The 72,089-nt window shown below is 36.2% G+C and overlaps 5 protein-coding genes across 8 annotated transcripts in view; 3 read left to right on the forward strand and 2 right to left on the reverse strand.

The window, feature by feature from the left end:
- The first annotated feature begins 26,555 nt into the window (after positions 1 to 26,555).
- On the forward strand, positions 26,556 to 32,524 carry LOC150101098 (astacin-like metalloprotease toxin 5). Its single transcript, XM_090401103.1, has 6 exons — positions 26,556 to 26,663; positions 27,585 to 27,658; positions 29,471 to 29,537; positions 30,450 to 30,564; positions 31,872 to 32,047; positions 32,216 to 32,524. The coding sequence occupies exons 1-6, from the start codon at positions 26,603 to 26,605 to the stop codon at positions 32,446 to 32,448; spliced, it is 726 nt and encodes a 241-aa protein (XP_090257229.1). The 5' UTR covers positions 26,556 to 26,602; the 3' UTR covers positions 32,449 to 32,524.
- Positions 32,525 to 35,607: 3,083 nt separating this feature from the next.
- LOC150101099 (astacin-like metalloprotease toxin 5) lies at positions 35,608 to 41,594 on the reverse strand. The gene is made up of 6 exons (XM_090401105.1): positions 41,525 to 41,594; positions 41,354 to 41,412; positions 40,685 to 40,760; positions 38,503 to 38,620; positions 36,699 to 36,874; positions 35,608 to 35,895 (listed from the first exon to the last, which is right to left on the reverse strand). The coding sequence occupies exons 1-6, from the start codon at positions 41,583 to 41,585 to the stop codon at positions 35,666 to 35,668; spliced, it is 720 nt and encodes a 239-aa protein (XP_090257231.1). The 5' UTR covers positions 41,586 to 41,594; the 3' UTR covers positions 35,608 to 35,665.
- A 4,153-nt stretch (positions 41,595 to 45,747) lies between these two features.
- LOC150101100 (astacin-like metalloprotease toxin 5) lies at positions 45,748 to 50,402 on the forward strand. Its single transcript, XM_090401102.1, has 6 exons — positions 45,748 to 45,807; positions 45,943 to 46,019; positions 47,969 to 48,044; positions 48,341 to 48,458; positions 49,796 to 49,971; positions 50,100 to 50,402. Exons 1-6 carry the CDS (start codon positions 45,750 to 45,752, stop codon positions 50,321 to 50,323), a joined length of 729 nt encoding a protein of 242 aa, XP_090257228.1. The 5' UTR covers positions 45,748 to 45,749; the 3' UTR covers positions 50,324 to 50,402.
- Positions 50,403 to 63,267: 12,865 nt separating this feature from the next.
- LOC150101101 (astacin-like metalloprotease toxin 5) lies at positions 63,268 to 67,453 on the forward strand. Its single transcript, XM_090401837.1, has 6 exons — positions 63,268 to 63,403; positions 63,577 to 63,650; positions 63,837 to 63,912; positions 65,009 to 65,126; positions 65,347 to 65,522; positions 67,167 to 67,453. The coding sequence occupies exons 1-6, from the start codon at positions 63,352 to 63,354 to the stop codon at positions 67,391 to 67,393; spliced, it is 723 nt and encodes a 240-aa protein (XP_090257963.1). The 5' UTR covers positions 63,268 to 63,351; the 3' UTR covers positions 67,394 to 67,453.
- A 2,422-nt stretch (positions 67,454 to 69,875) lies between these two features.
- LOC150101102 (astacin-like metalloprotease toxin 1) overlaps positions 69,876 to 72,089 on the reverse strand; it is a 210,030-nt gene continuing 207,816 nt past the window's right edge. For all 4 annotated transcript variants that reach the window (XM_090401789.1, XM_090401791.1, XM_090401790.1 and 1 more), the window contains 5 exons: positions 71,465 to 71,538; positions 71,275 to 71,350; positions 71,013 to 71,127; positions 70,261 to 70,436; positions 69,876 to 70,143 (listed from right to left, as the gene is read on the reverse strand). In XM_090401789.1, coding sequence (XP_090257915.1) covers positions 69,908 to 70,143; positions 70,261 to 70,436; positions 71,013 to 71,127; positions 71,275 to 71,350; positions 71,465 to 71,538 — 677 coding nt within the window. In that variant the 3' untranslated portion in view covers positions 69,876 to 69,907. The remainder of the gene's footprint in view (positions 70,144 to 70,260; positions 70,437 to 71,012; positions 71,128 to 71,274; positions 71,351 to 71,464; positions 71,539 to 72,089) is intronic.

Genomic DNA, 72,089 nt, shown 5'->3' on the forward strand with positions numbered 1-72,089 from the left:
ATGATGGAATATAACAACAGATGACCATTAACAGCACTACACACACACACACACACACACACACACACACACACACACACACACACACACACACACACACACACACACACACACACACACACACACACACACACACAAAATACTGTTAATATGGATCAAGGAATAACAGCATTGGATACCAGAGGATTGGCCAAAGAAACTTGAAATGATGAATCTTGATTTCTATTATTTCATGCAAACAGCAACACATTACCATGCCACCATCATGCTAAGTACAATGGCGTGGGGTGACGGGCTGGGGCATTTTTCTTACGTTCCCTATCTCCAGTTCTCTTAAACCAGTAAGGCATGATTTGAACCTAAGCTCAAGACCAAGTACCTCCATTTAAAATTATATATAAGTGATGAACACTTTATAAAGGATAATTCCCCATGTTACAGGACACCAAATAATGACAGTCACTTTCCCTTAATGGTTCCCTTTTCTTACTTACCGGATGTTTAATGAACTCACCTGCGAAGTTCCCGTAGCCTCGTAGAGATGTTGCCCTTTACGCATCTCATCTCAGCATCAACCGTTTTATGTTGCATAGGCAGGGAAACATGCAGTTAACAACATGTCTGAATGGTCTGAATAGTAAAAAGTGTAGGTTTGCTATATTTTTAACAAGAGAAATAATATAATTTGCAAATTACAACATAAAATGACTGTGTGTAGTATAGTCCTACCACAGAATCGAGATCTGTCGTTGGCAGACTGCCAAGAAGAGTCAATTCGTGTTGAAGGGGAGAAGGAAATAAAGGATGTACGAATTGGTCATTAACTAGCGAAATCGCGTGCTTTTATACGTAAAATTTTCCAACTGTTATACTTATACAAGCAAAATAGTTACCACTTTAAAAACCACAACGATCATGAAAGAGAAGTTATTTTCCGACGTGTAATAATAAACAGCTCATCCCACAATTGATTGCCCTATTATCGGAATGGATTCTCTTTCTTTTGACATGCGCAGAAGTGTCGAAGGGTCATGTATCTGTGGGCGTACTATACTGTACGCAGTAAATAATAATGAAACATGAGTGCACAGTGCTTCCCTGCACCAACAGAAAAATAATCAACAGGAAACAGGAAACACACGGAGCGAAAGAAATTCTTCAAAGCCGCTGCTGTAATTTGGACAAATCATCAGGAGTAGCAGGGAGAGGCTACATCAAAGAACTTCTTCAAAGTGAGGAATTGCAACACGGCATTATAATGAGGTTCGCCATATGCCTAATTTGTGGAAGTTTTAGGCTCATCTTCAGGGGTTGAGGTGACAACAGGAGTGGGGTGGGTGGCTTTAAAAATATGTACATTACGTCCAATTAGTCTGCTGAGTTTACATTTTCCTTTCTGCATATATTTCTCTATAGAAATCCAGTATTATGTGTTTTTAGCTGTGTGATCTTCATCGGAGAGCTCTTCCCTCACAGCTTCCCCTAAATGCGCTAATTATTCATTGCCATCCTCCAATTCCAACTCTTTATAACGTAGCACACTACCTTGTCACCAATCTCTTTTTTTTTTGTTGTTGTTGTTGTTGTCAAATCTTGTGAATGTACGAGCATATATTTTCAGAAGTTTCTTGCAAACAGGCTGAACAATGCAAGGTATATTTTTATTTTCCAAAAGCGATCACCTTTGCAAAAATATTTAATGAATTCCTTGACACTGAAGGACTAAATACCGAGATAAGGAATATAAAAAAAAAAAAAATAAGCAGTTGATTTTTCACACCAAATAGCTGATGAAAAAAAAATAAGAAGAGAAAATATAGGATAGAGAGGTATACAAAGTAATAAGGTGCACAGCAGGAGCTTTTCTTGAAGTACGCAACGTTTCACCAGGCATCTAACCTACTGTACTATCTACGTTCAGCCTCTTTCAAAACAGAAAAAAATTAGGTATTGCATTATCATTCCATCCAGAATCTTTTAAATTTTCGCATGAGTGCCAGAACACCCAGGTTTCTGCACTTTCACGCACCCTCTTCCTCCTGGATATAAATGAGATTTCGTCACTGAAATCAAATTCAATTCATACTTTTGCTGCTCACAGTACATCTCATTCCCATTCTTCACTTGACAAACCTTGTTGCGCTCGAACATTCCAAGCTTCACGTTCTTCATCATCGATGCCTTAAATGCTGATCTCTTGCCATTCTTCAATTGGGTAAGGATATCGTGTAAAACGCTGAAACTTTGACTACGTGCCAGAGTTTACCATTCTAGTACAATAATATTCTTTAACAATAGACAAGACCTAGAAATACAGTTCCGGAATAACCAAAACATGGAATAATTACTGGAGATTAGGCTAGTGGGTGAAGGTTCATTTGTCCATCGCTCCTAAAAGCAAGTTGATCTATTTAGTATTCCAGAAAAGAGAGTATTCCACTTCATGGTAATAATAATAATCCTTAAAATTCCACAGTACGACATAATCCATTGATTTAAAAGAGCTGCCTATACTTTTAACAGGTTCCTTTTTTAAAAAAAAAAAATTACTTTATTTTATTTTTCACTCGATGGAGAAAAACTTCATTCAATGAACAAGGCTTGTCCACCCTCAAGTCGCAACCTAATTTTATATCGCTAAACCTCACTAGGAACATCTATGAATAAAGACTATACCACTGATAGAAAGATCGATGCACCTTACCATTTTCACTTGGTAGCCTCACGAATTTCTAAAAATGTGAATTCAGTAAATGCCAAGAAGAATCAGTCTTAATCAAACTTCAAAATAAGTCTTTTATCCTTCGTAAATAAATAACATATGAGAGCTGAGGATCTAGAAACATATCCACTCTCTCTCTCTCTCTCTCTCTCTCTCTCTGCAGTTTTGCCATAACGGATGCTTGCGACTCAAGACGCATGCAGTCGTAATACAAGACTCGCAGGTGCCCATATGTTCGCTTTTTTATTAGTTCCTTTTTGAGACTTCGTTGCCATATAAAAAAAGCAGTATTTCAAAGTGATTTCTTCAGTCATAACATTTAAAGCAGAAATGCGATATTAGCTACCAAGAGCTCAAGAGCTAGAAGAAAGTCAGTAGAATCACCAGATATAAGTTATCTCTTTGGAAGAATGGGGAGGAATAAAAAACTAAACTAAAACCAGCGATGAGGCCTTGAACTTCTTGGAGATATCATGTAAAAATAACAATTATTATTATTAGCTTGGAATGAACATGAGTCATGCAATCTGGTTTTACAAGAATTATAGATTTTATTTACAAAACAACAAATAATTCTTTTAAATAAAATAATGCAACTTATATTTTACTTACAATATAATAAATATATTTAAATTTAATAAAGAATTTCTAAAATTTAAAAATAAAATAGAATATACCTTTAATTATTTCATATCATAATGTTTATAATAAATCTATGACTTAATTTAATGTGTATGTGTATACATATAATATCAGTCATAGATATCAGTCATAGATTTATTTATATATACATAATATACATATAATATCAGTCATAGATTTATTTATGACTGAATTATACTTTTCCCTATCATAGGACACTAGCAATCCCGCCTATATATATACAGGGTGTTCGGGATAAATTTGACAGTTTCGTAAGGAAAAAGAAAATCTTCTTTGTATCTATTAAATTTAATGAATTGACAAAAAAACATTACAGGCAGAGTTAATTACAATACTATCAACAAGATTTACTCAAAATAACCACCATTAGCATCGATCACAGCTTCAATTCTGCTTCGGAACCTCGAACAAGCTGATGCTACAGTCTCCCTGGGAAGGGCCGCAAAAACTGTTTTAATTTTATCCATTAACTGGGCTTTTGTATTACTGGAAGTGCGATTGGTGTCTTTTTCAACTGCGCCCCATACAAAATAATCCATGGGGTTAAGGTCTGGGGAGTTTGGAGGCCAAACATTTGGACTGGTGAAGTCGTAGAAATTTTCAGACAACCATTTTTGACTTTTCCCAGAGGTGTGGCAAGGGGCCGAATCCTGCTGCCATACATACGGCCTACCATTGGCTACCCTTGTTATCCAGGGCTTGACTACAGTTAGCAACTCCACGAACAAAGCCCGAATTCCAATGCCAGGGTTCTTCAACACCTGTTCCTGCAGATTTGCGAGGAATTCTGCTGTACGAACGCAATCAGATCGTCTGCTAGGGATCTTTCTTCTTGCTACATCCTCGTAGTCACCATTGCAAGTCTCTAGTTCATGCCTGATTGTTTTTACTGTATTCAGGGAGCATTGGGCAGCAGTCGTAATATCCTTATTTTGATGGCGGGCACGAATCATCATGATACAAGTTATTCTCTTCCATGATTCAGGTGGGTTCCAGCTATCCATCCTTTCTGACATCTTGTATATGAATGAAGAAGGGTCCAAACTTTTAAATGAAGAGAAGTGTGTGTTAATACATGTAACTTACGGAAAAATATAATTAATTATAAATATGTCAAATTTATCCCGAACACCCTGTATATATATATATATATATATATATATAGACACAGTATGTTTCTTACTCTCTCCCCCTCTGCATGAAACATGCAAGAGATCTAATGGCCGGCAGGCCCCACCCGCAATGAGGACCAGTGGTGGATTTGTGGTTTTATTTAGGGAGGTAGGATTTCAATCTATGGCCAAGTGATTTTGCGACACTCCTTTTTCCTATCATAGGACAGCTAGTTGTATTTTATTGCTGGTAGACACCTAAGAGTGTCTACGGGATTTTCTAGTGGACCCTCAAAAGTCCACAGGATTATCTTTAACTTGCTCGGGACACCTGAGCAATCTCTACTCTTTCTCCATCTGTGTCTTAACACATTTCTAAATTATGGTCATGGCAAAACTTCTGAATGAGGCCAAATTGGAGGAAGTATACATGGAATTCCTCAGACTAGGAAAGCTGCTGAGTGATAATTGGCCAGGAAAAGTCAAATTCTTTGACACATTCCCACCCCCCCACAATATGGATGACATAACTCTGAGGAGTTATGAAGAGCCCATAACGCTGACGCAATCAGATTTTGCACACTCCCCAAGTATGGAAGATGCTACATCCCAAGACAGCAATTATCATACCTTGGAAACAGATACATAGTTCCAAATGGTCAAAAAGAAGAGGAAAATCTCCACCAATGTGGAAGAACCCAAAACAACAGGGATAGAAGCATTCAATGGTCCCTAAAGAAAAGATATCACCAGTCATATTAAGGGATAAGGAAAAATGGATCCCTGTCTCTTCAGCCCTCAGAGAACAAAACATCTCATTCTCATTGGCCAAAAACTCAGATGAGGGAGTTAAAATACAACCCACTACTGTCATTAATTACAGACAGATGACCAGATTTATGGACAATGCTAACGTCCCATTTCACACCTTCACTTTACCCAGTGAAAAGAACCTGAAGATGGTTCTACGTGGGGTAGCTGAAAGTATCACTCCTGAAGATGTGAGCACTGATCTCTCCGGACAGGGCCTGTCCCCAGTAAAAGTGAGCAGGATGCTCAGATCTAATAAAAGACCAATGCCTTTGGTGCTGGTGGAAATAAGCAATACACAAAAGCAGAGCTATGAACTGACAGTAGTATGCGGACTCAAGATTTCAACTGAGCCTCTTAGAAAAAGAGCATCTGCAGGTCGGTATCATAGATACCAAAGGTTTGGACATGCCCAAAAATTATGCGAGGCAGCCTTCAGGTGCTTGAAGTACGGCGAGGGACACCAGACCATCACACGCATCAAGCCATCACAACTCGAGCATGCTGTGCAAACTGCAGAGGACCTCACCCCGCCAACTAGAAGGGATGCCTTTCCAATCCAAAAAATCGAGGATCAACAAACGTCAATCTGGCTCCTCCATGTAACAACGTTTTAAGCAACCAAACTGATCGTCTTCCAGTCCGAAACACCTCGCCTTCAACCTCACAGGAAGGAACAACCATGACCAAAACATATGCTGAGGCAGCAAGAACTAAGCCTCCTACATCTCTCTAGCTAGAAAGCTCCAACCTAACAACCGTTTTGACAGCCTCACTTGTCACCATGCTGCAGGAATTCAGAAAGACATGCCCCTCAACATCTTCCAGAAAGAGATTCCTGCAAGGCACTCAAAACATTTTAACAGCCATCTGTCATGAGTAATAAATTCAAACCAAAAGCTTTTAGGTTAATCGCATGGAATGCAAATGGATTAAACAAGATTTTGGAACTTAAGAATTTGCGACTCGTCTCAGTGCTGATATCATCTTGATTGGTGAAACACACCTAAGACTAGTTAATAACCCAAAAATCCGTGGATACGCTATGTACAGAAACGACAGAATTAGCACAAGAGGTGGAGGCACAGCCATATATATATTAAGAGTTATTTGAATCATAATACAATAGACAAGCCCAAAACAGAAAACCTGGAGGTGACCAGTGTGGAGGTACATACCTTCAATGCTGGAAGTCTCAAGATCTATGCTGCTTATAACCCTCCGAGCATTCCTCTGCTGACAACAGATCTGGACTCCATACTTGGTCCAAATGACTCCATAATAATAGCAGGAGATCTCAACTCAAAACACAGTACAGCTCATCAACTAACACCAAAGGCTCATCAACTAACACTTTTCAACTTTGCAATGCCTAACTCTGTTGTTGTGCCAGACCCTACCGAGCCCACCAACTTCAGCCCTTCAGGTAGCTTCGATGTACTAGACATTGTCATCTTTAAAAATTTAAGATACCAATGCAAATTGGAATCAGTCAACGAATTATCTTCTGACCACAGTCCCATAGTACTTAATCAATGTTCATCAGATCAATTCTCTCCTCTGCACACATTCATACCATGGGACAAGTTAGCCAAGCTTCTTCCCGATCATATTGGTCTGGTGCCCAATATCAGTAAAAAGGAAGTGATTGACACAGCAGTAAATAACTTAACCATACAAATTCAGAAAGCAATAGAATCAGTCAAACAATCCACTCTCTTCCACCCAACCAACCGTATCCCTGAAGAAATCATGGAGATAATCAGAGCAAAAAATTGAGCCAGAAAGAGATACCACAATACCAGAGCCCCACAAGGTAAAACAGTATTGAACAATCTAAACAGGCAGGTCCGGGAAGCTCTTCAAAAACACAGAACCAGCAATGGGAAACCAAATTGGCTAACATCAATACTGAGGATCATTCTGTATGGAAATTCCAAAGAGCAATCCGCACCAAAAAGCAACTCATACCTCCTATACAAACCAAGAAAGGGACAGTTCACAAAGATGAAGAGAAAGCCGAAGCACTAGTAGATAACCTAGAATCTCAGTGCAATCCATCTTATACATATCTAAATATCAACCTTATGTACAAGATTCACCGTCATGTTAGGACAACCTTAAGACAGAACACTGTTAACTCCGAACATATTACTCCTACAAATCCGACAGAAATGATAAATATCATCTTCCATCTAAACAGTAAAAAAGCTCCAGGATGGCATAACTAACAGAATAGTAAAACTACTTCCAAGAAAGGCCATAGTCCATCTCGTCAACATTACAAATGCCATCTTTAGATTCCAGCATTTCCTACTACATAGAAAACAGCCACCATCATGCCATTGAAGAAGCCAGGAAAAAATCCTCACCTTCCCGAAAGCTGCAGATCCATAAGCCTATTGTCCAGCCTCGGAAAGTTTACAGAGAAAGTGATCCTCTCAAGATTCCAATCAGAAACAGATGTTAGGAATTTTGCCACAATGAACAGTTCGGCTTCCGTAGGGCCCATAGTACACCTCAACAAGTGCACCGGCTGGTAGAAATTATTACTAAAGGTTTCAACTGGAAACTCAATACAGCTGCCATCTTCATCGATGCAGAGAAGGCGTTTGACAAAGTATGGCATCAAGGCCTTCTCTACAAACTGATAAAATTTAACTTTCCAGTCAAGTTAATAAAAATAATACATTTTTACCTGAAAGACAGATATATGCAGGTCAGGGTCGGCGAAACGGTTTCGATCAGACGCAGGATCTCTGCAGGCGTATCTCAGGGAACTCTTCTGGCACCTCTCCTGTTCTCAATCTATGTAGCGGACATCCCTCTCAACCCAAGAACGACAATCACTTTATATGCAGATGATACTGCACTGATGGCAAGATCACTGAGCCCAAAACTGGCAACTAAAAGACTCTAAACCAGCATACACATTTTAGAAAAGTGGATGGCAGACTGGAGGATCCAAGTTAACCCCCAGAAAAGCTCAGCTGTATTGAATGATATAATCACGTAATCACAAGAAAGATATTTATTTAACCAAATATTTCGGTCTGGAAATAGCAGACCATCGTCGGTGGTATTACAAGAACAGTTTAAAAAATATACAAGCTAGAATACTAACAATAGATCGTTGAAATTAGAACATGCCGCGTGATGTTATATCACTAAGTATGAAACGAAATATTTTGAAGTAGAAACATGATTGAATTTGCTATTAAAAAAAAAAAAAAAAAAAAAAAAAAAAAAAAAAAAAAAATTAATGGGTAATCTTGATTAGGCTTTCCCAGATTTTTGATATAGATATGCAGTCATTACGATTCAGGTTGGGATGATGGAGCAAGGCCTCCACGCTTTCCTTGAACAAACGTTCGAACCTATAACGGGATCTATGTAAGAGGCGCGTTTTGGACCAAAGGATGCTGTGGTCAGTTTCAATCCCGTGTTGAGCCAAACCAGACTTTTCAGGTTTATTGTGAAGAATGGATGATTGATGTTCTTGGATTCTTTTTTCAAGAGAACGTCCAGTCTGTCCAAAGTAAGAGAGATCACAGTTGCAAGGAATTTGATAAACTCCAGGAAGAGATAAAGTTGAGCGTTTGTCTTTAGGAGAAGGAAATTGAGAAGACAATTTGTTAATAGGAGAATACGTAGCTGTTAAATCATATTTCTTCAAAATTCTTGCGATAGGTTCTGAAATACCGGAGATATAAGGAATAGGTACTCGACGTATTGAATCTTTGTTGTTTTGTGGAGGATTATAAGATGTAAGAAGACGTTGAATACTTTTTTCAGAAAAGCCATTGAGTTTCATGTGTTGCTGGATAGTAGAAAGTTCTTTCTGTAGATAATCAAAAGTAGAACAATTAGTTTTGGCTCTTTTGATGAGACATTTTATAATTCCTGTTTTATGACATGGATGATGGGCTGATCAGCCCATCATCCATGTCATAAAACAGGAATTATAAAATGTCTCATCAAAAGAGCCAAAACTAATTGTTCTACTTTTGATTATCTACAGAAAGAACTTTCTACTATCCAGCAACACATGAAACTCAATGGCTTTTCTGAAAAAAGTATTCAACGTCTTCTTACATCTTATAATCCTCCACAAAACAACAAAGATTCAATACGTCGAGTACCTATTCCTTATATCTCCGGTATTTCAGAACCTATCGCAAGAATTTTGAAGAAATATGATTTAACAGCTACGTATTCTCCTATTAACAAATTGTCTTCTCAATTTCCTTCTCCTAAAGACAAACGCTCAACTTTATCTCTTCCTGGAGTTTATCAAATTCCTTGCAACTGTGATCTCTCTTACTTTGGACAGACTGGACGTTCTCTTGAAAAAAGAATCCAAGAACATCAATCATCCATTCTTCACAATAAACCTGAAAAGTCTGGTTTGGCTCAACACGGGATTGAAACTGACCACAGCATCCTTTGGTCCAAAACGCGCCTCTTACATAGATCCCGTTATAGGTTCGAACGTTTGTTCAAGGAAAGCGTGGAGGCCTTGCTCCATCATCCCAACCTGAATCGTAATGACTGCATATCTATATCAAAAATCTGGGAAAGCCTAATCAAGATTACCCATTAATTTTTTTTTTTTTTTTTTTTTTTTTTTTTTTTTTTTTTTTTTAATAGCAAATTCAATCATGTTTCTACTTCAAAATATTTCGTTTCATACTTAGTGATATAACATCACGCGGCATGTTCTAATTTCAACGATCTATTGTTAGTATTCTAGCTTGTATATTTTTTAAACTGTTCTTGTAATACCACCGACGATGGTCTGCTATTTCCAGACCGAAATATTTGGTTAAATAAATATCTTTCTTGTGATTACGTGATTATATCATTCAGTCTTATGTCGCAAGTATCCTTAAAACAACAGCTCAGCTGTATTGTTTACTAGAAAGAAAATCCATACCATGGAGGATATTTATTTAATGGGAGTAAAGATTCCATGGCAGACTGAAGTTAAATATCTTGGAGTGATTCTTGATAGTAAACTCCTATTCAGCAAACATAGTTACATTACCTCAAAGACATCCAAAGTCTTAGCACAGCTCTATCCTATGATCAACAGACAAAGTAAACTGGATACGCAAACAAAATTAACAATTTACAAGATGGTAATTCGACCGATCATCACTTACCCATCCCCAGCGTGGAGCCTCACCGCGAATTCCAACATTCTAAAACTTCAGAGATTACAGATTAAGTGCCTGAGAATGATTCTGGATGCCCCTTGGTTTATAAGAAACACCCAGATCCATAGAGAAGTTAATATCCCTTATATCTCTTCCCTTCTCCTAAATCTAGCTGAGAGGTTCTTTACCAAGGCAAGCAACCATCCTAATTAATCAAGGAAGCTTTGGAATATAATGAAGCAGAAATCAACATATATAAAAGACCAAGCTCTATCTTAAGTTCAGCTGAACACAACTAACTTCACTGCCCTCAATGGGCGAGCATATAGCTCACAAACACTCCATTCAAAGTTCTTTCATTACAAGACAAAGGAGAATATGAAAAGTAATTTTGCTTCACCCATCTAGCCAGAAATGTTAATGAAATGTTAATGTTAATATATAACCATTTAATGTCAATTGTCATTTAATGTATAACCATTAGAATCTCCATGCGGATAGACGTGTTTTATTTACTGTGCTTGAAAATCGAACTCGTTTAGGCTGTACTTCACAATTTACGGAGGTATTCCGTGAATCTTGCATTGCACTGGTTCTAATCCTGCACGCATTCCTGCTATCTCCGCGATACAAGAAATGTTTATAAGGTCAATGGCCGCGTAGGCCCCCACCCGCAATTGATGACCAATGGTGGATGTTTGGTTTTAGGGAGGTAGGAAATCCGAGCTGAGCCAAGCAGTTTCACGGTCTCTTTCCACAACACAACAACACCTGTCTCAGCCCTAAACTGGCTATCAGAAGACTGCAAAGCAGTATTCATACACTGGAGAAGTGGCTGATAGAATGGAGGATCTAAGCAAACCCCCAGAACAGTTCAGCCATACTGTTCTCCAAAAAGAAAGTCCAGACCAAGGAGGAGATACACCTGCTAGGAGTCAAGTCAAATATATCGGTGTGATGCTTGACAAAAAAACTCCAGTCATATAAAATTCACCAGTCATATAAAACGCATAAGCTCGAAGACATCCAAAGTAATCGCGCAACTCTATCCCATGACCAACAGAAGAAGCAAACTGGATAATCGGAACAAACTACTCATATACAGGATGGTAATACGTCCAGTCATCACTTTCGCATCTCCGAGGTATGGAGCCATACCTCGGATACAAACATTCAAAAACTGCAGAGGATACAGAATTAATGCCGGAGAATGATTCTGGACTCCCCATGGTTCATTCGAAATTCCCCGATTCACAGAGAAGTCAACATTCCCTACATCACCACCCTTCTTCATGATCTAGCAGAAAAGTTCACCGACCAGCAATCATCCAAACCCACTTATCAAGCAAACTTCAGACTACAATGAAGCAGAATTCTACAAACATAAAAGACCCAAGTCAATTCTATGCTCAGCTGAACACAGCTTGTGATAGCTGAACTGCTCTTCTCACTGCCCTTCCAGGGCGAGCTTAAAGCTCAATAACTCTCCACTCAAAGAACTTCCCTCTCAGACAAAGGGGAATATGAAAAGCATATATGCTTCACCCATCCCATCAAACTAGTAACGTTCTGCGTTCTGCGTTAATATATAACCTACACCAAGTTCATAATACCAGGTGTCGGATTGGACATTAAATAAACGCAAACATTTACACGATAATGCTATTGTTATCTTACACCTATCCGGTCTCGAAACATTTACAAAAACTCTTCATTTGAACGTGAGTGACTCAGACGTAAAGCGAAGGGTTTTGTCATCTCTTGCGAAAGACACCCTACGCAGTTAACAACCTAATATACATTACATTACATTAGCCAGGCGGTATCAGCCTCTGGAGACTTTTGACCTCAAGCACCATATGTCGTTGCTGGGCACGGTCCTCTGCAACTGTTCGCCACATTCTGGTCTCCAGCTCGACAGACTGCAGCTCTTCCTTCTCCTGATCCGCCCATCTCCTTCTCAGTCTCCATGGTGACCTCCCTGATCGGGGTCGGCCCTCCCACACTTGTCTCACAGTCCTTTCGGGGCCCATACGGTACAGGTGCCCCAGCCACTGAAGAAGCCTGGCACGCAGCTCCATCAAGAGTCTGCCGAGTTGTATAAAGTGTGTATGGCAGCATTTGACCGCCTCCTCCAGACTCTGTCTGTCATGACCCCTCCATAGATACGTCGTAGCAACTTGTTCTCAAATACTCTCAGGTGATCGGCTTGTCTTGCCGTGAGAGTCAACGCTTCGGCACCGTAGAGGAGAACAGGCCTGATCAAAGTCTTGTATAGTCCCACCTTTGTAGTCCAAGACAGCCAGCGCGAGGCGAAAAGGGGACGCACCTGATAATAGGCCACATTCGCTGCATTTACCCAACTATGGATATCGGCCTCAACTTTGTTGTCTTCAGTCACGAAAGAACCCAAGTACCTGAATACCTTCACCCTCTCAAACTGTGCAAATTCCTCTGGATCTTGAGCAGCATGGCGACTCATTAAAAGGTATTTTGTCTTCTCGGCGTTTATCTTCAGGCCAACTTCTTCTGCAGCTTCCTCAATAGCAGTAACCAATGCCACTGCGTGGTCACGTTGATGCGCCATGACGTTCAGGTCATCCACGTAGCCAAAAATCCTAACTTGCACCCCTATGTCGACTCCACCTGCGACTTGCTGTGTGTTTCTAATTACTTTTTCCAACACTAGATTGAAGAGAATCGGAGAAAGCCAACCACCCTGCTTCACACCGGTCTGTACTTGAAACGGGTCCCACAGGTCACCTTCTACTTTCACTCTTGATCTCGAACCAGCTACGCACACTTACTCGGATAGCACGAGTAATCTCACTAAATCTCGGCTCTTCAATAAATGGCTCAGCAGTTTGATAAGAAGTATAATCCTCCGATATTGACGTTCCAACATTGACATTCAAAACGTTCGCGAAATATCAACGCCACCGAGCGAGAACATCTTTTGAGTTTGTTAATAGATTTCCACTCTCATCTCTTATGGTTGCCGCTTGTGTCTGGGCACCTCGCATGGCTTTGATCGTCCTGTACATCTCCCGTCCATTATTCGTCACCCTATTACTCTCTATACTTGCCACTTTCTCATTAAGATACTTCCGCTTTCGTTTCGCTACAGCTTCTTCACACTCTCTATTAAACCCATGCTTTTCTCTTCCTCTTTCCCACAGTTCTCGAGGCAGCTAACGGGACCGTATTTTTGATGGTGTCCCACATCCCATCCGGATCATCCTCTTCCTCTTGCAACTCTAACTGGAAAGCCCTCTTGCATTCCGCTGTTTTCAACTTGTCCAGGTCCCATGCCGATCGTATGGTAGGACACGCGGGCTTCTGAATCGCAATTCTATTCCTGAAATCGTAGCTACCAGATAGTGGTCGCTATCTCCATCTGCTTCTCTGAAACTTCTCACGTACGAGATGGAGCTGTGGTGACGTCGATACACTAGTACGTGGTCTATTTGGTTAGCTGTTTTACCGTCCGGCGATCTCCAGGTCTGCTTGTGGACGCAAACATAGTGCTCTTTACAAAGCATCCATAGCGGCGGCAAAACTCGCAAGTCGGATTCCGTTATCATTGTCCTCCTCATGTAGGTTCTCACTACCCACGAAAGGGCGCCACACAGGCTCTCTCCTCAACTTCGCGTTGAAATCTCCCACTACTAGCTTGACGTCATAGGACGGTAGATTATCACAAGTACTTCGTTGAAACAATCTTTAGCTTCTTCCGAACTCTCTTCAATAGGCACATAACAGTTCACAATACACACATTTTGAAAACGTCCCTTTACTCTAATAGTACACAGCCGATTGTTCACAGGTTCAGTTCCGAGTACTTTTCGTCGTCTGTCGTCACCACTGTAGTACAGCATGTACCCCTGATTTGCGGTCGAGCCATGTCCCAGCTATCGCGCCTCTTGTACAGCACAAAGTCCAATTTTATACTGTCATAAGATATTCGTCACATTAAAAAGAGCTCCATCTTTCACCAAACTGCGTATGTTCCAGGTCCCAAAACGATTAATAATCATCGTCGCAAAGCGTCCGAATTCCGAGGCTTCTGTGGGGCTTGTTTCGTAACCAGTAGGGTTTTTACAGGAGGGGTGGTTGGCCCCTCGCTAACCCTCCCCTTATATTAGGATTCCTTAACTAAATTGAACAGCATAGTACTAGCGACAGAAATCCTTAAGTAGTTGCATACAAAGTACACACACCTAAAGTACTGTGAAAAGCTTCTCCTCAAATTAGGCTTAGTTGCTCACACATTCTCTACCACTACAGTTTCATAAAGTATACTCACTAAAAACCAATAGACAATTTACACAAATCTATATGTAATGTGCTTAACCTAAACATCATAGTTTTAAAAGAAATACTCCTCAACAAAAATATTTCACTAAAACGCGTAAACAACTTCATACAGCTAAATCAACCACCAGTCACACGTCACAGCGCTAACCTAATATAACGGCCTTATATCCCTAACTGCTTCTTCCAGAATTCTACTCAACACCAAATGCCTCAAATGCACGCTACCTGGCCACTGAAATACGTGTAAATGAAGGATCCTACAATCTTAGATGGGATTCCATCTATGATTGTAGATGGAATCCAGGCGTTCTCAACCAAAAGGAGCTACTTCTTTGTTAGCAAATGATAACCATGTCGATGGTGGCATTTCAGTATATCATCCTTCTTAACTTTGTTTATCTAAAAAAAAATTCTAGGTAAAAGTAGATTGAATACTGATGTAAAAAATGTGAATATTAAACTTGGCCAGAAGTCTTGAGTCGAAGAGTTGTGCGCCTTTCCAATCAGACCTATGGAATGTTTCCATTGCATTAGCAGAAAGGCCTGTTTTCTCGTGATGAGCTGTACAGATATCTTTTGTGTTTTTTATTTTATTTTATTTTTAATTTATTTTACCATGCATTTAGTGTATGGAAGGTTGCAAGTATATTTAATTGAGTATACTCCTGGATGTGGGTATCCTTGAATCTGCTGGATCAAAAAAAAAAAAAAAATCAGCTGACGTCTTTTTAATCCCATATAGGGAGTAGGCGAGGCCGTTTTACCCCCTATCTAACTTTTGGAGACCGAGTGGGCAGTTCAGTCTCCACTGGTAGCCAGTCAGCAATAGCTGGCCCAAGGCTATCACTAATTAATCAGTAGGCAATGAAGAAGGCAGCAAACAAGCTGCGTCATCTCGTGGTGTCTGAAAAATAGTGGGATTCGACGGCCGATTTTGTTGGGTGTACAGGACGAAAAACCGAGTTTCCCGGAGAAAAAACCTGCTTGCCCGTGTCAGAGATCGACTAACTGGGGAACCAGTTAAAAAAAAAAAAAAAAAGGCTTCATTCGAGTCTAATCGGCGACTAGACTCGAACTTATGTTTTTTTTTTTTTTTTTTTTTCATGCAGTCGATCGCCGTAGAGTGCAAACGCCACTGGCGTTTGTAAATGCTTTTGATGTACTTCTGTAAAATTTCTACGTATTTACCTGTTAACGGTGCGTCAAACATACGTTGATTCTAAAATTAAAACTTTCTTTAAGTGAATCCCACCCAAGAAAGGCTGTAAATCTTTCGTATCTTAGCACAGTGGTCAGATTAAGGAATAGATAATGAAGAAGGGCTGTGATGTAGGGAATGTTGACTTCTCTGTGAATCTGGGAATTTCTAATGAACCATGGGGAGTCCAGAATCATTCTCAGGCATTTGTTCTGTATTCTCTGCAGCTTTTGAATATTTGTATTCGAGGTGTGGCTCCATGCTGGAGATGCGTAAGTGATGACTGGAGACGTATTACCATCTTGTATATGAGTAGTTTGTTTCGGGTATCCAGTTTACTTCATCTGTTAATCATGGGATAGATCTGGGCGATTGCTTTGAATGTCTTCGAGCTTATGTGTTTTATATGATTGGTGAATTGGAGTTTTTTGTCAACCGTGTCAACCAGATACCTGCCAGGATCTTGTGTCTGGTTGATACGGTTTCATTTATTTTTGCTTGCATGAATCTGTCTTTAAGGTAACTATCTATGATTTTTATTAGATTAGTTAGCATGTTAAATTTGATCATTTTTTAGAGAAGACCCTGGTGCCACACCTTGTCGAAAGCCTTCGCAGCGTCTATGAAGGCCGCAGCAGTGTGGAGGTTCCAGTTGAAACCTGAGGTGATAAATTCAACCAGTCGGTGTATCTGATGTGTGGTGCTATGGGTTTTTCTGAATCCGAACTGCTCGTTAGGGATAATATCTAGTTTATCTGTTGCTGATTGTAGCCTTGTAAGGATGACTTTTTCTGCAACCTTACCTAGGTTGGACAGTAGGCTTATAGGTCTGTAGCTTTCGGAGAGTTGAGGGTTTTTTTTTCGAATCTTTTGATTGGTGTGATGTCAGCCGTTTACCCTGCTAAGGGAAAATATTTGAATCTGAGGATAGCATTGATAATATTGACTAGGTGCACAACTAAAATCCTTAAAAGGACTGACTTAAAAGGGCAAAGCAAGAATGCTTGTCATATTCCCCGTTATCTATAGCGGACAGTGCAAGGAGATGTTATTGAGCTAAAGCTCTGATCATGCAGTTAGAACAGTATTGCCATCCATTATCCTCCCAAGGTACCGATTTTAGTCGCCTCGTACGACATGCCTGAGCTACATTTGGGCTATTCTTAATCCGGCCACCAGACGGGGTGCACAACTAAAGTTCTTAAAAGAACTGGGAGATGGACTGAGTCCTTGACTCTTTATCCCGTCATCTGAATGAAGAAAATCTGTGTGGATGGAGTGTTATTGAGCTAAAAAGCTCTAGTCATGGCTCGGTAACGGCAATAGCCGAGTCTCACTTAAAACTTCATTGGTTACAGCATTGCCATTTGTTACCCGGGAAGTCCTAAAAAGGACTTTTGGCCGTTTTGACAAGTCCTTAGTCCTTATAAGGACTGGCTTAAAGGGGCGAAGCAATAATGCTTTTTATCTTCCCCGTTATCTGTAGAGGACAGTGTAGGTATAAGGTGCTATTGAGCTATTAAAGCTCTGATCATGGCAGGAGGGTAACAGCAATAGCCGAGCCTCAGTTGGAACTTCATTGGTTACAGCATTGCCATCCATTACCCTCCAAGGGTATTGGATTGAATGAATCAATCACCGCATCTCACGGTCGATTGATTCACTCCGCTGATCGTTTTGACAAGTCCTTATAGTCCTTATAATAAGGACTGGCTTAAAGGGGCGAAGCAAGAATGCTTTTCATCTTCCCCGTTATCTGTAGAGGACAGTGTAGGTATAAGGTGTTATTGAGCTATTAAAGCTCTGATCATGGCAGGAGGGTAACAGCAATAGCCGACCCTCAGTTAGAACTTCATTAGCTAAGCATTGCCATCCATTACCCTCCAAGGGTATTGGATTTTGGATTGAACGAATCAATCACCGCATCTCACGGTCGATTGATTTAAAAAGTGACATCATAAAATAATTGTATACCATTATTATATAAAAGAAATAAAGGTGTCTTCAATTTTTTTTTTATACTCAAAAATTATACCAAAAAGTTTATATCCTTTATACCAAATATTAAATATAAGTTGCATTATATTTCCTAAGGAAATAAATATTTTAGAAATAAAGCCTGTAGTTGTGTAAAACGAGTTTTTTTCGATGTATTACAGTAAACACAATGTGACATATAATAAAAAATACGTTCTTATTATTTCCTAGAGAAATTATAAATATTTTATTGATAAGATTGTAACTCATGTGAAATTAGTTGCATAATTGTTGCATTTAATGATGCTAACAAGCCAAGTTTTTTGCACATTGCTTTATACTTTTTACAAAATCATTCTTTTCTTTCTGTTAACATTCGTTAATTTCATGAAGTCGCTAGTATCATTCCTCCTGTGTGTAATATTACCGCTGTTACTTTTTAATACTACTGCGCATGTCTCAAATTCCAAGAATCCATGATAGCAAGATTGCAGATAGTAAAAGACGGATATATTGAAAGAATATTCGGATCTCGTATGGAATATTTTGTGAATTTTATTCAAAAATGAGTCTGTTATTTTATTCAAAAATGAGTCTGTAATACGACATGACAAAGTAAATTCCTGGTTATCGTGTGTGTGTGTGTGACATGTTCTGAGATAATTCCATCCGAGATAATGTAATATCACTAGCAATAGTCTTCTGGTGTAGTTCGCAAAAATGAATCAAATTCCCTATTCCTATATATTAGTAAATTAGTAAAAATAACCAAGGAAATGATTTACAAACATAAAGATGCAACATTTTTTTATGTTTAAATGATAAATTATCTCAAGCATTCAAAATGTTCTCAGTTTTCATCAAGAAATGAACACATTAGGACTTCGATTTTTCACAATCGTGAAATACGAATATTAAAATTGCCAGCAGTAATTCAATTGTAATTTATTGATATATAATACTTAAAGGTATATAAATCTATTTACATTTTATAAAGAAAATTTATTTCTTTTTAAAAATAAACTTATTAAATTAAAAGCAAAATATAATTTTAAATATATTTTTAGGAAAAATCATTTGTTTATAATATATATAAATTGCTTAGAAATGGTTTGTTTGACTCCTTATTCGTTCTGAAAAAAACATTTAATAAAATTGCTTCATATTTCACTCGGCGTTAAGCTGAACCTCTGTTTTGTCTTCTTACTTTTATCAATGTAAACATGTCAGCTTTTAAATGTCTGTTGTTAAAATATTAATTAAAGAACATCTTCAGGAGTAAGTTTCTATATTTCGAATAACTGCTTCACAAAATATACAGATTTTTAAAAGTGGTTTAAAACTCAGTCTTGGATCCACCCCGTTTCGAAAGTGACCCATCTTAAAACAATTCCTACAGGTTCTAAATAAATTTGGAGTAAAAAAAAAAAATAAAAAAATCAAGAAACCTAAATAAACTCTTAGAAAACTTATATTTTAAGGCACGTCCGGATGCAACAAAGAAATAATTTATTTGAGAAAAGTTTTTATCATCTTCGGCTATTTATAATAATAAAAGCATTTTATAGAGGATAGATCCAAGCTGTTCCCAGAAGGACTGGTAAAATTCAGTGGTGAGCCCGTCTATGCCAGGAGATTCATCTTTAGGTAAGGAGGTGCAGGGGCAGTTGTCAGATCGTGTAACGTGATGGGGAGTTGTGTGTTACACCTTGTTGTTGGTGAGAGCCTTTTCACATCGGAGAGAATTATATTCGTGGCCTCCATAGATATTGAGTTGGCTTGGTATAAATTTTTGTAAAGTACTGCAAGGTATATAAGAGGATTTCGTCATGATGTTTCCACTATCTGTTTTAATATCAGATATAGTGGTGCACTCTTGTTGGCGTTTTTCTAATGAGAAGAAATACTTTGTGGGTGCATCTGCGAAGTTAATGTGTTTGTGCCGTGCTCTTATTAGTTCTCCTCTTGCAGAGTGCTCTAGGTGTGAGCGTATGGTGACCTCTAGGGACTGGTATTCCTCAGATTCTGGATGATGCAATTGCTGTGGTTGTTGCAGATTTTTAAGGACTGAATGCTTATTCAAATTTCTTTGGTGACTATATTTTTGGGTAAATACCCTAACTTTGGATTTAAAAAGTGACCACCACTCGGAAATTGATTATGAAGTAGGTATATCTCTGATGAGAGTTTCGATATAGATTTTGGAGGTTCTGGGATATTCTATATCCTGTAGTAGGCTGTTGTTAAATATCCAGTATGTTCCTCCTTTGTGTCTGGTGTGTCCAGGAAAGCAAATGCTAAGAAGGATGAAATCATGGTCTGATGCACATGAGATGGATGGTATCTATTCTATATACGTATTATATAAAAAGATAAGCCGAAATTTGAAACGTTTTTTTTTTTTAATCGTTTTGAAACGTCCACAATGTGTTTGTCTTCATGAGACAATAATTTGTTGTTGTCTCATGAATTCGAAGCTTATTAAAAAGCTTAGAGGATGCAAGCAGAGATATTACATCGCAACCGAGATCAATAACAACAACAACAAATATATATTTATTACATTGAAGTGCTGTAGTTACAGCGGTTAAAAGTTTTTAAATAGAAAACCTATAAATCGTGTACAAATAGTTTGAATGAGTCACGTCTGTAGTAAATTAACCCAAGATAAAAGAAAAAAAATTTTATAGATTGCTTCATAATCTATAAATAATCTTTTGTCTCTACTCATAAATCATGACCATAAACCTGTGATGAGTTTGCTGACAACGATATCCTTTAGCTGAGAAGAAATGTGTTCGAATCCCGCTTACGACACGAAAAATCTTTTGTCTTCGAGACCTGAAATTGAAGTAGAAGTAATAAAAAGTGGACATACGGGCACTTCTGGTATTGTCTTCTATTACATCTGTGCATGTTAAAAGTTAAAAGAATCTATAACGGCAAGAAAGTTGGATACAAAGATCTTCAAAATCTCATATGGAACAAATATAATTTCGTGTTTAAATTTTGCAACGCAAGGATTCAATGTTTTTAAAATCCTAATGAAAAGAAACAATGAAAATTAGAATGGTTGAAAGAGTTTTAACCCTGTAGTGTGACTCTGAAGTATTTTTCGCTCTGAAGTGTTTCAGGACAATCCTTAATCTATCTATGGTATTAACATATCCATAGGATGCAAAAATGGTAATTTATTTTAGGAAAGATCCCAGTTCGAATCCGGTCTAAGGTTCGCGGAATTTTTATCACGACTTTTCAAATGAAGGTGAGTTTGATGTATTTGGTATTCTGTTGAATTCTTGCAATGGCATTTCCACAGAATTAATTAAGTGTGCGAGGACGGTATGTTAATAGTGTGTTCTTACATTGTGTTTTTCAATGCTTCATAAAAAAACTTTTCCGTCTAAGACCTTATGCGACTGAATAACTCACCTTCAATTGCAAAGCGCTTATAAAGGCTTTTTTAACGTCCTAGTTCGGAAAAGCTGAGTTCAAATTGTTGTTAGTAAAAGCAATGGTTCTCAAAATTCTCATGAGAAAAAATAAATTCTCATTTTAGTAAAATAAATAAGGAAATTATTGAAACAATCGTAAAATGGTTTAGGTATTATAGACAAATAAATTTTGTTTTACCTAATCTTCCCACTACAAACTTTAACACCTTCATTAATATATATATATATATATATATATATATATATATATATATATATATATATATATATATATATATATATATACAGGGTGTTCGGGATAAATTTGACATATTTATAATTAATTATATTTTTCCGTAAGTTACATGTATTAACACACACTTCTCTTCATTTAAAAGTTTGGACCCTTCTTCATTCATATACAAGATGTCAGAAAGGATGGATAGCTGGAACCCACCTGAATCATGGAAGAGAATAACTTGTATCATGATGATTCGTGCCCGCCATCAAAATAAGGATATTACGACTGCTGCCCAATGCTCCCTGAATACAGTAAAAACAATCAGGCATGAACTAGAGACTTGCAATGGTGACTACGAGGATGTAGCAAGAAGAAAGATCCCTAGCAGACGATCTGATTGCGTTCGTACAGCAGAATTCCTCGCAAATCTGCAGGAACAGGTGTTGAAGAACCCTGGCATTGGAATTCGGGCTTTGTTCGTGGAGTTGCTAACTGTAGTCAAGCCCTGGATAACAAGGGTAGCCAATGGTAGGCCGTATGTATGGCAGCAGGATTCGACCCCTTGCCACACCTCTGGGAAAAGTCAAAAATGGTTGTCTGAAAATTTCTACGACTTCACCAGTCCAAATGTTTGGCCTCCAAACTCCCCAGACCTTAACCCCATGGATTATTTTGTATGGGGCGCAGTTGAAAAAGACACCAATCGCACTTCCAGTAATACAAAAGCCCAGTTAATGGATAAAATTAAAACAGTTTTTGCGGCCCTTCCCAGGGAGACTGTAGCATCAGCTTGTTTGAGGTTCCGAAGCAGAATTGAAGCTGTGATCGATGCTAATGGTGGTTATTTTGAGTAAATCTTGTTGATAGTATTGTAATTAACTCTGCCTGTAATGTTTTTTTGTCAATTCATTAAATTTAATAGATACAAAGAAGATTTTCTTTTTCCTTACGAAACTGTCAAATTTATCCCGAACACCCTGTATATATACACACACACACACACACTAGTGGCCAAACTTGTGGAAACCTTTTGGAAAAAGTGTATTTTTGAGGTTTGATGGCACATAACACCACTTTTGTTTTGGTGTAATACCATAAAATTATATATCCATGGAAAGATAATTTAATCAAGAACGTAATTCAACAACATTTATTCAATTATCTTTATTCTATGGAAAGTTATAGCCAAATAACCAGAAAAAGGAAGCACAACTTGCTTAGGTTGATATGAAGTAGCTTTCCTTCATTTGAATGTAGTCAATGAACATGATTGTTTAGAGAGCCAATCAGGTGTCATCTTATTTTGGCAATGAGCCAATAATGTCACAGTAAGATTCAGCTATTGATGTCATGTATTGGAGCTGAGAGGAGGACATTTGTCAGTTGGTTATGTGATTGCTATCAAGTTGGTTGGGTTTTTTTTGTGTGTTCTTTCATTTAGTGGGCTTGTAAAACGTAATAATATTAAAGAAATTGCACAAAGAGTTCACTGGTCACCCAGAAAGCGATGTAAAATAGTACTATTAAGCGAACAAGGCTACAGTTATGAAGAAATTAGAAGAAAAATTGGTGGAAACTTAACCAAAGGTGGTATTTCTAAATTTTTGAAGAGGTATAAGGAGACTCAGTCACTACAAAACCAGACTGGTAAAGTCAGGAAAAGGTGCACAACAGCAACTGATGATAGAAGAATTGAGAGACTGTGCCTACATGACAGAAGAAAATCATCTAGGTGTATACAAGATGAAATGGGGGCAATACAATGTGAAGTTGAGTGCAAGGACTGTTCGGCACAGACTGCAGGAATTTGGTCTAAATGCTAGAATTCAACGAAAAAAAAGCCATTTTTATCTCTCAAACAAAGATTGAAAAGATCAAACTGGGCTAAACCATGTTAACTGGACAGCAGAACAATGGGACAGTGTTATTTGGAGTGATTAGACCAAAACCTCCCTGTTTGGTTGTGATAGCATAAAATACGTGAGAAGAATCGGAGAATTACATCTTGATTGCATTACACCTACCGTGAAACACCCAGTTAGTTTTATGATCTGGGGTTGTATGACATCAAAAGGTGTGGGCAGAATTTACGTGATTAATGGGAATATAAATGCCCAAAAATACATAAATGAAATACTTGAGCCCAAATTGAAGCCTTCCGCACGTGATCTGTTCCAAGATAATGAAACATTTATATTTCTACAGGATTCAGCTCAATGTCATGTTGCTGCTGTGGGCAAAAAGTGGTTTCAAGATAATCATATTCCAGTGCTGGAATGGCCAGGGAATAGCCCAGACCTTAACCCAATCGAAAATCTGTGGAGCAGACTAAAGAAACTTGTCAGTCAGAAGCAATCCAGCAATAAATCCCAATTAATAGAAGCAATAATTCAATCATGATTTCACATTATAACAGCTGCAGAACTAAAAAACTTGGTTACCCAACTAAGTATTAACTCACATTGTGAGAATTTTTGTATATCTCATTATTTCTATGTGTTTCACTTTTCTTCTTTATAACTGCTGTTCTAATAAAAAAAAATCCTTCATAAAAGTTATTGCATTACATACTTGGTTAAATTACCTTTCCATTGATATATAATCTTATGGTATTACGCCAAAAACAAGTGGTGTTATGAGCCATCAAACCTCAAAAATACACTGTTTCTAAAAGGGTTCCACAATTTTGGCCACTAGTTTAATTACATAAAATATAATTGGTCTGTTTCATCTGTAAGATTCAAATCAAAACTGAAATAGCAAAATTTTTCAAGGATTTCGAATTTAAATAAAATCTGGCTTCAAGTCGCTAGTAGGATTAGTGGATTAAGAACTGACAAAAAGTAATGTATTAGGTTCAAGCGTTTTGCGAAATATCTAGTTTTTATTATCACATTACATGCATGCACATAGAGAAACTGATATCACCATAATATTATCTTATGCCATGATCCATAACAAGTTTTTGATTGTCAAAATCATAATGGAGAATTTTCAGAAGTCGATTGATATCTGATATAGCTTGGCTGAAGATATAATTTAATTAGCATATTATGATATGAAATATTTAAAGGTATGTAAGAAATATTTAAAAATTTAAGGAGTTACTTCAAAACTTTTAAATATTTTGTAATATTTTAAATAAAATATAAGTTGCATTGTTATTTCTAAAATATATTTTGATAAGTATTTAAATTATTTAAAATGATTTGTAAGACTCATCTATTCTAATCTAAAAAACAATTTTCCTTATAGTGCCCTCTCTCGGTAAGTCCTTGGACTCCTTGGAGGTGTTAATATAATACGTAGCATACTTTGCATAACAATTTTTAAATTTTTATACTTTATCAAGTCAAGGCAACTCTCTACTTATAATTTTAAGTTAAAAAGATGGAGCTTTAATATCTGCTAATTATTTGTATGTACGATTATTACCATAACAAGTCAACGAAAAGTGCAACCGGTAATTTGCTTGTGTAAAATATATGAATATTTGTCATATAATAATTGTTACTTTATAATATAAAATATTTAAAGTTATGCAAAGATTATATAAAATTTTTGAGAAATTTAATTATTTTAAAACATTTTATTAAAAAAATTTAAGTAAAATATAAATTGCATTATTATTTCTAAGTTTATGAATTATTTATATTATTTGCACGAGTCACATACTGTCCAGTCTGGTAAACATTCTCCTCGTTGCAATGGTTATGGCTACTCACATATATAATAAGAGAAATATGAATATGAAATATGGGAAATGTTATGCGTTTTAGTTTTGTCAGTGGCAAAGTAGTTTCAGCTATTATTGCGTTTGTTGGTGAATTATTAATTAAAGAAAAACTTTCAGCAATGAATTCATATAATCAAATAACTATGTTATTTATAATATAACAGAGAATAACATTTCCAAAATAGATTGAATTTTAGAAACTTTCCGAATTTTAATGCAAGTTGCTAGCTTTGTACTGAATTTAGAATGTATTACTGCTTTGTATTCAGTACGTCAGCCATTTTGTTTCTTAAAAGATTTGCAGCTTTCAATTTTTAACTGCACATTCCAGATAACTTTCGATTTCAAAAAAAAAAAAGAAAGATAAATGACGAGATATAAATAAGACCATTATGTAAATGTACATTTTTAAACTCTTTCATTGCAATAAAGAAGTGAACACCACAAATATTTCATCGTTTAAGTAGTCTAAAATCGTCACCATTTTAAAATTGGCTATCTTTAAGATTTACACAAGTCTGGGCCTTATAAATAAGTGCCAAGACTACCAACAGTGACTGCCAAATGTCTTCTTCGAACAAGTCAGAATTCTGCCCAGGAAGATTTGGTGTGTTGACTCGTATAAATAATATAAATAATTTATAAACTTAAAAATAATATTTATATTTTACTCAAATTTTTTTAATATTTTTAAATAATTAAATTTCTCAAAAATTTTATATAATCTTAGATACCTTTAAATATTTTATATCTTGAAAATATAAAAAAAAAAAAAAAAAAAAAAAAATCTCATTAAGTAGCCTGATTTTCCTCGCCAAAGAGGTGGCACCTATTCATCACTACTTAATTCTCCAAATATACACACAATGAAAATTATTCTGCGACTGTTGTGCGATTAATATTTTAAAAATTTTAAAACTTAATTAGAGGTAAAACAATGCAGTATAATTGGAACTTAGTGGTGACTTAAGTACTTGTGTGAAAATACCAAATGTCCTCTTGCTTTATTTGCACTATTTTTAAACTTTTCTCACCCCATCAATTCACAGTTAACTTGAGACTTAAAGTACGAGATAAGATTTAAAAGATACAAGCACCTGCTGCTGTCTCACACCGAACGTCTGCTAATAGAGAAGAAATTCATACAAAATTAGGATAAGAAGGTATATAAGATTAAGCTCTATCGCCGAAATTCTTTTTGGAAAGGAAAGAACTCACGTTTGGCCAGAAACCATGAAACTATTTCTCGACATTGCTGTGTTGGTGGCTGTTTTAATAACAACCAGTCATGCAAGTAAGTAGGAAATGTTTTAATGTACAAAATTTGTTACTATTTTCGACAGTGTTATGGAGGTTTTCTATAAGAGATATAATTTGAAAATATAATTGTTCTCATTATGTGGCATCCTTCTAAAATTGTGTAATTCAATAGTTTTAAAAGGGTTAAATTAGAGTGACTAATAATATGAATAACGAAAAAGTCTCATAATTCGGATAAATCATCAATTATATTATACTGAGAAAATTTATGATCTAATAGTTGGTTTGCCACTTCTTCGATAGTCCTATTTGTGTTTTCGAGATCGGGTGCTTGCGTTTTTCAGTAAGCTCATCATTCAGTGCCAAGGGATAGTCTCGTTGGTTGGGTTAGTGGAATTGTTCTCTTTCCTGCTTCTAAATAATGTTGTGCTAAAGTTTTTGAGGAATTTCTAGAAATACTACATCTTTAGATTAAAACTGGAATCATCGTATGTTATTCTTCTTTATTGCAAATAGTCAGTCATCACCGAGTCAGATTTTTACAGCTTAAATAAATTGTTAAAGAAATCATTTTTATTTTAAGACTGCATTGAGCATCGAGACAGTTAGGGGGGGAGTAAGCGAAGAGAAACTTCGTGACAAATAAGGTTGTAGTCATCGCGTATGGTTCTTTTAAATTGTATCAGATTGGAATCGAAAAATTGCACAGTGTGCATGTCGGCGTTAAAAAAAAAAAAAAAACTTTACTTGCATGTGCTCAGTAATCAACGTATTTCCGCTAATAGGAGCACATCGTCAAAAATCGACGTGCTATCAAAACAATTTTCTACCTATCGCATAGTTCTTTCTTTAATGGCATTAAATGAAAAAAAAATTGATCACGGTATATTTAACTTATTATAACTGGATGATTAAAATTAAAGATAACAATGTTTTTTTTCTTTCTTTTTATTAGTGAACGAAGGAGATAAGCCAATGCAGAATAATCGTTTTCTAGAAGGTGACCTTTTAGATTTTCAAAGACCTGAAGTAAGCAAGAGAATTGTTTATCGCATGATTTTTTTTCCTTCTCAATGCAGTTTATTACACTGATCTCATCTTTCTCTCTCTCTCTCGAAATATTTATAACTCTTCTTGTTAAATATGTCTGCCCGCAAAATAATGTGACAAATACTTAAGCTAAGCTAAAAGAAGCTTAGTGCAATACCAGGTTAACCGATCGAAAACATACACTGCTTGAAAAGAAGTCAATAGACACCCTCATGGGCAAGGTGCATCTTGCCATGCAACGAGTCAAGTGTTTGTAGCCATTAAATTGGAGGAATGTGATGCTTCCAAGTCAGTGGAACTGTATCCGGGTGCAATGGATGAGAGAAGAGAACTGACAGAGTTTGAAAGAGCAGTTGTGATTGGATGCCATGTTGCAGACCTATCTGTTCGGTAAACTGTGGATAAATTTGGCCATCCCACGCCAACAATTAGTGATAGCATACTGAAATGGAAGCGCAGAGAGTCCTTATGGTCCTTAGGGAGGCCCAGTGAATGTCTCTTTCCAGAGTGCGTAACTCCAACTATGAAATTCGGAGCTGGAGGTATGATGGCATGGTCCTGTTTTTCCTGGTTTGGATCTCTGTTTGTGGTGCCACAAACATTGAACTCTGAATGGTATCTAAACCTTCTGGACAATGCATTGCTTCCTACTTTGTAGCGTTCCTACGTAACTGACCACTGCTTGTTTCAGCAAGACAATGCACCCTGTTATAAGGCTGCTGCTGTAACTGCGTGGTTTGTGGACACGAACGTTCACCATATTTGACTGGCCTCTTTGAGATGAACTGGAGCGTCGGATGAGGTCAAAGGACGTCCACCCCCACAACAGTATGACCTCATTACATGCCTACAGAAAGAATGGTCCAAAATTCCCATTCATCGCTATCGTGTGATTGTGGAAAGTATACCCCGCAGGCAGTGGCGGCTCGTGGCTTGAAATCGTGGGGATGCTGCAACTTTCAAAATATACATACACACTCTAAGTGCAGTGTATGTATATTTGGATAAAATATCAAAATGATGGTAAAAATAAAAATTAAAAAAACTTAAACATGAAAAATATTGTTTATTATCGATAAAATTATACAATTTAGTATAATTCAAAATTACTTAAAAATAAAATCCATTATCATAACCCCAATAATGTTCTAAAATAAAAGCTATAAGAAATGTTATGTCTTTAATTGTAATGTCCAAATATTTAAAGAGACGGAATAAACACGATAACACTACGAACATTCTACTACTGGCGCAATCTACTACTGGTGCATATAAACAACAGTGGAACTGCGCGACGGACAGTGCCTCATTACGCTAATAGCTCGCATCTCACTATGACGTGCATGTGCTTGCACACATAACAATATGACACTGTGGTAAACACAGTGCTGCTAGCGCCCTCCTAAGTGCTACAAGATGGATTTTTATTATTTTTATAGAAAATAAGAGAATTGTTGATAAAAAAGTAAATATTACAAGCAAATATAAATAAATTAATATATATATTTATATATATCGAGAAAAATTGGGGATGCTGCAGTTCTGCAGTGCCTATGCATGAGCCGCCCATCCCCGTAGAATTACTGTAGTCATCGCAGCAAAAGGAGGTCTACATCTTAATAAGGTGAGCTGTTCGTTCTTCGCCCTATGGTGTCCGTTGACTTCTTGCTAAGCAGTATATTGCATATGAGGGAAAATAATAGTTTATGAGACTAAGGCTTTCTTTGTTTCAATAATGAACGTTTAGATTCTATTTTAGTTATTTTTCATTTTTGTCTATTTATTTTTTAGGATCGTAAAGATGGACTGCCCTGGCCTGATGGAATTATTCCTTACGAAATAGATTCGTCTTTACCAGGTGAGTTTTCCTCTTGCATTAAATAGCTAAAATATGATTTAACGTATAGACTATGAAGTTGACTAAATTCTCAAACAGGATACAGAAGAAAGTGTTTTTTTCATTAATATTTTATTTTCCACAATGTCTCCAAAAGCAAATATTTGATGTAATAGTCCCTCTGGCATGCAAATTCCGAGTATTCAATTGAAATTCATCTACTACTCAACAGATCCGCACACAACGCAAATTTCCCATATCCATAAAAAGACGGGTTGCAACCACATCACTTCATTCCCGATCTTTGGTTTGTTTAGTAAGTAAGCGACGTCTTAAGAAACTTCACAATATAGTAAGTCGCCATCATCATCATTTAGTTGATTCTTTGAGATGGTGGACGAGTAGAAGCAGGAAAACCCCAAGCGAAGGTGGTAGTTCGCTTAATGTTATCACGTTTTAAGTCTAAAAAACAGATTCTAGATCTGGATTGATTTGAGCAGAACAAGAAATGGTATCATTCTCCTCTATATAATATAATGTCCCTTAATATGTTAGCAGCAGCAAAGTCATTACACTGGGAATAGAATTCAAGATGGGACTAATTTTAAAAGAAAAGTACATTAATCTGGACTAAGCTAAGCCTACTCTGTTTTTCAGTAATAGCAAGGACTCCTGGGACTGTACAACTTGTATCAAGGGAGGATGGCAAAGTTACAAATTGACCCAGCTTCCCTGTAGACTTTCCAATAAACGTAATTTTGTCTGCTGATTGCATGTGCTGTAAAATTAGCTGATTTATAGAAAAATCTTTGGAAGTATAAATAGGTGTGGAACATTAAACTTAGATGAATATGTTATAACAAGCTCTTTACATAGTAGCACATTTGTTCATACCGAAAACTAAATCTCTGTGTGTTTCATCTATCTATCTAGAAAACGTGATTAGCCGAATCCAAGAAGCCATGGCAGAAATTCAGTCTAAAACGTGTGTGACATTTCTTCCAAGAATTAGAGAAAGAGATTATGTGGAAATAGTTGCAGATGAAAGGTGAGTAAACGATAGTTTTTTACAATATATATTTCTCTATTATTCTTAAAAATATTGTCAGCTACAAGGTCCTCAGTTTTTTTTTTTTTTATCACAGTCAACATAAACATAATATTCCTAACCGAATAATTCTATTCCAACAATTCTATAAATCCGAGGTCATCTAAAACACCAGGCTGCTAAAATATTCTCGGTGTGTTCGCTCTGTACTACCTTCGCAATGGACCATTACGGCCAGTGATCCCGAAGTAGCACAGGATACACCCAATAACGGATTTATTTATTTAAACCTTCTCCGTGATTTGAAATCAATACTATCCTTATGGTTTGAACCTTGTTTAGAAAATAGGAATGCTTTCATAATGGATGATCACTAAAAAAAAAAAATAACGTACTTCACGTTAAAAAAACACTTATAGTCCTTATGAGGACTGGCTTAAAGGGGCGAAGCAATAATGCTCTTCATCTTCGCCGTGATGTGTAAAGGACAATGTGGGAATAAGGTGTTATTGAGCTATTAAAGCTCTGATCATGACAGAGGGTAACAGCAATATAGCCGAAGCCCAGTTAGGACTTCATTGGCTACAGCCTTGCTATCCATTACCCTCCCAGGGTTTCATCCATCCCAGATACCATCGTTAAAAAAAAAACACTTATCCTTATAAGGACTGGCTTAAAGGGACGAAGCAAGAATGCTTTTCATCTTCCCCGTTATCTGTAGAGTAGAGATAAAGCTCTGATCATGGCAGGAGAGTAACAGAAATAGCCGAGCCTCAGATAGAACTTCATTGGCTGAAAGCATTGCCATCCATTATAACCCTCCAAAGGTATTGGATTCTGATATTTCTAATCAAATATCAAATATAAAGGATGACGAACAAAATCAAAAAAAAAATATTTCAAATATATCCGTTTTCTTATGGTGTTTTATTTTATTTTTTTAATTTAATTTTTATTTTATTGTTTATTTATTGTTAATAATAATAATATTATTTAACAATAAATATTAAACAGTATTATTATTTAATATTATTAAAATAATATTGTTTATTTTTCCCTTAAATTCTGCGTATGAAATTATCATCTTGTGCACAATACCAATTGCAATTTCACACAAAGAATCCATAAAAATGGTCTTCTATGGACGTCAATATCGTTTCGACACTGTTTGCATTCCGATCCACCCTTATAGATTTGTCTAATGTCTATAAATAATAGCGTATAAGCCTCACATAAGACATTTTTATAAACTACTTGTATTTGTTATTCAAAAACCAATTTTTAAAAAAAAAAAAAATTATTTTTAGCTTCGCTTCACATGTTGGTATGATTGGTGGCGCTCAGAAACTCACCGTGAAAGCAGACAACGACAACATTGGTCTGATACTCCACCAATTGGGACACGTCCTTGGTTTTCTCCACGAACACAATCGTTCCGATCGGGATTTCTATTTGCTCATTAACTTTAACTGGATCGAAATAGGTATGTTTCGACATTCATATAAGTAGATATAATAAAATATAAAATTTAAGAATATATATTTATGATTATTATTTTATCTTTTTTATTATTTTAAGACTATCATATTTGTGTGTTTGTATTCTTCTCGTATCTTGATTAATTTTTATTTCATTCTAATGCTATTTTCAGGCCAAAGCAGAAATTTCATTAAAATGAAGGATGAACAAAATCTAAACCATGTCACGACAGAAGTATTTGATCACGATTCCGTAATGATGTTCGGCGACAGGGCCTATTCTGCCTACGGAAACCGGCCATCCATCTCAGCTAAAAAGGGCGTTCGACTTCCTGCAGTCTCTGAAAAAAGAGGACTATCAGAAAAGGATGTAACTAGAATTATAAATCTGTACCATTGTTTGTAACGAGCTCACAAGTCTCGCGCATGCTTACTGGCTCTGAAAATATGAACTTAGTAAAATAAACTTGCAATCAGAATGAGTTTTTTTTTTATTATTATTATTATTTTATTTTAACCGAGGACTTCTCAATGGTTATAATACAATTTTACACAGTCCATGTTTTTCTATCAAATATAAATTTGAAATAATTTTTTTTAAATATATTCAAAAATTATTAATAATTTATTATATTTATAATATTTGAAAACAATTATTAAAGACTAATTTAACTCTAAATATTTATAAATAATTAAAACACCATACAATTCCATATTAAATAGTATATATAGATTTTGCGTATTACGAATTTTTAACTTTTGATAAATTATGGCACTGTGGATTGCTATGCAAACTCATTTCAGCTGGCATACCATCGGATATGGTCCACCTTATAAAATTATATCTTTGCGACAGGCACATACAGGTCAAGTTAAACGGCACAAGCTCAACTTAGCGACGGATCTTGGCAGGAGTGTCCCAAGGGTCCCTGCCGACATTGTTACTGTTCTCAGTATATGTGGTAGACATCCCGCACAATTCAATGACATTCATTATAGCCCTTACGCAGACGATCCAGCAATACTAGCCAGATCTCTTCAACCACATCTTGTCACCAAAAAACTTCAAGAAAATCTATTCAACCTAGAGCAATGGTTCTCCAAATAGAGATTGCAAGTAAATCCCCAAAAGAATATTGCCATGCTCTTCACTAAAAGTTCAACATCTCGTAAAGGAGATCTCCTCCTACTCAATACCAAAATTCATTGGCAATCAGAAGCCAAATATCTTCATGTATTGCTGGACAGAAAATTAACCTTCAACCCACATATCAAAGCCTCGTGCACAAAGGCATCCAAAGTCATCACGCAGCTCTACACTCTAATCAACAGGAAGAGCAAATTAGACACCAAAATCAAAGTACTTTTCTACCAGTTGATGATTCTTCCCGTAATTACTTATACGTTCCCAGCTTGGAGCCACACCTCCAACACTAATGTCCCCAAATTGCAACGAGTGCAAAGCATGTCTACGTGTGATTCTAAATACGCCATGGTTTATCATGCGTATTTAGAATCACACGTCCAACTTCATTGGGATACAAATATCCCCTATATCTACTCTTTCTTGCAATCTTTAGCAGTAAAGGTCTTTTCAAAATCATGCACACACCTCAATAAACTAGTCTAACAAGCTGCAAACTACGATGAGACTGATTTCTTCAAGCACAAAAGATTAAAAGCCATCTTAGTTTCATGCAATGATCCATAATCTTCATACCCATTTAAGGTGAGCATTTAGCTCAAAAACGTTTCTCCTTCACACCCTATCAGATAGCAGGGATTATAAAAGCCTTTTGCTTCGCCCTTATAGCGAGTAATGTTTCGCGAATTTAAAATTAAAAAAAAAAAAAAAAAAGTCCTGAAGTGGCCTCCAATATCCAGTATTAAGTGCAAGATAGGGTTACAATTTTTCATAGGTGGAATTTACAAATGAAAAAACAAAAAATGCTATTGACAAGCAGTTACATGTACTACTTCGAATTTGAAGTCAGCAAAGAGAAAAAAATGACTCAGATTATATTTTTCTCTGTTTTAATTAGATGATACCTCTCAAACACCTAGTGTTTGAGAGGTGTGAAATAATGAAATAATGAAATAATAATAATAATAATGAAAAAAAAAGGTGTGATTCTAAGTACTAGCATTGCTTTTTATTTCAGTTACTCCGTTCGTATGCATATTCGATTGACGGACAAACAGTTTTTGACAAGTCACATGCAGTTATATAAAACCACGTTGTATGAATTGTTGTTAATGTTAGCTGTACTTCAGAATGTTGCAACGTGTCCACTTAGCTCGTTCAACAATACTAACTGTACACTATTACTTTTTTACCAAATGCTAGCAAATTAAATCATATTAAACCAACTACCAACAATGGTGAGGTGTTATAAATAAATATGTTGCGTTATTTTCCAGTTTTTTTAATAAAATAAATTTAAAAAAATAAATAATATATATAATAAATAAATAAATTCAAACAGTGTGTGCGCTCTTTGAACTATAACCCTATTCCTTTGATGCGAACCCTATTCCTTTTGACCACAGATGCGAAATCTGCAGCTAACAATGAACCGAGAAGGGTCAATTCATGTTGAAGGGGAGAAAGAAACAAGGCGATGTACGAATGGGTCACGAACATGCAAAATCACGTGCTTCATACGTAAAAGTTTCCAACTGTTATACAAGCAAAATAGTTCCCACTTTAAAAACGACAATGTTCGTAAAAGAAAAGTAATTTTTTTCCGACGTACTATAATAAACACTCATCCCACCAAATGCATTGATTACCCTGATATCGGAATGGATTCCCCTTGTTCTGACATGCGCAGAAGTGTTGAAGACTCTCGCATCTGTGGGCGTAGAATACGTTATCTAATTTTATTTTTAAAAAAATTAAAAAAAAAAATAAAACATTGTTTAGAGGAGACTCGAAAGTTTTATTCTTCTTTTTCTCACTAACACCAATGACATTGACTCTTGTCAATGGTACCGCTAGCTCCAATGGTTTCCGTGGACGGTTCTTAACCACAAAAGATTCCATGGATGGGATTTGTTTATTTTAAGAATATTATGGAAAAAATCATCGTCATCGTAACACTAATTAGGTGTATAGACCATATTGGTCTTTTCCAGTCTCATTATCCATCCAATATCCTTTTTTGAAGTCTACCCTGCCTTCTCTTTCCAATTGGCTTATATTTCAGCATTTGTTTAGGATGTCGCGTGTTGGCCATTCGGTTTACATGTTCAATCCATTTTTGTTTAAATCAATAATCTAATATTGCTTGTACGCGGTGCATTTTAAAGTAATGGGGCATATGATTTGTTTACAATATATGGTATGACATTTCGGTGGTATGCGTGAGAGCTCTGTACTCATCCAAGAGTTCCTAAAGATGATGAGTTGAGATTTGTTGCTGTTTACCATGATGGAAAAGAGTGATTATGTTAAAGTCTGTCTGTAATATAAATTACAACTAACATTAACGCAATGTTGGCAATGCCTTCAATTTCAATGCAGTGTGCGTAATTTCGATGTAAGGCAAAGATGAAATAAAGATTTATTTTTCCACTTTTTTTTTTAATCTCGTCTTTAACTCAATAACTTCATCATAAATTTAAGTTGAACAATGGTAGAGCTTCTTGATCCTTAGTACATCGCTTTCGCTGAGACCAGGCTTTTCGTTTGTATCCTTCAGCGTTGTTCCATCCTTTGCCTCCATCGTCTTGGAGAAACCATCCTTAGAGAATGCAGTTTCACCGTAGAGCATGATGGAATTGTAATCGAAGCTTATGCCTAGGAGGTCATTCTCACTGGGGGCATGTTTGTAGAAATTCGATTCCAAACCTGAAATAATAATAATAATATAAAAAATAGACTGGCATCTCAGTAAACATAAATTTGATTATCAGAATTAAATACTTCCACTTGTTCAATTAAAATAAATAAATAAAATAAAAGTACATTAAAAATTAACATTTTATGTGGTTTCTCAACTATGTCAGCCTGTTTTCTATCCAGTCACTTGCTACGTATTTATTAACAGTTTGTGATTATTTTACACTTTTTTGCTTATTTTTTAAATTAAGGTTTGCAGGCCTTTTCGTTATTAATGGACATATTCCACACCTCATCAGGTTTTAGATCACGTGTCAGATATCGACGAAAGAAACTTATAGATTTAACTCTAGTGAACAACGCTTTTTTCAGCTGGTTCCTGAGATTTTTTTTTTCTTTAAATCTTCAACTCCTGAATATGGTTTCTTGTCCCTTACAAAATTTGTCATTTTACTCCCATAAATGGAGAAAAAACAATTGACTGCCGAACAAACAGTCATTCTAATGAAAATTAGGAACACTAGATGGCGACACTTGTCGGTACTAATCTCATATACATTTCATCTAGTCAGCGCTGCAGAGAAATTGAAATATAAAATATACTTGAATGGTTAAAAAAAAAAAATTCCATGGTCGCTACTCCAGTGAACTGGTATTCACTTTTATTTCTATTGAAATTTAAGAGGAATTTCCTTATTTGCAATAATAAAACTGCTGTCCATTTTCATTAATCAATTATAAGCCGAATAACGTTTTTGTAAATAATTCAAAATAGTGATATGTTTTCGAAATATGGCTGTGCTCATTCTTACCTGGTTGTATGTTGTCCCAGTGGATCCTTAAATATTCGTCCCTGTCAGATCGGGTGTGTTCGTGAAAGAAACCAATCGCATGGTTTAGCTGATGAACCACTGTGCTAAAAATAAGGCAGACGGGTGCTAAAGAAACTTCCTGTTCGCCTCCTTGCATGCCGACATATGAATAACAACTGCAAAAGAGAAATAACTGTTAATTACGATGAGAGATTATTCTAAATTTGTGTTATTCCACAAATCGCGCAGATTACAACTGGATTAGAAATATTCCCAGCTTGGGTAAAATTCCAGTACCGATAAAATGATATTTGGGTCAATAAATTACTATTCATTTCTTTTGAGGTCAACATAAAGAACAGAATTTGACTTCTGATACATTGATCACTGTTGTATTTTTATTATATTTCTTTTATTATTATTATTATTATATTACATCATATCCTTGCTGTCATTAAGAAATCGTTTGCACGGAATCAAGTAAAACATGATGTCGCATCTAGCTAGATATACTTCAACTTTACTGCCTCCAAGGGTGAAGCAAGATGCTTTTCATATTCCCCGCTGTCTGAATGGATACAGTGAAGAAAAACGTTTATGAGCAATATGCTTGCCCTGAGAGGGCAAGGGGATTATAGATCGTTTCTTGAAATCAGGATAGCTTGAGGTCTTTTTTGTTTGTAGAGATCCGTTTCATCATAGTCAGCAGCTGCTTGCACCAGTAAATTGCTTGCTATGCTTGCTGCGCAAGTTCATTAATTGAGAAAGAAGTAATATTTATTTGTTAATAAATGCATGCATTTATAAGCATTCCATTTAGGCTTTTATTTTTGTAGACAGAAGACGTCTTAAGCTTGCGCGGCAATAATTGACCTTTGCGTTGTGTATCGAAGGCCGATGCTTGCTCGTCTAGTCAAAGCTACCTTGGCTTGCTTGGTTGTAGGAGCTTCCAGGTCCTCGCAGCAGCACTGTGATTTTATACGCGCGCATAGCCATTTCACGTCGTCTCACTCTGTTGCTTAAACACAGGCCATACGCAGTCAACGTAGCTCTAGTCAGTGAGCTTCAGCCAGCCTTTACAAGTGTGCGTGTTGCTTGAGAAAATTAAGTTACAATCAACTTTTTATGACGATGTTATTGACCCGCTCAAGAAGAAGAACCGTAGGGTAGAATTTGTATTCAAGTAGCTAAATTGAAAAAAGATGGAATATCAATTGTTAAATAAATGTTGTATTTGCGTGATTAAATGTACATAAATTTCTAAATATATAATTATAAATGGTCAGTAATTCATTATTCCGCTAATCAGACTTCAATCGCACCTCTCACTCCCTGAATGATAACAAGAGCAAGCATGAATTTCTCGCCCCTGGTGAATTGGGATGTGTAGACGTTTTTTAGGAAATACTTTAGCTAGATACTTTCAAAGTAACTTTTATATCAATTCTCATTATGAAAAAATTATAAGTAGCTTGCATATTCTTCATTTTTAGATAAAATTTTAAGGTATTTAAAATAATACTTAAAAATTCAAATTGAAATATTTGCGCTATTATTTCATAAAAATATATTAAATTAGCAGTATATATTTTAAAGTATCATGTATGATATCACTTTATTAACGACCACAGAATATAGCAAAGCAACTTTATAGACACAGATTGAGCTGGTTGTTGTGGTCCCTCAGCTATAACTTTTAAGACACCCCCCCCCCCTGTAGGTGAGTACATTTTAAGTAATCTATATTGAAGCTCCCCAGTCTTTTGATAACGAAAAGTGACACATTATTCAAATTCTTTCTTACCCTCGACCGCTCTTTATATTGATAAAGTTTTCGTGATTTGTCGTCTTGGCAACAAAATCTACGCATGTAAGATGCTCGAAGTGTTCCATCGCTCTGATGATTACTCCTTCTTCTCCTTCTATAAAATAAAATAAAATAAGCAAATAAATAAAAATATTCCAGAGGAAATTAATCCACAAACAAAAGATACAATTTTTTTTAAAAAAATTATTAACTTAACGTTAACTTAGACTCACAACTTTCTGACATAGTTCTTAATGTGGCTAAACGCTCTATACAACATTCATATAAAAAACAGAATCAACATCTAAACCGCAAATTTGATGTCCTTGTTTCTAGATAAATAAGGCCTTTCCATATCTTTCAACATATCTTCTTCTGAAAATAAAGCGCTACATTCCTTAACAAACAACAGTCACCTTGTTATCACTAAAGCAGACAAGGGAAAAGCGACAGTAATTATGGATTCTTCAAACTACAGAAGAAAAATTTCTCTTTTACTTCGAAATCGCTCAACATACCAAGAACTTGATCACGAACCCACTAACAGGCAACTGAAGAAATTAAATTCCCTTCTAGATGAGGTGATATGCTTAGATGCAGACACGATAGAAAGGTTAAAAACACGTTTTGCAAGACCTCCTAGATTTTACGGACAAGACTGGCATTCCTCTCCGTCCTAGTGGACTGTATTGATTCACCTACTCATCGCATAGCCAAATATTTAGCGAAATTATTGAAATCACATATAGGCAAATCACGTTCTGTTTTGAAAAACTCCTTGGATTTCTTAAATAAATTAAAAAATATCATTACAACCTACTGATCTTATGGTGAGCTTCAATGCAGAATCGCTACATACTAATGTACTTCTCAAAGAGACTTTACAATTACTTGCTGACATCTTCCCACAAGATATCGTAAAATTATTCGATTTCGTGATGCACTCTGGATATTTCTCGTGTCAAAACAAATTCTACAACCAAGTGGAAGGAACGGCCATGGGAAGTCCACTTTCACCTGCTTTTATTTGGAACATCTAGAAGAAGTCCTTTTTTTATCTATATTCCCTCAACCATCCTTTTTGGTTAGATATATAGACGATATCTTTTCAGTGTGGCGTCACAGCAGAGATTCCTTACCTTTCTTTTTAGCCAAAATCATTTCCTTACATCCTCGTATTAAGTTTACCATGGAGATTGAAAAAGACAACAAGTTATCCTTTTTAGACATCCTTCTCATCCGCTCACCTTCAGGTATTCTGACAACAACAGTTTACAGTCAACGTCCAGTAAAACTGGACGTTATATTCTCGATCTTCCCATCATCCTTATCAAAACACAGGAATCATAAATATGTTTACTTCAAGGAGCCAGAACTAATTGTTCAACTCCTCATGAATTACAGAAAGAACTTTCAACTATCAAACATCGCATGAAACTAAATGGCTTCTCCGAAAAGAGTACACAACATCTGTTCGATTCTTACAATCCAATCCAAAACAGCAAAGATTCAATACGTCGAGTTCCAATTCCATATATTTCCGGGATTTCAGAACCAATTTCAAGAATTTTGAAGAAATATGATTTAACATCCGCTTATATCCCTATTAACAAAATATCCACCTATTTCTCCTCTTCTAAAAATAAACGCTCAACTGCGTCTCTGCCTGGTGTGTATCAAGTTCCTGCAATCTGTCGTACTTTGGAGAAACCGGACGCTCTATAGAAAAAAGAATACAAAAACATCAATCCTACATTCTTCACAACAAATCCGATAAGAGACAGGGATAGAGACAAGCCACAACATTTTCTGGTCCAAGACTCGCCTTCTACACAGATGTCGCTATAAATTCGAACGCCTATTCAAAGAGAGTGCTGAGGCCTTACTTCAACGCCCTAACTTGAATCAAAATGACTGTATATCCTTGTCAAAAATATGGGAAAGTTTAATCCGGATAACACACTGGGTTTTTTTTTTTAATTGAGACCTAATCTAATTGTTATCTTTAATTGAGTTTATAAATTAAGATTGTTATATGAAATTGTGAATTAATACCTATAATTTATTCATCACTCAAGAATAGAATACAATTTTTTTTTTTCTTTTTCTTTTTTTTTTTTTTGTATTTTCAAAAACTCATTTCGCTTCATTCATTCGTATTGCAGGGTTTGTTACTTACCGAGAGAATTATCGATTACATAAGGAATTTCTCCCTGGGGCCATTTCAACTTCTCATTGACGACTGCATTTCGTTCCTGAAATGGGAAAATAGTTATGGAAGTAAAATTCACATCGATGCCAGTTTAGTGGTAATTTGAATATTCAGCATAGGTATTCAAATTTCGAAATACAAATTTCGTATTCAAAGAAAAAAAGCTTCCAATAAAATTTTAAGTATTATTATTTTGTTAAAAATCAAATGGTATATTCTGTTTTTTTTTTATTTTAGAAAATAAATACAATTACAAAATAATATTCAGTATCTATTATTATTTTATAGAAGAAACAATATTTTTTTAAATAAAAGATATAAAATGTCTGAAAGTAATTTGTATTACTTTACATTTCAAGTGTTAACTTAAAAAGAACCTAAAATTGCTTCGTACTTGATGGTACATTCGTGAAATTTGTTGATTGACAGTAGAAACGTGTCATTCAATATTACTACATTTGTTATTTAATTATAAAATTAAAGAATAACTTCGTCTTAAGTAAATATATTCTAAAAGCGCTTTATGTTTAAAATACAAATACTTTTTATAAGCTTCATCTATTTTAACATGAATTTTCTTTCGCTCAGTCTTACACCAAAATTTTAATACGTTAATTATATTATAAAATACAGTACCTCGAAATTATGAATGCCTAATATGTCTCCTTCAAACAAATCGAGATTCTGCCGATAACCTATTGTTAATTTAAAAAAAAATGAGAATGATTTCTATCTAAACGCAATTTTCAATTTAATCCATATTAGAAAGCTTAAACAGCTTAAACAACAAAAATGTCTTCATCTTACCATACGTATGGCAGTCGGCTATTGCTACCACCAGTAATACAGCGAAACAGACACGATTCATATTCTGCTGGAATCAGTGGTTCGTCTTTGTTAGGATGCACTTTTTTTCCCACTTTTATGGCCCTGTTTAGGAGTTGTTTATCTTCATTTCTTTGGAATGACAACACCTGCTGAAGGAATTTCACACGTGTGGATTTCACACATTTCAAGGGAAAATAAAATAAAATAAAAAGCTCGCATTTAGAAACAAGAATCGGATAACAAAATATGAAATGAATGTCAGAGAATTTATCTAAAATGGCTGACATTAATTGCTATAGACATGTTTTTAATCCTGACAACAGCTTCTTGATTTAATAGAGGATGACTTTAAAAAGAAATGAAAAGTAATGTAGTTAGGTTATGGTAATTAATTCTGTCTTTATAGTCTCGTAACAGAATTTTAATAATCACCATTATTAGCCTAGGAATCTAAAGAATACAATCTATGAAAAACACAGCGTATTAAAAATTATTAGATAATAGTATGCTCCTTGGAAATATTGCACTGTGTTTTACTTTATGTAAATAATTTGCTTCGATCCGATACATGTTAATAGATTCTAATAGAGTATAAGCTGATGATGCCCCTATTTCGCTCTTCCTAGCTTAAAAGCTGTGCGTTTGAATCCTACTGCAGGAACTGATGTTGGCGAAATGCGAAATTTTCTTTTGAAATTCTTCTAAATGTGAAATTTAGTTATCTCGTGTCTAGTCATATCGTTCAAGACCTTTCTCCAATCGACTTCTCAGTCCGAGAATGACACGTGCAGTTTTAAAAAGAGTGTTGGGTTCAAAACCTGTTCACTACGCGAGGATCTTTATGAGGGCTTCTTAAAATGAGTGTGAGTTCCATGTACGGAGGTGGCAGAGTTTTCCTCTCGTAAACTCAGTTTCTCCTGATGTAGAGGGAAGGAGATGCCGCACGTTCGCACTTTTTTTTTTTTTTGCCTTCGTGCAGAATATAGGTTTTGTATCTAAGGATTGCGTTGCTTCAGCAAAACTTTAGCATCCATGGATGTTGTTATGGCATTAGGCAAATGCTGATAGATAATGTGAGGCATGCGCGGAAGGATTTATATCACATTCTCCTTAACGTACTCGCTATCTACTTTTGTAGCATAGAGGTTAGCATAGAGGAAACTGTTCTACGGAGTGTGTAAGTGTGTTTTTTATTATTATTATTTAATTAGTCTATTTGCCATGCAACACAAGACAGCTGACTATGATCGCTATAGTTCTATCAGTTCAATAATATTACTTCGTAGTATAAAAACTAAGAATATCGATGTCGCCATAAGTTCCTTATACCAATCTAACCCAAAAGCGGAACAGAAACAGAACTTCTGCCAAAATTCTTCTTGTCCAAGGCGATGCAAACAGCGTTATTACTGCTTTTTGCTCTGTCAAAAGGCATTCACTAATACAGTTTTCTACTATCCAAGCCATATGTGAATTCGAATTCAATGTTTGTGAAAGTGATCAAATGACAAACAGTTCTCGAACCCACTGCGAGGTCACTAACCTATTTATTGGCGATTTGAAATAGCTTGAACAATCATATTTGACTGAAAATTAGGATATTCTAGAATTATCTAATCCTTTGACAAGTCGACGGTATTAAATGATGTACGATAGCTTCATAACCTTCGAAGAGTGATGCATTAAAAAGAAAAAAGAAAGAAAGAAAAAGAAACGCCGGCATGATTGGCCTAGTGGTTAGCGTATCCGCTCTTCAGCCAAAAGGCTGTGGGTTCGAATCCCGCCTTGGGCATGGATGTTTGTTTATGAAAATACTAGTGGTGGTCGGCCGTAGATGGCGTCGGTGTAGATGATGAAGGTAGTTGCGGCTGGTGGATTGGTAGAGACAGGGAGTTGTAGAGGAGGTGCCCTCCCTCAATGAGTCTTTGGACTCCCTGGAGGTGTCATGTAATAATAATAATAAAGAATTATTCATGGAGAGCAATACCGTATAACATAATATAATCTCCCATACATCACAATATTCTTATGGTTTAAACGCACGACTATAGAACTGCTGTGAGAACAGTGGATTAAATCTGTTAAAAGCGTGTGTTCTTCTGGCTTGTTTGCCGAATTTTCTGAAGGTTCAAACACTGCCACGTCCTTCCGAGGTTTCTAACCCGGGCCTTTTCAGCCAAAGAACATTGTTGCTGCAATCAAATGAAGAAAATTTATCGTTTTCATTGGTGTTGCTTGGAATTAACAGGGGAAACTGCTAAGGCTATGAGGCCAGTGCACTTTGTCTATTAATTGCCTGCGTTTGAGAGGAAAATAAAAGATTCCTAGAAATAAATTCCATAAAAAAAATCGGGAATCCTCTCGAAGAATAATTAATACTTAAAGAATATGTACTAAGAAAAAGAATTAATCAAATTGATGCTATTGAAAAAGCATGGGTTTGATGAATTAGCCATAAAGAGTCTCGCTGTAACTCTAACAGAAATACGGAACCCTGTTATGTCTTGCCACCGACTATCTGTTGAGTTTGCTGTGGCCTAAGATTGAGGACTCTATGAGAGAAAGCTAGTATCACATCCCATTAATGTGGTACCAGTGGCAAGAGCTCGTCGAAGTCGTAACTGGTATCACGAACGTGATTTGCGCTCCTGATAAATGAGATCCATCTCTGATAAGTCCCATTTTAAATTACAAACGGACTGTAGGTGTTGTTTGATCTGGAGAACACGGGGAATGCGATATATCACTCAACGAATAGGACATTTATAGTGCGCCTCGTGCCAAGCAGAATAATAAACAGCCACATTCCTCTTCATGTTCACTATAGAGATTCCAAAATTGCCCACTGGTACCAAGAACAAATCCTCGAATCCTGTGTGCGACTTTGTAGGGGTAAAATGCTACTGCTGATAGAGTTCAAATGGTGGAGGAGTATCTAGAAACTGAAGATAGCCAATGACTACCGTGGCCAGTAAGATCAACACACTTAAATCTATTCGAACATTTATGGAATGCCCTTGGATGTCGCGTTCAATGTCCACAGCCACCTCCTCATTCCCGTGGTGAGCTAAAAGTGGAAATGAGTCTGGTGTGGTGTATGAACGAAATTGGTTTGTCACAGAATCTTATAGACCCCCATCGAACATGGCACTCCCCACTGCCAGGCCTGTTTAGCATTAGAGAGGATGGATCTTTCCCCATATTGATGTTATGTGACTATATTTTCGAACTTATCGTGTCGACTTCTCTAATGTGATTTTTTACTTCTTACACACCTATATTATAATGTCCCTTATACCCGTTCAACATTATTCTAGACACCACATCAAATTTTGTCCTGCACCGCAAATACACTCGAGTTACACGTTTCCAAGCTTTAGTTAATTTTGTAGAGCAGTGTATCTTCATTTCATTAATATTTTTATTATCTTCATTTTAATATTGTATTTCATTTTGATTATTTTCAAAGTTTTGGCTTTTGCCATAACTTTGTTTCTGAACTTGGTGAAATTTTCAAAGAAAGATTGCTGAGTACAAGCGAAACATCATGTACACCGATAGATCGTATGGAGAAGCTACAGAATTAAGCGACGAATCAAAACACCCCCTTCTCATCAGATGAAAATGTTTGAGTAGTGGAAGATGCCCAAATAATAATAATAATGTGATGTGGGGAATGTGTCATATAATTTGGACTTTGGAGCATCATGGCAGAGAATGCCATGATGCTCTGAAAGTGAATAACAATATTATCCATAATTGAGATTATTTCTTATTTATCCATACAGCGATCAAATATTTTGTGAAATGGCCACTAATATGGTAATTGTCAGCTTAGTTTAGAACTTATCTATTAAAGACATTAACGATTCATACAAGGGAAGTCGTTTTTGAAATGTCCACAAACCAAAGAAAAAATTATTGACAAAACTGTTAGTTTTTGATCTCACCCGAAAGACTGCTCGCTTTCGAAACCATATTCGTTCCGTATTCTTTTGCGTTCATGAAGGAATCTACAATTCTTTTTGAGAAGGACTAAAAAAAAATAGCTGTTAGCATGTTTAAATATGACCACCCTATACACCTTGTGTATTATCAATACTATTAGACTTTGACTCGGGAAAACAGTTGGAAGGTTTCCCATTGTCTATCTTTCAAAGAAACACTATAAAAACACCACGTCACAAGTGATTGCTGTAATGCAATGATGGAGAGAATTGCAATCGTTTTCATTTTGGGGTTGGCAGCGGTACATGGGAAAGGTAAGTGAAATCCCCCAACTTGTTTTCTATGTACTATTCTTTATTACTCAGCAAGAAACTCTGAAAGTTATTTTTAATATCGTAAGAGGAGGAGAAAAACCATAAAAATACTAAATAATATTCAAATTTTGTTAGGTGGGGACCCACGAAACCGGCTATTGGAAAACAAAGCACTGTATCAAGGGGATATTGCAGGAATTGACGTCTCTAGGGTAAGCAGAATAACCATTTCTTCTTCTTTAGTGAGATAATGTTGCGTCTTTTAGGATGAGTGCATAGTAGCACTAGGTCTGTTGAAGAAAGAGCTTCCAGGTTCTATTCTAATAGTTATCGATCTTTGGCAACAAACTGGTTTCTTCTTCTTGAAAAAAAACAAAGTTCAAAGGTGCGCCATTTCTAGGATTTTTAGATGAAAATTGTGAAGTTCTGTCAAATCTTGGTGGTCTGGATGGAATCGTAGCATATTCCCTCTCCAATTAACAGGATGTTAGTTCAGATTCTGCCTCAGGCATAGATGGTTTGTAAATATCTTTAAGTGACAGATAAGTATCGTAGCCCAGCTTATGAGTGCGCCATCCCACTTATTGGAAGGTGGAAGTCTCCACGCTCGGAAATTTCAAATTCCATGTTCGGTCTCTAAAGTTGGTAGAATTTCCTGATAATCTAAACCTTAGTTCGCACACGCTAAGGCTTAGATACTAATACTAATATATGACAGAGTAACAATCTTTTCATGCAAAAAAAATATAATAAAATAAAAATTAACTACCGAGTATCTGTTATTGGAAGAATAAAATTAAATATTGCACAACTAAGAATTAAGATAAGGTTTAGATTCCGTATTTGACCATCAAGTGTGAACTTTCTGATCATTTTGCTGCCACAGTCGATTTTTTTAAAACTCTTGAACAGACAAATCAGCTGTAGAACACATGCGAATAACAGACTTGATATACTGGCCTCTGATAGATTTGGTTACCCTGATATTACTTCCAAATTCTTTTTCTTTTTTTTTTACTCGTCGTCATCCAGTAGCATCCTCTAGCAAGAGGGTTGCAGCAGATGAGCAGCTCTTCTCCATTTCTCTCTGTCTGTCGCGTCCATCATTCTTAAACCAGTCCATTCCACGATGTCATTAAACCACTCTTTAGTTGGTCTTCCACGTCTTCTCTTTCCCTCAACTTTCCCTTGTAATATAGTTCTTGTCAGGTGTCCCGAAGAACCTCTCAGAAGATGTCCTGCAAATCTAGTCTTTCTTTGCATAATATTCTTTAACAGTGTTCTTTCCATCCCATCTTTACTGCTCATCCAAACTAGGGAAAAAGTAGAAGCATATTGATTTCCCGTTGCCTTCTATGCATGAAGAGGTGAAAAAAGTAGAAACATTGAAAGAATCACCCCTAGCCCTCGATTACTCTAATAGCATTGGGGGGAAGGAACAAGAAAGAAGAAAAGGATCGAAAGAAATAAGAGTAGGGACCATCCTATAGATAATATAACAGATGTATATTACATGAAATAAAGGTATGGTCCAGCATTAGGTACTTCGGGTTCGCCACTCCCGTACTCACTAAAGTGAGCCCTTGAGGTATTTTTTTACTCAAGAAACTAAAAATATTTTAAATTAATGTTTTATTGCAACCGAGCTATTTGCTTACATAGCATATCTACAGAGGATGGACAACAAACGTAGAGTTGCGCAATCAGCTTTTTCGTGACTGTACACGTCTTATCAGAGGGAAACAAAGGTTCCTCTGTATTTTATCACATGAAACGTCGAACAGATGTCGTTTAGTGTATTAAACGACAGCTGTTACACTTACTATTTCTGTAATTACAGGAATAGTAAGATAAGGCACGGGATTCATTGCATTTGAAATCCCCCCCTCTCCCCCAAACACACACACACACACACTTCACTCCCGGCATGGATTGAAAAATTAGGATGAAGGAAATAGAAGATTTCCACAACAGAATTCTTCAATATTTTAATTAAAGAATTCCTGCCTAATCAATTCTATTGTAATCAGTACAAGATGGAGACATAAAAAAGAGTACATCATTGTGATTCCTTTCTGTCCATCTATGAGATTTTTTTTCATTAATAAGATGTACTGCCTTCTAATAATCATTTAATTTCTTCTTTTTATCTTGTTCTTAGGACCGCAATGCTGTTCCTGCGTATGTTGATACATGGCCCAAGGGTGTCGTTCCTTATGAAATTAACCCTTCCTTGAGTGAGTATTCGAAACCTTGAGTTTCTAAAATATAACAAATAATTTACTGCAAGTTACGCTCTACATAAAGCAAACAAATTAATTCATTTAAAAAAAAAAATTTTTCCTAAAAAACTTATGGATTACTAATTTTGAGATTTGGTTGCTGCTCGCCAGTTATATGATTAGTGACGATTGAAGTGATGTTTAATTGTAATTAATGTGCCCATAACTATTAGGTATAAATTCAGTTTAGAGAATATTCAAATCCAAGATTTAATTATATTAATAATAATATAATAATTTCTTTCCTGTAGAGAGTTACCAAAGCAAAATATTGGATGCGATGGAGGAATACCACAAAAAAACGTGCATAAAATTTGTACAAAGAAAACAGACGGATAGAGATTACCTCAACATACGTCCTATAGATGGGTAAGATGAAATTTTGCTCGCACACACATACATATTCTACGAAGAAGAAAACGCCTGAATGTGGGTTCTTACCAGTTGTTGTTGGAACTTTTTTTTTCACTCTAATCAGCAATGTTCACCTACTTTCAATCTTTCCATGACTTGTAACGTGGGCTTAGCATGAATTCTTTGCATCGGTGATTGATTCGTTCTTTTTTCCATCTCAAGAGATTCATTTACCCATCTTCACTATAGGTTTATTTCTTTCAATGGCGTTCATCATCCCTAAAACGATGTATGTCTCTCCAATCCAAGATAAAATTGCATGAATAGCGATTACCGATGACGGCAACTTCGATATTGTTCTTGTTCCTCTATACTTTCTGTGTACTCGGTTTCGATGAAGTCCTTTGGTTTGTCTGGGCTTAAATTTGATCTTCTAACAAGATCAAATACGTATTTGATCTTCTTAGACTCCAACTGACACCAAATAATTTCAAACTGACTGCTAGCTGGAAATTCGTTAATATTATTTCAGCCATAGCTTTCTACCTCAACTGGATTGAAATCGTCCGATCAGCCCAGACAACTCTCTCTTCCTATATTGTCTATCCTAACACTGTACCCTTTACACTCGATACAAGTTATCACATATGGCTCTGAGACCCGAAGTCTTCCAAATGTCCACGATGTGAGGGTCCATCATATTCACCAAGACCAAAATCTCTAGTAAGTAGGAACTTTTTTTTCCTGTTTCTCCTGGCAGACATAAATTGCAGACCTAAGTTACCTACATGCTTTTTTGTACCCTCAGCTCTGTAGTGTTGCTACCTAGTTGGATAACTTAAGACTCTATTCGTATATAATGCGTCACTTACACAGACATCCTTGCACATACATAGGGGGCGATCCTTTCATCCTTATCATATTTGCATTATCAACACAGTTGCATGACTTTGTCGCAGTGAAGCATACATTCTGAACATTCCTCCCATGATGATGTAGTTTCCAGCACTCTCAGTATTAGGCTTCATCACGCTGCTTGCGCATCGAATCATTTGCCATTATATCCCTTCTTCGTAATCCAGTGCTATTATACCTAAGTAATACACTAACAATTTGCACTGTCTCCCTCTTCACTCTCGCTTCTTCCAGCATTCCTTTCATATCCTCTTTCGTACTGTATAACGTATGCAATATCGGGTATAAAATGTTAGTAAATGCAACTCTGTAAACTGAATAAACTGCATAATGACGTCATACAGATATTCATAGAGGCTTGTATATAAGATATTTTTCATGCTTGATCTCTACCAATTATTAACATATGTCTTGTAATTTATTAATGTTTTTTTTAGATGCTACTCGTATCTTGGCGTGTACGGGGGTGCTCAAGATGTGTCTCTAGACGCGGGATGTTACGACATAGGGACTATAATACATGAACTAGGGCATGCTGTTGGTTTTGATCATGAACAAAATCGTTCAGATAGGGATGATTATTTGATAATTAATTGGAATAACATCGAAGAGGGTAAATATCTTCGGGTGTCCATACTATCAATATTATATAAAATATTTTCCATAACGATTTGTAATAAGGTTTTCATTTTAAAGTCAGAGCTTTCTTATATATACATATTTTTTTTTTTTATTTCACAGGGGCCCTAGACCAATTCGAAAAACTCCCTCCTAGCAACAGATTACTGGCTCCATTTGATTTCGATTCCATCATGCTGTACGGTCGCACTGCATTCTCTAAAGATGGCTTTTCAAAAACGATGACCCCGAGACCCAAAGGAGTTATAATGAGAGAAGTATACGACAAAACAGAATTATCTGAGAGCAATGTCCAAAGTATAAACAAGTTATACAACTGCCGGTAGATGGTCTCAGATTCTGTACTTATGATGTAACATCGTTGAAAAGTTCTGAATTTTATAATAAAGACAAATCAAAACGTCATCATGGCGTCATCCACGTTTTCTTCCAATAAATTCGTGAATTATTATAGCAAGTTACATGAAAAGAATATTTATTACTTACAAATAAATATTTTTCTAAAATAACAATTACCACTAAAATCTGAAAGTTTTAAGAAATCTTTATCCCAATTTTTTTAATTAAATTTTATTTTAATTTTTTAGCCCACTGGATTTAAGCGAAAGAGTTCGTTGTTTTGGCAGGTACTGATCTGAAGGGAGAAAAGTACAGTATGAGGGAGGACGGTTGTGCAGGAAGAATGGGGTGCAGTTTCTGAATGTATGTAGTGAGTGAAGCCAATGAAGGAAATGAGTGTGAACTGGGGAGAAATGCTATTTTAGTTTGTGAGGTTGTAAATAGGAATGGGATTGTGAATACAAGGCATAAGGTTAATTATGGGCCTGCCAGGTTGGTATGATTTAATTCCAGGATTATCAGGGCCAAGAAGGAGAAATTTTAGCATTGGTTAGTTCCTATTGGCAGAAAATTATTATTATTAGTGAGACGTGGTTGACTAAGGGTGTTATTAGCATACAAAGTGAAAGTTATGGTATTTTAGGGCGGATAGAGCAAACAGACTCCGGAGGGGGGTATTACTGATGATATCAGATGAGTTGCAACCCAAGGTACAGGAAATCAATAAAACTGAAAACTGTGTATTTGAAGCTGTCTGGCGTAAGATACAAGCTAGCGCGACAAAGAGTGAACAGGGGACATCGTTGACAAAATCATATTAAAAATGAAGATATTAAAATGGAACTCGGTAATGTTAGCATTCAGAAATGTGTGAGCAGTGCCAATCTTAGGTGGTATGGTCATTTAAACAAAGTGAGAAAGGAAAAGTTAACGTGATACAAGAATGGCAGTAAAAAGACCTAGAAGAAGGTCAAGACTTGAGCAGACTTACCACCTTGGTGAGTTGGTGGAAATTATCTGGATTCAGATATTAAAAGTAAAATTAGTCTTGTTGCAGTTGACGTAAAGTCGACTAGAATATTTAGTTTTTTTTCGGATATATATCGGAACAATTAAAGTTTCTCAAAGATGTGGTTTCTTCTCATCTCAAACATAAAAAACTAATCTTGAACATTTCATAAGTTAAAATACAGTAATTACAATAATACAGGAACGATAAACTCCAGAAATCTGATTTAAATCACGCACATTTGAATTGTAAATTACACGAATATTATAAAGATTATAACACAAAAAGTTCAATTCCTAAAACTAACGACTTACAAATTCCTAGTTAGAACCAAAAACGTTGTTCATAACTGAGTACTTCAAGCGGTGACATAGTTTCAACTGTTTCGGGTGTAATTTTATGTTTATTTATGAAGCCGATATAAACAGAAACAAAAATGAATAGATTCAAACATATGTGAAACAAATTCAGGGAAATTTAAAAGGTATGAACCAGAAAAGACACACAAAAAAAATTCTTTAATCGAGAGTTATTGAGCTTTAAGCTCGCCCTGGAAGGGCAGTGCGATTAGCCGTGTTCAGCTGAGCATAGAACTGACGTGGATCTTTTGTATTTGTAGAATTCCGCTTCATTGTAGTCTGAAGCTTGCTTGATCAGCAGGTTTGAATGATTGCTTGTCTTGGTGAAGAATTTTTCTGCTAGATCGTGAAGGAGGGATGTGATGTAGGGAATGTTGACTTCTCTGTGAATCTGGGAGTTTCTAATGAACCGTGGGGCGTCTAGAATCATTCTCAGGCATTTGTTCTTTATCCTCTGCAGCTTCCGAGGTATGGCTCCATGCAGGAGATGCGTCAGTGATGACTGGGCGTATTACCATCCTGTATATGAGTAGTTTGTTCCGAGTTTCCAGTTTGCTTCTTCTGTTGATCATGGGATAGAGTTGCGCGATTACTTTGGATGTCTTCGAGCTTGTGTTTTATATGCCTGGTGAATTCAATCAAGTCCTTATAGTCCTTATAAGGACTGGCTTAAAGGGGTGAAGCAAGAATGCTTTTCATCTTGCCGTTATCTGTAGAGGACAGTATAGGGATAAGGTGTTATTGAGCTATTAAAACTCTTATCATGGCAGGAGGGTAACGGCAATAGCCGAGCCTCAGAACTTCATTGGCTACAGTATTGCCATCCATTACCCTCCAAGAGTATTAATCACCGCAAATTGTGTAAGGTGTATCATGAAAATATTCAGAATCATTTTTTATGAAAATAAAATATTACTTTTTAATTCATTGTTTCTAAATATTTTAGTATCAATTCGTTTTATATTAAATACTTAATTCTTTAAGGGAAAAAGTAGATTAAAAATATGAATCGCCCATTAAACTGATGGCATACGTAGTCGCTACACTACATTATTATCAGCCGAAACTGTTCAAGCAAATCCTCTTTCTTCTTAATATATATATATATATATATATATATATATATATATATATATATATATATATATATATATATATATATATATATATATATATATATATATATATAGCACTGGTAGGGCATGTTGTTACCAACAATCTTAAACAAACTTTTTACGTCTGTTAGAATAATTTCAAACAATCATTCATTATTCTCCGAATACGCTAAATCTCCATCTCACAAGCGGAGAATATTTCTCGTAGATGAAGACCTCTCAAAATACACTATATGATGAACATAACCCATTGCTTGCTAATCCCACCTGTAGCTCTAATACTAAAAGGCATTAATATGGAGTTGGTCCATCGTCCATGGCTCTATCATCATCATCATCAGCCATTTTCTGTCGACTGCTGAACGGACTGCAGCAAAGTCCTCCCCCAAAGTTCCATTCATTCCTATCTTACTCTCCTATAACAGCCTTTAATCTTCTGTATATTTTGATGCATTTAGGTGTACTGCTGCGGTAATTTTCTGCCATTTTTCAGAAAAGCATTAGTAAAGTCGATATTGATGTCGAATGATTCTGCCTGGCTTGCAATTGGCATTCCAATTCATCCGACAGGTCATCGACGGTTCTTCAACACTCCTCTCATTCAAGCCAATTGTGCACTACCATCGCTTTGTGGACTGGGATATCGTGTTGATAGAGGAAAACACCTTCATCGAACTGTTGCCATAAAGTTGAAAGCACATCAATTGTCTAACATATCCTTATAAGCCGCACTCTAAGATTCCCTAGTAATGAACCGAGAGAACCCAGTCCGAGCCATAAAAAACAGCTCCAGACCATGCATGCTCAGGAAAATTTCATAGTTCGCGCAGCACATTCGGGCAGACACCGTTCTCCTGGCATCCACCCAAATGTCTGAGTGCCAGATGGTGAAGTTTGCGTCATCATTCCACTGCTCCAAAGTGCAATCGCTGCGAGGTTTATACCATTTTATCTGACACTTCGCGGTTGGCCTTGCTGATGTTATTGTTTCAAATGTGAATTTTTCAAACATCTGAGTTTGTGAGTATGATAACAGAATTAAAACTATGTAAAAAACACGATGAAAATGCAAAATAGAAGGAAATTTCATAAATGAATCAAGTTCTTAAAGAAAAACGATGTAAAAAGAGCTGTTAACCAGTATTATCTGTTTAATAATTATGGTCACAATATTTAGTGAAGATGGTAAATTAAATATGGAAATAGACAACAGAATTAACAAAGCTGGTATGGTGGGAAGTCAATTGGATCTGGATCTGAGAGCTGGATCAAATGGATCTGAGAGCTGGGTCAGAAGTAAAACACTTGACCAAAGACTAGAGACTGCAGATATGCGAGTCCTGAGAAAGATTAGAGGCGTGAACAGATAGAATCAATGGCAATATCTTAATAAAAACGAGGATATTAGGAAAGAACTTGACATTATCAGCATCCAGGAATGCGTTAGCAGAGCTAATCTCAGGTGGTATGGTCACTTAAACAGAATGGGAGAGGAAAGATTAGCAAAAGAAGTGTTCTCTACCAGGTTGGCAAGAAAAGACCCGGAGGAAGACCAAGATATAGATGGACTGATACGGTACAAAGTGCCTGAGAAGACAGAAATATAAGATCTGATAATGTTGGAGTTGACAAGTAACAGACCGATTTGGAGGAAAATTGTAGACAGGAAGCTAGTAATAATGTAAATTTTTCATGTGGTACTATAATAATTATCCTTGAGGGTTCATATCAGGAATTTCATGATGTTGATGATCCTTATGTTGTAACGCGCAAAAGGAGAAAATTATTGGCATCTTAAACCACTGGTAGTCGATAAAGTTGCATCCAGGGATAATATGCTTTCCTTGACAGTAAATAGAGGCATGCGAGTGTTCATTGATTTTTATCTCCGGTGGACTGTTGAATTTGGGAGTAGTACCTGTTGAAATGCTGTTGAAAATTTGCAGTGGTAATTCCAGTTCATCGCAAAAAAAGTGAAAAGTTATAGAATGGCGAGTTTTCGAAGTGTCGGAGACAAAGTAATGGAAAAATAGGAATCTTATCTAGGATTTTTATTGATTCTGAATAGATATCAGGAATATATGCTAGTAAACAAAATCAATAAATGAATAATATATTTATTGATTATACTTTTACAAAAATGACACTAATTATAAAGAAATGTTCTTGCTTTTTGTTTAGCAAAATCTTCCAAAATTTTAATCAAATTTTAAATGTCTTGCTTCGGAGCTCGATTGGGTCTAATCGGCCCAATCGACTTAAGATCAGTCCTGTCTGAAGGAGTCTTCAAAGAGCCAGGTTGTTAATAACGATTTGCCACAGAGTTCGGTGCTCTGTGGTAAATTTCTCTGCTCGATGATGATATAAATTTGGGCAGAGTAGTCAATAGCTCTACTGACCTAAAGTCCTTCGCAGGATGATCTTAAAAAAATTGAAAAAATGGATAGGGAAGTCAGGTTTAATATTGAATTGGAGGAAAGGTGTATATTAATAAATACCATGATTTCGGTATTTTGGTTGATAGGGAATTTAAATTCAGGAATCATATTCTCAAGATGACTGCTAAAGCTCGACCGATTGTAGGATTGATTTGCTTTAATCAGGCAAATATTAGATTATGGCTCCAATCAAAGATTTCTAATGGATGTCAAGAAAATCAAAGGTATTTATTAACTAATTATGAAGTGGCTCTATAATGAGAGTTACGAGAATTAGCTAGTTACATGTTATATAATGAATGAATTAGATAAACTTATCTAACAGAAGATGTAATCTAACATATAAGTTTGTTCAAGGCATATGCACAGTCCAGTGCAATATATTTTGACTACCATCCTAATAGGTCGTTATCTTCTCTATCAATGCCCCGCTGCGGAGGGACAGTAAGAGAGGAGATTGACTGTATAAGACCTTTGATCGTTGCAGGAGACATGGTGTACCATTTTGTCAGATTTCTTCCCGAAGACCTACAATTGATCGCTGGAATTCAAAAGTCGAGTCTCTCGGTCCATGTCATCCTAGAGATGAGATGTTCTGTGGAATTTATATCCAGAGAATTCGACGGCAATGGAAACACCTGGAAGTTGTTATTGCGTTCGGCGCTATCGAACAATACTGGGGGAAAGTGGTACAACGCATTATCTGCTGGAACACGCCTGTGCAAACTGTGAAGATAGTCACCATGAAGCGGAGTACCCATCACCTTGTAAGAGATTCCCAGAACCCCGAAATCATAACGCTGCTACCTGATAAACCATAACATCAAGATGATTCCTCTCTCCAGATTTTCGTCCACTCCTCCATCTACCATCCAACCGGCACAGCTGGAAACAGATCATCCGAAAAGGTAAATACTTTCCGTTCTTCAATATCCCAATGACGCATCTCAAATGCAAAATCATCGTCCACTGTCTGCAGACAGATGTAAGAATGGGTATCTTGATTGGAACTTACGTTTGGTTGTGATCTGGGAAACCATTCGTTTAATGTTTTCACCGTGACAAGAGTGCCACCATATATCAGGCTCTGTTACATGAGAAAATTACGTGGAATGAGCTATCGGTTATGTTAAAAAAAAAAAAGAAAAAAAAGAATATGCTAGAATGAGGGAGAGGAGAAAATGAACGCACGCACAATAAAGTAATGACCACACCTGTATTAATGTATGAATCAGAAATATGGACTTTGAAGAAAAAAGATCTGCTTTGAATACGACCTCTGCTGTGATAAAATTCTTAGGATCAGATCAAAAATTAATATATTAGAAAGCTAATATAAAGAGTGAATAGATAATTGCCTGAATGGTGAATAAAAGAGGAAATGCTCTGATATGATAAAATAGCAGAATACATAACAAAATGGAAATTGCTGTAAAAAAAAGAACGACGGAAGGAAGCTCACCAAGAGAAGTTCTGACGTTGAAATTCTAGATTACAACAGCCAGAAGAGCGAAAAGATTGTAAAAGAAGAGCTAGTGCAGTGTCAAAATTCCTAATCCTAACCTAATAAGCATTACTTCATTACCATTAACGTGTCTGACTGGATGGGTGAAGCACTAATGCTTTTCATATTCCCCTTCATCTGTAATGAGAGTTGTTTGGGAATGGGAGATTTGTAAGCAATTAAGCTCGCCCTCTGGGAGCAGTTGGGTTAGCTATGATCAGTTGAGAGAAGAAAAGCCTTCGGTCTTTTGTGTTTGTAGTAATCATTCTCATTGTATTTGACAGCTGGTACGATCAGTGGGTTTGAATGTGAACTTGACTTCACAAAGAATTTTTCTGCAAGATTACGAAGAAGGGAGAAGATGTATGGAATGCCGGTTTCTCGGTGAATCTGTGAATTTCTGATGAACCATGGTGCATCCAGGATCATCCTAAGGCATTTGTTTTGGATTCTCTGCAATTTTGAAATGTTTGATCTTGAAGTGTGACTCCATGCTGGTGAGGCGTAGGTTATGACTGGACGTATTACCATCCGGTAAAGAAGCAATTTATTATGTAAGTTCAATTTGCTCTTGCGGGTGATCAATGGGTAGAGCTGTGCTATTTCTTTGGAAGATTTGCAGCCAGTGACCAAAGACCATAGGATCTTATGACCAGAGAGCAGGATGTCTTCTTTATTGCAGACCTTTCTCCTAGAAAACCGCATGGCTGAGCTTTTGAGGGGGTTCACTTGAATCCTCCAGTTGGTGAACCAGTTTGCTAGCTCACTGATACTTCCTTGGAGTCTGGTGATTGCTAGGCGAAAGCTCAGCGACCTTGCTAGAATAGCGGTGTCGTCGGCATAAAGGGCCGTAGTGGTTGTTCTTGAATTGAGAGGAATATCTGCTACGTAAGTTGTGAAAAGTATTGGGGCCAGAAGAGAACCCTGAGGTACTCCAGCCAGAATTTTGAGCCTTGATGACACAGTTCCATTGAGTTTTATTTGCATGTATCTTTCACTAATATATGAATAAATGAGTTTCACTAGGTTAATTGGGATATTCTTTTCAATTAGTTTGAAGATAAGGCCTTGATGCCAGACCTTATCAAAGGCCTTGGCAACATCCAAAAATACAGCAGCAGTGTGAAGGTGCCAGTTAAAACCATGAGTGATATGTTCTGTTAGTCGGAGAATTTGTTGTACTGTGTTGTGAGCTTTGCGAAACCAAAATTGCTCATTTGGAATTATTTTCTGTTTGTCCACTGGTGATTGTAGTCTTGATAGGATAACCCTTTCTGTTACTTTGCCGAGGCGGTAAAGAAGACTGATGGGCTTCGGGAAAATTGTGGGTTATTACCAGGCTTTTTCAGAGGTATAACATCAGCGATTTTTCAATCTGTGGGAAAGTACTGGAATCTTAAAATGGAATTGGTAATATTAAACTAGATGAATTATGGCTTTTCGTGGGAGTAGCTTTATTATTCTATTGGTAATGCCGCCGGGGCCATGACCCTTTTTTTTCTTCAGATAGGAGATAATATTGATTATTTCTGTTGGAGATGTGGGGATGATGGTTTCTGAATCATCGTTAGGCTGTCTTAATGCTTTTCTAACTTACGATGAACTTTGTAAATGAGATTGATATTTAAGTTTACATAAGATGGGCTGCATTGATTTTCCAGATTGTCAATTAGGGCTTCTACTTTTTCTTCATCTGAGTGTGCAATTCCAAGATTGGTCTTCAAAGAGGGAAGGGAGTTGTCTTTTAGTACGAATAGATTTTATAAATTTCCACATGGAGTTATCTTCTGGGTTGATTTCCATGAGTTTGGATTCCCGTTTGGAATTCCTGGGTCTCTGTAGGGCTTCTCGAACCTGTGTTCAGGTTGTTTAAGGTTGTTTTGTCCTGCGGGGCTCTAGTGTTGTGATATCGCTTTCTGGCTTTGTTTTTGGTCCTAATCAGGTCCATTATCTCTTCTGGGATCCAGTTGGGAGCTTGGAAGACAGTGGTTTGAGTGACTGATGCTATTGCTGTGTTGATTTGCCTAGTTAAATTGCTTACAGCTTGGTCTATGTCTTCTTTTTTACGAATGACAGGGGTGGGCCGATGTGGACTGGGAGAACCTTAGAGAGCTTGTCCCATGGTAAGAAAGAATGATGGGGAGAGAACTGATCTTGAAGTCCTAGCTTGAGTAGGATGGGATTATGATCTGAGTTAAGCTCTTCTAATGCCTCCAGCTGGTATTGATATTTGATGTTCCTGAGGATAACTATGTCTAATACATCAGAACTTCCTGATGGGCTGCAATGGGGGTGGGCTCAATGAGTCCAGCTACTATTGATGAGTTGAGTAACGTGTAATTGAATAAGGTACGGATTTTGGAGTTGATTGACGAACTGAACGAAGCCGTATTTTTGGAGTTGAGGTCTCCTGCTATAATTATGGAATCTGTGGAGCCGAGGATGGAGTCTAAGTCTGCGTCAATAGTGGAATGCTTGGAGGATTGTACGCTGCGTAGATTTTGAGTTTCTCTGCTTATTAGTGTGCACCTCTACACCTGTTACTTCAAGGTTTAGAGTTTGGGGGATGGTCAATGCATTGTGGCTCAAATAATTTTTAATAAAAATAGCTGTGCCGTCTCCACTAGAATTAAGTCTGTCTGGCCTATATAGAATATATCCTCTTAGTCTTAGGTTGTTTGATGGTCTGAGGTGATATTCACTGATCAAGATTATGTCTGGATTGTATCTCTTTGTGAATTCTTGCAGCTCAAGAATTTTATTTGTTAAGACATTAGCATTCCACGTTGTTGTCATGAGGGAATTCGGTTTAAATTTCTTAAACATTATAGAGAGCTCTTAATATGGATTGGGTTTCTAGATAAAATCTCTTTCTGGAAGATGGTGAGGTGCTTACTTTGCTGAATTCGTGCAGCATTGTTGCAAGTGAAGAGGTTAGAGCTGATGTGAGTTTGGAGCTTGTCTGCTCTTGCAATGAAGGAGTCTGAGTTCTTACCGCTTCAGCATATGATTTGGACATGGGTGAAGGTCGAGTGCTTTCCTGTGCTGCCAAATGTGAGGTATTATGATTTGGAGGGAGACCTGTTTGGTTGTTTGTGTCATTGCTTGGAGGAGCATGGTTCGTTCTTGTTGATCCACGGTTTTTTGGATGGAAAAGGCATCCCTTGTAATTAGCGGGATGTGGTCCTCTACAGTTGGCACAGCAGGCAGGTGTGGATCTGGGCTTGGTATAGGAGTTGGTTTGGTGATCCTCACCACATTTTAGGCATCTGTAGGCAGCACTTTTTGGGCGAGCCCGAACCTTTGGCATCTGTAGCACTGCCCTGCCGATGCCTTCTTCCTTAGAGGTTCGGTTGTAATTTTAAGCTTACAAATGTCAGTTAGTTCATAGATTCTTTTTTGTGTATTGGAGATTTCGACCAACACCAGTGACATTGGTCTTTTATCTGACCTCAGCATCCTGCTAACTTTGATTGGGGTTAATCCTTGACTGATGAGGTCAGCTGTGATCTCATCAGTTGTGATGCCCTCAGCCACCTCTCTTAGAACAGCTTTTAGGTTCTTCTCGCTTGCTAGCGCAAAGGTGTGGAAGGGCAATTTAGAGTTGTCCGGAATTTTTGTCATCTTGCGATAATCTGTGACAGTGGTAGGATGAATCTTTAGACCCTGTCAGTATTTCTTGCCCAGGAGAAATTGATATTTTGTTCCCCTAGGGATCATGAGACTGAGGTCCATTTATCTTTATCTCGAAGGATAACTGGATGGACCTTTTCTTTTCTATCTTGGGTGACTTGATTTTTGAGAGTTGTTACATCCTCTTCCGTTTCATCTTCCGATGTTTTGTGTCTTTTATTAGATTGTTCCTCCTGCGAAAAATCGAACTGTCGGGGAGTCTTTGTAGGTTGAACAGGTGTAAAGTCCCCTTCGGTGTCATTTACTTCAGTGAAGAGATTCAAGCAACCAGGATATTCCGTTTTAATTTCTTTACAATGAATTTGAGAATGTCAAGTGACATATCTTTGTTTAACTGTTGAAGGGCGTCCTTAATATCTTTTACATTCTCCATCCTTGTGTACAATGAAGGAATATTCCGATGTCTTTGAATATCCCTGTCGACCTAGGAGGGTCTATTGACAAATCCCTTAGACTCACGCAACAGTCTACCAGCTAAGCAATGTGTAATCACAAAAATAGTCAAAACGACGAAAGCTTACCTCTAAATATCATTCGGAAGTCCAAACAATATCACACTAATCAGTAAATGCTAACTAACGCCATCTTAATCAATTCGACCGTATGTTCGCTCGCAAGTAATTCACTTCAGCATTGTGTAGAATACACAATTAGAATACACAAATGTAGAATGAAGAGCATTGTAGAATACACAATGCTCTTCAGCATTGTGTCGAATTAATTCTAATAATATTATGAAAAACATAATAAGGTGTATTTTAATATTGTTTTTAATTTTTTAAAATAAAAAAATTAAGTATTTTAAAGGAATTACTAATCATTTTTATATTATATTATTAATTATTTATATGAAAATATAAAAAACTATAAATTATTTATCACGAAGATAACTTTGTGGCCAATGCATCATTATTATCAGCATCGTCAGTAGAAATAAAATTAACCTCTCGCTAGAGCGGTAACATTTCAAACGAATTGTCCACATGCTGTTAGATTTGTAAACAAACCATGTTTTTCTCCGAATACGCTTGATTTCCTCTTCCCCCTGAGGGAGTCTATTTCGTACACATCAAGACCACTCGAAATATATTAAGAACAATGGATGTGTACTTATACATGGATGTTCAGATTTACAATTTAGTGTTCATTTTTGTTATAAGAAATCACGAAATTGACTTTTGTGACATTCTACACCTTCTGTTCAAAAAGAAACCGAACTTTTCGACAATAGGAGAAACTAGTGGCGCCACCTGTTGTATCTTTTTGTTGTCGAAAGCGGCAACTTTCATTAGTGTTGTGCCCACTGTTTATGACATTTGTTTCATTAGAAGCCGAGTTATAGCCAAGAGTGACAGTGTGTTTTGACGAATGGTCGCAAAATGAATTTCAAACAGAGAGCTGCGATTGACTTTTGTTTTAAACTTGATAAAAGTTTTACCGAAACGCATCAAATGCTTCAAAAAACATATTGTGATGAATGCTTATCCCGTACTCAAGTTTACGAGTGGTTTAAGCGATTTCAAAGTGGTCGTGAGACGCTTGAGGACGACGAAAAGCTGGGCGGTCGAAAAATGGACTGAGCGAAGTTAATTTCCAAAAAGTGCGTGATTTCACCAAAGAAAACCCGAAATCGTCCGTGAGATTGATTGAAGATGAATTGGGGATTCCAAAATCAACTGCGCACAACATTTTGACCGAGAGTTTGGGCCTTCGTAAATTGAATTCGTTTGATTTGTTCCCCACAAGTTAACCGACGACCAAAAAATGTATCGAATTGAACACTGCAAGGACCTCATTAAAACAGCTCGTAAATACTGAAACTTCCTTGAAACGATCGTTATTGGTGACGAAACGTGGTGTTTTGAGTATGAGCCCGAAACAAAGCGCCAGAGTGCTGAATGGAGACTACCAGAAGAGGGGCACCCGAAAAAAAGTCGCTTGGAGAAGGCAAAAGTAAAGACAATGCTGATTTGGTCCTACGATTCCAAGGACATTATCCACAAAGAATTCGTTCCGCCTGGCCAAACGATCAATGGTGAGTTTTATCTCGAAGTTTTGAAGCGATTGATAGCGAGAATTCGTCACATTTACGCATGAATATCGTGCCCACCGACCGTTCGTCAAAACACACCGTCACTCTTGGCACTATAACTAATATCATAAACAGTTGACACAACACTAATAAAGGTTGTCGCTTTCGACAACAAAAAAGATACAACAGGTGGCGCCACTAGTTTCTTCTATTTTCGAAAAATTCGGTTTCTTTTTGGACAAAGGGTGAAAGAATGCCAAATTGCATGCACTTCGCATACTGATTTATTTTCACTAATTGTCTCACTGAAATAATCCTTGTTCATTTGTTCTTTTTTGTTTATTTCTTTTAATTTCTATTTCAAAATGATTCCGTTTATTTAAAAGATATGATCTCAACTTCATTTCTCCTAAAATCACATCCAACTTATTACAGGAAAAGATTGTCCTTCATTTTGGTGGAAAAACAGACCAAAAATACTTGTCAACACTTATCGAAAGTTTTTAAAGTTTATGTTATATTACGTTATAAATTCCTTTTTCTTTTTTTTTTTATTTTAAGCATCGAAATGTAAGAAATATTCTTAAACCAGAAACATATTTACGCCATTCTTTTTTTTTAAAGCAATAAAACATTTATTTTTTAAAAAATTAATCATGCTTCGATGATTACATTAAGAGTTCCAAAGGTAGATACATTGAAGTAGCAGCATGTGAAATAACCATTTGGTAAGAATTGCATAAGAAAACAGATGACTCTTCTCATAGAATGTCCTTCTTGATATTAACACGTACATTTCTGTATAAAACACTAAGTAATACGACTGTTTTGGTGTACATAGTAAAGACTTAATAACACTGAAAAGATGAAATTTTTATGTCTTGTGGTATTAATCTTAGGAGTTCAAGGGGATGACAGTAAGTAAAACAGTTTATCATTATAATAATTGACGATTATTAATATATTAAATGACTCTTCTCTCTCCCCCCCCCCTCTCTCTCTCTCTCTCTCTCTCTCTCTCTCTCTCTCTCTCTCTCTCTCTCTCTCTCTCTCTTTCTTTCTCTTATGAATTCAATTTTAAATCTTACAGTTTACTTGGGAGACCTTCCGCTCTTGAATCCCGATCTGTTTGAAGGAGATATTATTGACTTCAACGATGCTCAGGTAATTTTGTTCTACCATTTAGCGTATATTTGATTACTAGTACAACCTTCTTCTCTAGTATTTTCACAAGAAAATACGCTGCTCTATTTACAAATCACCTTAACTTCGACTCCATGTATACAAGTTACCTCCTATATAAGAAATTGTTTCGTGCACGAGTTGCAACCATTTGTCATTATCTTTCAGGACAGAAATGCAGTCCCGACGGACGATCGAACGTGGCCAGAAGGAAGAATTCCGTACCTTATAGAAAGCGATCTCGGTTAGTTTTGAGGGTTTTTTTTTTTTTCTGTATACTTTATTTTAAGTTAAATACGAGAGTAAATCAAAAAAGTAAATGTAGTTTGTTTTTCATTAAATCTAAATTAGCGAAATGTGCATTAAATATTTCGTATTCTTTTCCCACGCGGTCTGCTTGCTTTTCTAACATTTCCACATTCTTCGTTCATGAAATTTGCGATTGCTCCTGTTGGCAAATAGAATTCTTTTCGTTGACTTCAAGCGAAAAATTCTAATTTTTTCGGTTGACCAAAAAACGTAACAATCACTTAGGAATGAAAAGGTGATAGTTCATGTATTTTTCGAATGATTTTAATGATTGCATTGAATGAATGAAGTCGAATATGGATATGGTGTGAAAGGTCACCTTTTGACATCGATCGGTTATGTTCAAGATGAAAGCACGGGAGGGACAAATCCTATTTTGAGATTTTAGCTTCCACCCACTGGAATATTTTTGGATCATTTTGGAACGCGCACTTTTCATCATAATCCGAAAAGCATCATTCTTTTGTAAATCTTAAAAGGTTTCAACCTTTTGATCACCAAAAATTTGATAACAATTCGTTGCTCATTGGAGGAGTAATAGGAAAAAAGAAGCGATTCATCCCTCCAAGGTTTGAACACGCATTTCAATTACTTGAACATCCTCTATATGTGATGACCTTAAAAACTCGTTCTGATATAAACACAAAATTGCCTTTATTATTTTTTGTCTTTAATACTTATGTTAATTCATTCTATCGAATGAATTCCTTAAAATTTACCGTGACTTAACAGGTTGGTCTCACTCTCAGTGAAAGTTGAAGGATAGAAATGGCTGCTCATCTATCTTCAAAAAGTCACTTAGAGCTAAAAGACTTCGTTTACTCCCTTTTGAGAATGAAAGGTGTCAGAAAGTTGTTTTTCTTATCCTGGTTTTACTTGTAAATTTTTTATAATTTCAAAGTATCCTAACGTAATAAGAATGCGCTATTATACTGTACATAGTGACCTCTAGATAGCTTTTCTGTAACTATTAGGGCAGTTTTCATTTCAATTTCTACCTATGCTACTCTTTGGCACGTTTTCTCTTTCAGACGAGCAAAAACATCTGATTTTGAACGCAATGCAGGAATACGAAGACAACACGTGTATAAAGTTTGTACCATGGGATGAAGAAGAAGAAGATCACTTGGTCATTTTCAAAGGAAAAGGGTAAGATGGAATATAATTTCTTAACACAGTAGTGCTGACGATGTAAAAAATGTTTTTGGCATTTTAAATCCTGTAATGGTTGTTTGTTTTAAACAGAATTTCCGCATTATAAAGCTGTCTTTTGTCATCGTCATTTATATAAATAACTCGCGCAAGTAAACACGTGGGTGTGTTTGGTTTCAATCTTATGCATGCTTTAATTGGATTCTTATCATTTCAGGTGTTTCTCCACTGTAGGAAGAAAAGGCGGAGTTCAAGTTCTGTCTCTGGGAAGAGGGTGTTACAACCATCCTACAATAGTGCACGAATTGGGTCATGTAGTAGGCTTTGAACATGAGCATAATCGTTCGGACCGTGACGACTACGTTAAAATCAATTGGGTCAATGTCATGACGAGTGAGTTTTTCTTCGCATTTCAATAAGGTTGAAGAGGTGAAGGAGGACTGTTCGTTTTAAAATTTCTGATTTTATTCCTTTAAAATTCCTGAAGTTATAAATCTAGCGAAGAGTTCTACGAAGTTAGGTGGGTACTTTCTGTGCACGTGTTGAAGCTAAACGAGTTGTTGGTTTGCTTAAAATATATGCTGTAATTTCATATATTTCTTAAAATATATGTTGTTACAACTCGCCGAACAACGCTAAGCATCATGCAGCACCTTTTTTAATGTTCCTTTAGGTCACTAAGTGTCACTTCAAGGTAGTGACACTTAGTGATCTTAGTAATCTCTTAGTGACACTTAGTAATCCTCTACCCTGTAAATATATAATTAATTGCTGATACGAGGATATGATTACTATTATTATCAGCAGATCTCCATAAAACATCGTCCCTACCTAAATTACCTAATCTTTCCCTCTTTAATACACATTCTTCTCTTTATTAATATAGCAAATCTTCGCTTCTATCTTCTAGGCTCACCAATATTAAAATGTTTGTGTAGATTCGATCTTCTTCTACTAGTTTTACTGTGTTGAAAACTATCTTCCAAGCACATAAAAAAATGTTGAGACTCGTCAACTACATCAAATGTAGATTGGATTCTGCAAATCAGTTATAGTAACCAACGGATTCGCGTGGAAAGTTGGCTATAAAACGATATTAGCAATAAACAGAATCGTTATAATTCATTTTAGTGATCTTTCAAGAATATTTTAACACTCTAGAGATGGACACAGTATTCTAATTTGTAATTTGAATAAATCATTCGCTGTATACCTCTTAGGATTTAGAAAATCAGTATTTTCTCCATTCACTGACGGTTTTTTTTTTTGTTTTATTTTTCAGAAACTACGTGTAATAAAAGTTATAAATATCTGCATACTCTGGAGAATCTCTAAAAGTTTTTGAGGTTGAAGAGACACTGGCGTAGTAGGTAATCCGACTTCGCTTGCATTATTAGGAACTTCTGAAGAAAGGAAATTCTCTATGTGCAGTGACTGACAAAAGAAGTAACAGGCGCTTAATAAAAAAAAAAAAAATTAAAAAAAAGAAGAAGAAGAAGAAGAAGGGAAAAAAAAAAAAGAAAGAGGAATGTTTCTGAGAATGTCTCTATGCAACGCCTAATAGACCTGAAAATGTCTGAAATTGTTGCATCAGTTTGTCCGAAGCTTTTTATTTACAACTGTGAAATGCCTGAAGATCAATTAGGTCGTGAATGGGAAATAAGTATGCCAATCATTGATTAATAAAGGAGTTCAGGGGGGAAATAATAATTGTAGAGAAAGGGGGAATGCAGGTAGTAAATTTTGGGGTACATCATCTATATATCGAACACCTTAGCTTCCAGTCATGTCTCGCCACTTCTACCCGGTTTGGACTGCCTTTAATTTCTACGGACTCTATCAAGAAAAAAAGAGAAAAAAAAAGGGGAACTTCATTCCTCCATACTTAAATCATTAAGTTAATCCGACCTTGCAATTAAGTATTTCTTTTATTTGCTTCATTTAATGATGTGATTCTTACAGTTTTTGTATTATATTATATTATTTACAACAATTTGGTGTCTCTGAAGTCATCTTTAACTTACTTCTGCTTAACAGGCGCCACGAACCAGTTCGTTAAACTCATGCCTTCGCAAAATCGGCTGTTGACTACTTTTGACTACGACTCCGTGATGCTGTATGGCAACACCACCTTCTCCAAGGATTGGTACTCGAAGACGATGGAGGCTAGAGTTCCAGGAGTCAAATTGTTGGATGTGTACGACAAGCCAGGGATGAGCAAAAGTGACATTGAGCGCGTTAACAAACTGTACAAATGCAAATAATGTTGTTTGAGTGTGTGTAGCAGCTAATAAAGCCAGTAGCAGCACCGTAGTATCACTTTATTTCAATCATCTGTAGTTTATTTAAATTCTTCTCTTTATTCTTCTTAAAATTCTTCTCGTCTCAGATGAGATTCGAACCCAAGCCCTAACCAAAAGGCTCCTTTGATACCAACTAAGTTACGGAAGCTCCATGAGTATGTAAACATAAATACAATTTTGATATATAAAAAAAATTACAAAATAGAAGCAAGAAACGGTTTTAGTAATGTGTGCTTTCATAAGGTCATTAATAGTTCGATATTACGAAGAAAAATTCTGTGAATGCCAAGAAATTTTGCATATTAATACCTTACTAGCATCTCTGAAACAAGTGAGATGGTCCACCCTTAAAATATATCATTAATTTCTAAATGAAATAAAGACATTTTGATCCGCGCGGTAATTCTTGTGTTCCCCGACACACATAACGCGCGCGCGCACACACACGCGCACACACACACACACACACACACACACACTGACCAGTGTACATGAAATTAAACTTACTTCTTTACTAAAGGCAGAACATCCGTTAGAATTGAGTGCATAGTCATTATATAAAGAATATTGTCACTTTGATTTGTTTGTTGTTCAGTAAAACGGTCAGAGTAGGTAATGTTACATCTTCAAGAATGACAACTTGTCGTAGATCAGTGACAACATGTTTGTCATTGCTTCAAATGTTCGTCGCCCAAGGTCTGGTTTACTGCAGAATTATAAGTCATTTATCAGTGTAGAAATCATTATAATAATGATAACAGAGTGACTATTAAAATGAAAAAAAAAAAAAAATAACTCTGAAATTCTAGTTGTACAAAGATATCCTAAAAAAAAAAAAAGATTGTCATAGGGATTCTTTGTTGCTATAAACATCTTGAAATCAATAGAATGCCGTGTTTGCCCAAATGCTTGCTTAATACCAGAAATCGAAACTGCTGTGACGTGGAAAAGAATGTTGGCTAATACTTTGTATACCCGTGTTTTTATGGTAACCAAGAATAGTTCAACTGAGGATTCTGAGTAACCACGTGTTGCTCTGAGTTACAATAAATGTTTATTTTCCCTTTATGTTGAAAATTAATAGAGTGTACTCACTGACAAGTGAATTACTTTCGCCATAAGGTCACAACTGCTGCTTAACTTGTTCTAGTGTGTGTGTGCGCGTCACATATGCTTTTTTATTCTATTAAGTACATTGGAATTCTTGCATTAAACTTCACAAACAGAGATTCGTACCTCCTCAACCCCACTTTTCTATCTCAATGATAATTTTTCAATATAAGATGGCAAAGGTTTACTCTTATAAACGACTTGGATGGAAGTTTCGCATCGTTTTGCTAAAAATAAATAAATAAATAAATAAATAATAAAAATAAAAAAGATTAATTATAGCGAATAAAGAAAAAAAAAGTAAAAAAGTTCAGATCTGATGATAATGAATAATGTAATGCAATCATTTCAGATTATTTGTACATAGTTTCTTTCTTTTTTTTTTAATCCCTTCTTTTACTTAAAATAAGACATATACTAACAGAGAGAACGAATAGGCGAAGTAAGTTACTTAAATTATTTTTAGGCGCATTAACCATGCTACCGGCCAGGACTTCCACATTTCCACGGATGCGAAGTGCATATTAAAATTGTAATACCATTGATATTACATTGAAATTTGTGATGGATACGAAGCTTTTGAGGGTGCGTATTTGATCTTTAATGGCCAGTAAGGTGGTTTGCTTACCATAATTAGTTCTATTTACGATGCCATCAAAATTTTTCTTATTTCTCTTTCTCTCTCTCTCAACAATGATGATATTTACACCCCCACGCGTTCTGTAATAATATATGAGTTTGATAAAGAAACATGTATAGCAGAATAACAGTTGTTAGTTTGAAACAAAATGGCTACCAAAGCAGAGTGAGCGGGAACATTGTAATAATGGAAAACTCAAATTGTACACCATCTGTCGACCCTTTACGTATCATAACTTCCTGTAGACTCCACCGGACATCTGTATAAAAAAAAAAAAAGCTTGTTTGGAAACCAATCCAGTGTCTGCGTTCTTCTCGTTGCTTACAGCTTTTCGTGCATAAAATTTACTTAAAACTTAAAAAAAAAAAAAATGAACAAAGTAAAGAATGGATTATGCAAGTCTGCTGTACTTACACTTATGGAAGAGTTTTGTACTAACCACAGCAGCGTCACCTGGTAATCAGTCATGGAAATTTTTTGCTCGCATCTTGTATTGTGTCTATGTGAAATTATTCGTGTGTACAAAATAAAAGAATAAAAGGATAAAATAACATCTTTTAAATTAACATTGTAATCAAGAGGTTTCTTGTGAATAATGATCGCTAACGCCATATTGTTGACACTCGTGGATTTCTTTTGGTCCTCGTCAAAATAAAAATTTCGAAAAATGTTTATATTAATGTCACAAGCACATAACGCAATGAAATCTTTTTATTTCTTTATTCTCACTCTTTTGGCTTGCATTTATACAGTTTATTAACCCTATCCACATCACTTTCACTGAGCCCAGGTTTTTCCATTACATCGACTATCTTCCTTCCCTGTTCTTTGGCTTCCATGGTCTTCGAAAACCAATCATTAGAAAAAGTCAGGTTTCCATACAACATTACGGAATCGTAGTCGAATTTGTTGAGCAACCTGTTTTCTTGAGGCATCAGTTTCGTAAACTGATTGAGGGCACCTAAACGAAGTAAAAAAATGTAGGAATTACTTGAGGGATGTAAAAACACGAAACACATTATTAATATCTCGCGCACTGTTTTAATTGTGTTATCAATACGTTGACCATTTCACTTACTTTTCCTGATATTATCCCAGTAAATAATTAAATATTCATCTCGATCTGATCTGTTGTGTTCATGATGGAATCCTATAGCGTGACCCAGTTCGTGTAGAACCGTGGCATGATAGTAACACCCATTCCCTAGGGTCAGGGCCTGCACGTTGCCATGTCTGCCAATAAACGATGCACAGCTAAAAGAAGACAAACTTCTTAATCATATAATTAAATGAAGGGAGTAACTAAAAATCTACATATAAAGTTCAATAAGAGCAAAACTAGACGACCAACACCAGATTTGTTTCATAAAAACTTAACTATTTTCCTAAAATCATCACCTATTGCCGCTAGAGGTCATTAGTATCGGCCAAAAAAAAAAGAAATCCTCTCTATTTTTAAAAGAGTTAGTACGACTACCTTCTGGGACCAGCTAACTCAGTGCTGAGCATAAAATGTCCCAAAAGATTCTTCAAATCCAATAAGAATTGGTGCCTTTGATGGTGCCATTTTAAATGTCTACAGTAGTATTTACTTTATAAATGTTTCATGGAATGATATTCGGATTTATGGACTAAAAAGTAAAAAAGTTACATAATAATTTTATATTACACTCTCCAAAATAAATAAATATTATTTTCGAACAATTAAACAACGAAATCATTATCTGAGTTTTTGTCATTTGGATTAGCAATATTTGCATGCCACTAGTTGAAGAACTATCTCTTCGTCATTTTATATTGATTATATTTTGCATTTTATTCGTATCTTACCCTCTTCCTTTATATAACAGCACATAATCAGTTTCTCCATTGTGTGGAACAAATTGGATACATGTTTTGTCTTCATATTCCTTCATCGCTCCAAGAATCAACTCTCTGTGTTCCTCTGTAAGTAAATAGGACAGATAAAAATTATAAGAAAGGCGAATACAATATTGTAATTTATTTCTCACTTTATAAATTTCGCATGGTTTTATAATTGACTATAAGGAAAAATCTCCCTTTTTTTTTATGTACTTTTATCCTTTCTTACCTAAGGGAGATTCCATTTCATAGGGAATGATTCCATTGGGCCAAATGAGATCGTCAGTCGCAACAGCACTTCTCTCCTACGAAAAAAAAAAAAAAAAAAAATCGAGAATATGTATCACATATTAACTGGGAAATGCAAACAGTCATTTCAAAAGAAAAAAGAAAAAAAATTCACGAGGCATACAACTTACGTGGTATTGAGAAACTCCTAAAATGTCACCTTCAAAAAGATCTGGATCTTGCATGGGAAGATCCCCGAGATGTACTAAAAAAAAAAATGAATAAAGATAAAAGTACAATTTAAAAAAATAATGGAAATAAATTTATCTTTGTTTTCTATATATATATATATATATTCCCAAGTTGAGATCTTCCCAAGGACAAAAATCAGTGAAAGTCTAGTAGGATGAGCTTTCCACACTCGCTCAGAACAGATGGCATAAGTCGTATATATTTGTACTTATTCGGGCTCGCTTGCAAACTGATCCTTGAGTTTGCTAAAATAGAAGCTCTTCTGGAAGCTGTAGCTCTCTCCTGACTGTTGCAGTCATCAGCTGCACAGTCAGGAGTTGTGTTTCTAGAATGTAGTCCTTGATGAGACGATTGCCTTGGTTAAGACACGTTAGTGTTTTCTATTTTTATTCGAAAAGCATGGGAATGCTTTGCAAGCTCTTTTTAATGTTAGCAATATTTATTTGCTCACTCTTTAACGGCAATAATTCCGAGCTATCTAAAATTCGGCCACAAAATGCATCTTCGTACGCGTCATGAATAATAAATTCCCATTCAATATCTCGACTGTGGTTTATTCAACGT

The sequence above is a fragment of the Typopeltis vanoorti genome, chromosome 12 (genome assembly GCF_054136105.1).
Source record: "Typopeltis vanoorti isolate ZY-2024b chromosome 12, IOZ_Tvanoo_1.0, whole genome shotgun sequence".
NCBI classification, from domain to species: Eukaryota; Metazoa; Arthropoda; class Arachnida; order Uropygi; family Thelyphonidae; genus Typopeltis; species Typopeltis vanoorti.

Bases quoted from the DNA above. Each gene is read 5' to 3' on its own strand.
- LOC150101098 (XM_090401103.1), top strand. From the start codon at position 26,603: ATGAAACTATTTCTCGACATTGCTGTGTTGGTGGCTGTTTTAATAACA. The intron at 26,664-27,584 runs GTAAGTAGGAAA...TCTTTTTATTAG, and splicing joins AATAACAACCAGTCATGCAA to TGAACGAAGGAGATAAGCCA. The intron at 30,565-31,871 runs GTGAGTAAACGA...AATTATTTTTAG, and splicing joins GAAATAGTTGCAGATGAAAG to CTTCGCTTCACATGTTGGTA.
- LOC150101099 (XM_090401105.1), bottom strand. From the start codon at position 41,585: ATGAATCGTGTCTGTTTCGCTGTATTACTGGTGGTAGCAATAGCCGAC. The intron at 41,413-41,524 runs GTAAGATGAAGA...AATTAACAATAG, and splicing joins AGCCGACTGCCATACGTATG to GTTATCGGCAGAATCTCGAT. The intron at 38,621-40,684 runs GTAAGTAACAAA...TTTATTTTATAG, and splicing joins TGTAATCGATAATTCTCTCG to AAGGAGAAGAAGGAGTAATC.
- LOC150101100 (XM_090401102.1), top strand. From the start codon at position 45,750: ATGATGGAGAGAATTGCAATCGTTTTCATTTTGGGGTTGGCAGCGGTA. The intron at 45,808-45,942 runs GTAAGTGAAATC...AAATTTTGTTAG, and splicing joins GGCAGCGGTACATGGGAAAG to GTGGGGACCCACGAAACCGG. The intron at 49,972-50,099 runs GTAAATATCTTC...TTTATTTCACAG, and splicing joins TTGGAATAACATCGAAGAGG to GGGCCCTAGACCAATTCGAA.
- LOC150101101 (XM_090401837.1), top strand. From the start codon at position 63,352: ATGAAATTTTTATGTCTTGTGGTATTAATCTTAGGAGTTCAAGGGGAT. The intron at 63,404-63,576 runs GTAAGTAAAACA...TAAATCTTACAG, and splicing joins AGGAGTTCAAGGGGATGACA to TTTACTTGGGAGACCTTCCG. The intron at 65,523-67,166 runs GTGAGTTTTTCT...TCTGCTTAACAG, and splicing joins TTGGGTCAATGTCATGACGA to GCGCCACGAACCAGTTCGTT.